The sequence below is a fragment of the Carassius auratus genome, chromosome 40, assembly GCF_003368295.1.
Source record: "Carassius auratus strain Wakin chromosome 40, ASM336829v1, whole genome shotgun sequence".
In the NCBI taxonomy this organism is placed as follows: Eukaryota; Metazoa; Chordata; class Actinopteri; order Cypriniformes; family Cyprinidae; genus Carassius; species Carassius auratus.
Window position 1 is genome coordinate 19,475,287 of NC_039282.1, and position 72,089 is coordinate 19,547,375.

The window sequence follows — 72,089 nt, forward strand, 5'->3', positions numbered from 1 at the left end:
CAGCTGAATACCAAAATAATCCAGCGCAGTTTTATATATGAATGTGAGTTTGAGTGGGCCATGCCAGGTTATTTTTGTTTCCTGCTGTCTCAGCACCTGTGTGTAGCACCTGCGACTTACACACCGCTGTGTATGTGTGTGTGTGTGTATGAGAGAGAGAGGATTTCAGTTTTGTTGACACAAAGACTTTTAACATAAGAGAAGTGTGGTCATTTGTAACTTCAATGTGCCATTGCAACCATATATATATATATATATATATATATATATATATATATATAGTATTTTCAAATATATTTTAATTTTTTTTAAAAAGCATTTAAAATTAATGTTGTCCTCCTTATATTTTCAATCCAAGATAATACAGTCGCATTTTTTTTTTAATTGTCTATAACATATAATACTTTTTAAAAATGTTATTAAAATCAAACATTATTAAATCATTATGACTTTAGTTTTATCTATATAGGCCATTTCATCCATATTTGCATTTATCCAAAATAGGCTACTGATTGGAAATTAATTTTCTTAATTTCAAAACTTACAACCATTAATGCCAATAGTTTATATTTTTGTTATCAGACTAAAACCAATTTACCATAATGTTACTCTCATTTCACTGTAAAATAAAAGGTAAAATCGTAATAAATAAAATAACATAATAAAAAAAATAAATTAAAAAATAAATAAATCCCATTATATTTTGGATCACGATAACATGGAAATACCATGCTATTTTGAACCTTATTATAAGTAAATATTTATTAGGATATTTTATAATATCCCTACATTTTTTATATAACAAACATGAACGTAAAAGTAAATAAGCTATATGCATACTTTTGCAGTATATAATAATGATAATAATTATTTATTTGATACTACATGAAGTTATATTATTATTATTATTATTTACATTTTAATCTTTAATATACATTCTCTGGAAAATAAAAACATAACTACAGCCATAATAAAACCACTCATGTCAAAAGTGGGGAATATAATCTCTCTCTCTCTTTTTATTGCTCTATATTAATTAATATCAACATAAGGAGTAGCCTATACCGTGAGAATACAATTTTATATGGTTTGTATCATTTGGTGAAGTTGATGCGTCACATGACACCTGCGCCGACGTCACGCCCGTGTGAGCTGCGGCAGCTCCCGTTAACGGCGCGCGGAACGAGCCCCGGTCAGACACACACTCGCGCGCTGCAGCATCAACAACACACGCCACGCCCGTGATTCCGCTGTCTCCTCAGCACCGGACGGCGCGTGAAGTGATCGAAAGCTGCTCTCACGTGAGAGTCGCGCCCCGCGCGAGTCAGGAACCGACGCGAAGCGGACGCACGCACGCACGCAGCGAACAACGTGTCTTCATCATCGGCATCTTCACCCTTTGTGACCGACAGCAGCACGACGGGAGATGGAGAGCAAAGACAAGAGCGCCGGTGAGCGACTGACGGCATTTCACGGACAGGGCTCGGTGTGCGCGTGTGTACATGAGTGTAAAGTGTGTGTGTGTGTGTGTGTGTGTGTGTGTGTGTGTGTGTGTGTAGACTGCGGTACTCAGGTCTGCTGTCCTGACGGAGTCTTGGGTGGTGTGTGTGTGTGTGTCTATATGTGATGCTCATCATATGTCTGGGGTGTGTGTGTGTGTGTGTTATTCATCATCAGATGTTGTGTTAAAACATCCTGATGCAGCAGAAATGCCTCTCCAATGGGGTTCGGCCAGAGAAGGGTGGACTTCCTTCACACATCACATCCATCACAGTCCTGGGCGTGTGTGTTTATGTGTGTGTGTGTGTGTGTGCGGGGCAGTGGGCTGTCGATACATGCAGTTCCTTCACATGTCGAGACACTTGTCTGCATCATACAACATGATTTCCTGATCGTTCTGGTTGTAGCTGTGATTGTTTTCGTCTGTTAACATCAGTCTCTTGATTTCAGCAGAAGTACAGATGGCATGAGATGATGTTCTTCCATGCAATTATCAACATTCAGGACGGGTCGTGTTTTCACTACTGCATTTGAACGTTCAAAAGGAAATGTATGGAGTGTGTAGGAAAATTTCAGATGCGGCCTATGGCTTCACATTACTCTCAGTCTAGTTCCTGCACCTGAGTGTGTGTTGCTGTGTTTTATGGCCCTGTTTCCAGCACTAATACATGTATTTGGGTCAGTCTGAATCTGATGTATGTAGCTTTCCGTATGTGCGGTCAATACGGCGGCCCAAAACTCAGGTGCATCTCAATAAATTAGAATGTCTTGGAAAAGTTCATTTATTTCAGTAATTCAACAAAATTGTGTATTAGATAAATTCAATGCACACAGATTGAAGTAGTTTAAGTCGTTGGTTCTTTTAACTGTGATGATTTTGGCTCACATTTAACAAAATCCCACCAACAAATCAGATTATTGTGACATGGCAATCAGCTAATCCACTCAAAACACATGCAAAGGTTTCCTGAGCCTTCAAAATGATCTCTCAGTTTGGTTCACTAGGCTACACAATCATGAGGAAGACTGCTGATCTGACAGTTGTCCAGAAGACAATCATTTACACCCTTCACAAGGACGGTAAGCCACAAACATTCATTGGCAATGAAGCTGTCTGTTCACAGAGTGCTGTATCTAAGCATGTTAACAGAAAGTTGAGTGGAAGGGAAAAGATGCACAACCAACCGAGAGAACCGCAGCCTTATGAGGATTGTCAAGCAAACTGGATTCAAGAATTCGAGTGAACTTCACAAGGAATGGACTGAGGCTGGGGTCAAGGCATCAAGAGCCACCACACGAAGACGTGTCAAGGAATTAGCTGAACCACAGACAACATCAGAGGTGTCTTACCTGAGAGAAGGAGAAGAAGAACTGGACTGTTGCCCAGTGATCCAAAGTCCTTTGCAGTTTTGGGTTTCATTTGGAAACCAAGCTCCTAGAGTCTGGAGGAAGGCTGGAGAAGCTCATAGCCCAAGTTGCTTGAAGTCCAGTGTTTAGTTTCCACAGTCTGTGATGATTTGGGGTGCAATGTCTTCTGCTGGTGTTGGTCCATTGTGTTTTTTGGAAGCCAAAGTCACTGCACCCATTTACCAATAAATCTTGGAGCACTTCATGCTTCCGTCTGCTGACCAGCTTTTTGAAGATGCTGATGTCATTTTCCAGCAGGATTTGGCTCCTGTCCACACTGCCAACAGCAGCAAAAGTTGGTTAAATGAGCATGGTGTTGGTGTGCATGACTGGCCAGCGAACTCACCAGACCTGAACCCCAGAGAGAATCTATGAGCTATTGTCAAGAGGAAAGTGAGAAACAAGAGACCAAACAATGCAGATGAGCTGAAGACCACTGTGAAAGAAACCTGGGCTTCAGACCACCTCAGCAGTGCCACAAACTGATCACCTCCATGCAATGCCAAATTGAGGCATTAATTAAAGCAAAAGACGCCCCTACCAAGTATTGAGTACATGTACAGTCAATGAACATACTTTCCAGAAGGTCAGCATTTCACTAAAATGTTTTTCTTACGAAGTATTCTAATTTGTTGAGATAATGAATTGGTGGGTTTTTGTTAAATGTGAGCCAAAATCATCACAATTAATAGACCAAAGACTTAAACTACTTCAGTCTGTGTGCATTGAATTTATTTAATACACAAGTTTCCCAATTTGAGTTGAATTACTGAAATAAATAAACTTTTCCACGATATTCTAATTTATTGAGATGCACCTGTAAAGTCTCAAAAAAGGTTCTTCATTGGCGTCTGTGGTTCTGTGAGGAACCTCTGGAAGTTTGGATTGTACAAAAGTCTCTTTATAATTGAAAAGAATCCTTCAATTATAATAACTGTTCTTTGAAAGGTTCTTTGGAGATCAAAAAATGGTTGTTGCATTCTTAAGAATATTTGTTCATCATGCATGCTAAATATTGCGCAACCAAATGCTGCAGGATTTTCTCTTAACGTTTTGCATTGCCTTATCAAATCACTTAATTTCTGTGGCATTCATTTTTAGTGAATGTATAAAGCAGTTTATGACCAAACCATGCAAGTATGTGAACACTATTTTGTTTTCAAAAGTTGCTGTGTTCTATCCACTTTTTAACTTGAAGCAAGCTAACAAGGCTGTTTATAGGCATTGATGGTTCCATGAAGAACCTTTAACATCCGTGGAAGCTTACCATTTGCATGAAAAAGGCCCTTTATATTGGAAAAAATGTTCTTCACCAAGGAAGCAATGGTTCTCCTACAAACTGATTAATTAAAGCTTCTTTGTGGAGCCCAAAATGGTTCTTACTCTTAAAATTGCAAGTCATTCTCAAAAATGCTTGAATGTCTAGGGCAGGCTATAATTAGATGCAAAATATCAAATGTGCAACCAGATGCTGCAGGATCTTTTCTCAGAGCTAAATGTTTGCATTGACTTTTCAGAATAATTAATTGGTGTGGCAGTGATTTTAAGATGCATGAAACATAAGTGAATGAGCATAAGTTTGTTTTCATGAGTCGCTGTGCTCTCCACCTTAGTTTATTTAATGCTGAGGCAAGCTTCACTCTTAAAAACAGGTGCTTTATTTGCACTGATGGTGCCATGGAGAAACGCTTACATCTAGAAGCTTTCCATTGCACAAAAGTTTCTTTATCATGGAAAAATGTTCTTCAAATATACTGAACAAAATTATAAACGCAACACTTTTTTTTTCCATTTTTCCATGTATACAAAAGACCTGTTTGTCTCAAATATTGTTCACAAATCTGTCTAAATCAGTGTTAGTGAGCACTTCTCTTTTGCCGAGACAATTCATCCACCTCACAGGTGTGTGGCATATCAAGATGCTGATTAGACACCATGATTATTGATCAAAAACAAGTGTTGCGTTTATGATTCTGTTCAGTTGCACTAATCCACTCAAGAAAAAAAATGGCTCTTGTAAGAACTGATCACTGCAAGGTTTCGTGGTGGAGCCCAAAATGGTTTTTACTCTCCTGAAATTGCGAGTCATGCTCAAAAATGCTTGAATGTCTATTATTAGATCCAAAATGAATCACATTTACTATGAAACATTTTTAAAGAAACTTTATCTGTAACAAAAGCATAAATCCTTAACAGTGCACTGAGAGGGAAGGTCCGATGGCGATTGTATACGTTGATCCATGTGTTTGAAAACTGGAATTTAGTCGGGTGATATAGACTCAGCATCATTTAAGATGAAAGGGTGAATGTTATATTTAGACTTGTTAAATAGATAAATGTCTGGTCCACATCGCAGCTTGTTCTAGCCAAAAACGCCCACTTAGACAGACAGGAAGAGTTCCCAGACTGATGCAACCAGCATCACCACATGAAATCTGATGTTTGATGCACTTAGTACTAACTAAACTAGAAATCCACTATGTCAGACAAACACAAATACTCTGGTTGGTCACTTTACATGTGTGTTCTTGATCCAAATAAGCTCAGAAGTGGACCGGATTTTATCTATTGAGGCTAAGCAAGACAATAATGATCGAAACGGAGGCTTTAGATGGGTGTGTACAGGGTAACAAGCGTGCTGCTGTTCATTTGGGTCACTTTTGATAAATTGAATGCGTCCTTTAATGAATAAACGTATGCATTACTGTAAAAAAAAAAAAAAAAAAGGTTCTTGAATGGTAGTGTATGTAAAAAAAATGGCATTTTAGACAGTGTTGGTGCTGTACAGTGGTGATGTGTGTCTGGGTGTTTATGGTGTGTTTGCATGATTCTAGCAGCAGGTGGCGATATACAGTGAGAGAGAGCGAGAGAGAGCGAGAGAGAGCGAGAGAGAGCGAGAGAGAGAGAGAGAGAGAGAGGTGGTGCAGGTGCATCAGAGACACACAAAGTAAAAATTTAATTATTAATTCAAAGAAACACATTCACATGTTTGTGTTTTTGATTTTTCTGTTGTTAATGAAATCATTGATGTGTGTGTGTGTTGCTTCCTGAACTTGGATGGTTGGAAGTGTGTTTAACCTTTCACTCACTCTCTCTCACACACACATCTATCTGTCTGTTCTTCTTGCACTTTTTATCAGTAGATGCCTTGTGCTCCACTCATATCTGATTAATTTGTGCACATGAATGTGTATTGCATATTGCATGTCACATATGCAAGTGATATTCGTGGGAAAATGCTCTTGATTGCAGTAGTCGGATCAGTTTCTGCGGTTCAGTCTGCTGTCAGATGTGTGACTGTCAGTGGGGTTGCCCAAATCTGCTGCTTAAACTGTGTCAGGTTGCTTCATCTGATCTGCTGACGTTCAGACAGCCGATGCATCATTTAAACCCTTCAGCTGATGAAATGGTACTTGTGTGAGAGATAACCTCACGTATCTTATGAGGTGAATTCTTGAGATGTGCAGAAAGATGTTTCATTGGTTGCTTTGTCACAAGTAGCTCCGCCCATAGTGACATTTCATTGGTCAGAAATCCTCAGCATGATAAACATCAGATATGTTCTGATTGGCTGCGACTGACACACTGGAGAGAAAATTACTTTTCACTGTTGTATCATTTCATTTATATATATGTATATAATTTTAAAGTGATTTATTTTCAGTGTACATATGTGTAATTGGCTACAGAAAGGATGGATCAATGATTTATTGTATTACTAATGGAAAATTAGCTGTAAAAGAAATCTGTACACTGAAAAAAAAAATGGTGGAGAAACTTTTTTCTTACTTTTTATTTATTTGTGAGATTTACTAGAACTTTGTGAGAGAAGATTTTCAAAGTAGATCTTACACTGAAAATCACAGAAACAATTTCCACTTGGTATATGTCACAAAACCGCTATAATATTTGTTTTATTTACAACTTAGAAAAAATCCCATAAATATTTCATACATACAATGACTTTGTCCATTTAAAATTATCATCATGACTCATGTCAGAATATTTTTTTTTGTTTGTTTGTTTTTGCATTTTGAATCAAATTTTGTGTAGAATTATCTACATTTTCTAGCACTTTCTGGGAGAATCTTTCAAAACAATAAATGTCATATTTTATAAGAAATCTCTGCTTACTTTTGGAGACATTTTATTTTTGTTTTTCATTTTAAAGTTTATTTTTAAATAGTAACACAAAATATTAACACAATTTGTATTTATTAGCCCCATAAAGCCTATTACGTCCTACTTGATACACAAAATTAGGCTTCTGTCCTCTGATTGAAAGCCTAGAGTTGTTTTCTTCAGTGCAAAAATGTTGAGCCCCCTGCTGGTCAACAACAGCATGATTCTGCACACAGACACAATTACAAAACAACAAACACACACGCTTACAGCTGCGTTTAACCCTGCTCTTCTTGTGCATTTGAGCTTGCTTTCTGTGTGTGTGTGTGTGTGTGTGTGTGTTATGAAGAAGAATCTTCATGCTCAGCACTTTGAGTCTGCAAACAGCATTATAAATAGCTTTAACTCTCAGTAACACCCATTTACGCTCTCAGATATAGATGCTCTATCTAGTGGCTCTATTACTCATCCGGGACGCACAGATCTCGTTTCTCACGCCGGCGTTTCTTGATCTGATGGATCGTAGTTTGAGACAAGTGTCCGTGTGTGTCAAAAGTAGTTACAGAGACACTGCAGATGCACATGACATTTATAAATGTGCATCAGCTTTAATAATAGAAACACACACACTACTAATAATGCACAAAGACATCGGCTGTGTTCACAATAGCATACTACTCATACTACAGTATGCATGCACAGTATGCATAGAAAATGTCTAGAAGGCAACTTGCTGGATTTGACTTTTCACTTCCAGTGTGATGCATTTATGCAAGAGAAAACCGGACAAGATATTATCACATAACTGATGAAAAGTTCTACACAAATTTTCAATTTTAATCGTTAATCCTTCATATAAAATGTGAAACAAATAATCATATATTATTTTACTTGCAAAGTATTTATATGGCATCATCAAAGAAAGATAAATTGCATGGCAAATAAATCAGTATGCTGGATATTTATTAATTTAGGTTGATTTTAGTGAAGAGAAAATTTTATTAAATATAGTGTTACTGTTTCAAAATAACTATTAAAATGAACTGAATTTTTATTAATGCTGCTAATAATACTTTTCTTGAAATTTGACATTCAATGTTTTGTATTTTAAATGATTTTCAATCACATTTCCCCAACACATTTTTTATAACAAATATATTATTTTAATTTCTAATTATTTATACACCAGTCATATTTTGTTCTGCTTTTTTATAATTTATAATTATTTCTAATAAAATAAAAAAACAAGAAAACAAGAAAAGACTATTTCAGTTTTTGTAGCCTGCTTTAAAATGTTATTTTAATTTAATGTAACTTGCAGTTTCTTTGTAATTGTTTGTGAAATTTACTAGCAACTTCAGAGTGATTTTTTTTCAGTTTCACAATATTTTTTTATTTAGTGCAATATATTTATATTTTATATTTAGTGCAAGTGTGCATTAAGCAGCATTCAGTAAGCAGTGCATTAGTATTGCATTCTGAACCACAGACAGACACACCCCGATAAAACACACACACACACACACACACGTTTGTTTCTGTGAAAAGTGTGTTCATCCCATAGGTGTAATGGTGTTTATTCTGTAGAAACTGTATATTCTATGTCCCTTCACCAACCCTACACCTAACCCTAACCCTCACAGGAAACTTTGTGCATTTTTACTTTCTCAAAAAAACTCATTCTGTATGATTTATAAGTGTTTTGAAAAATGGGGACATGGGTTATGTCCTCATAAGTCACCCTCTCCTTGTAATACCTGTGTCATACCCATGTCATTATACAGAGTTGTGTCCTGATATGACACAAAAACAAGAGCACACACACACACACACATTAGCACAGGCAAATATCAGAAGCACACAGACAGTCACTTGTTTGATTGCACAGACAGATTTTGATGGATCAGACACACATTTACAGGTCCGGCAGGTTTAAACACACCGTTCACACACACTCTCAGACATCATGATGCATTACTGTCTGCTGTCTCACGACAGAAGAGGAGAGGAGGAGGATGAGGAGGAAGGCCCGCTGAAGCCGGTCAGTCTCTCTGAAGTCATTAGAGCTGCATTAGTGTCAGATCCACTGAGGGTAATGACTTGGTCCTTTTCTGATCCGGTTTGCAATGATTTCAGTGCATGTTCTTCAAAAGAAGTTTGTCTTTTATTATCTTTCCTCCAACTTCTGATTTTGATTTTCTGCTGATGTAATTAAGGCTTGTTAAGGGTGTGTGCGGAGAAATAATATGTATCAATAATTTCACAGCCTTACGATCACATTCTAATCAAATCTTGCTGGATAATGCCCCGCCCACTTTACTTACGGTTTAATATTCTACTTCTCTTAGAAACACACCATTGGTCAAAAGTTGCTGTAATTATATTTTTTTATTCAGGAAGGATGCATTAAATTGATAAAAAGTGGCAGTGTACTGTATATATTACACAAGATTATTATTTTAGATAAATGTAGTTCTTTGAACTTTCTAATCATGAAAGAATCCTTGAAAGCAACTGTTTCAAACATTGATAATAATCAGAAATGTTAAGTATATTTGTGTGGAAGCCACCATTCTTTATCTCTCTCTCTCTCTCTCTCTCTCTCTCTCTCTCTCTCTCTCTCTGTCTCTCTGTCTATCCTTCTCTCTTTCTGTCCTTGCTTTACTTGCATGATCTTTCACAGGTCTGAAATAGATCTCACAAAGACAGTCGAAAATTAGTTTTATAGTCCTCAAGGAAGTCTGATATTGTGGTGAAACCGTGCACATCTTTCATCTCATCACTCAGTAGGTTATTAACTCATATTTTGTGCATGATTATCTGTGTCCAGCTGTTTTCTCATTTCAGCCCAGACACAAATATTTCATCACCTTGTAAATAACAGAGAGAGAGAGAGAAAAAATGCTTTATATAAGACTTTTTATATTGCAGACTTTGTTTTTGTGCCTGCAGACAAGAAAAATAAATGTTTTGTGCTGTATTCAGGATATTTTAACCAAATAACCTCAAAGGTAAAATCTTTTTTTTTTTATGTAAATAAAAAAATATTAAATCGATCAATCCTAAATGAAAATCTGAATTTTTGCATTAGAATTTTTTATTACATTTTCCCTCAGAAAATGTTATTTTACTTGTAAAGTATTTGCACCAATGCCATATTTGTATTTATGCAGATTTTAATAAAGATAAATTATAATTGTTTTTATTTATTTTACAGTCAGAAAATAATCCTTAAACATTCTTCTTCTTAATGGTCCTTAAACAATTACATTTGTTAAACCTTGAACCTTAAATTTAAAGTGTTTAAATGAGATGCATCTTAAAATCTGAAACATTTTCCCTCACGTCTCACATGAAACGGAAAACAAATGATATATTGATTTACTTGTAAAGTATTAACGGTATGCACCATTGTTTGTACAGCATTTATGCTGATTTTAATAAAGAAAGATTAATGTTCTATTGCACTGTAAAAAAAATAAACCTTAAACATAAAAAAATGAATGGTCCTCAAATAGGCTAAAATGAAAAATGTCAAATATATATATATTTTTTTTACAATTTTGTATCATTATTGGTAAGGTGGCAAGGTGCTTTTTTTCTAACTATGGTCTATAGTGATGAAATCGGGGACTATCGCAGGACAGCGAGGTGCTTCTGGTGGGTTCTGCTGCCCCCACGTGTCTCAAAGCATCCCAAACATCTACTGTACAACCAAAACAATACTCAGATTTTTTTAATGGGACAGAGTATCGAACCTTTAAACAGAATGCATGTTTTTTATGTTTTGCATCATATTTGTTATATATGTCATGCTTATAGTGCTAATCGTCTTATGTAGTGAGAATATGTAAAACTATAGAGGCTCAAACTGAGAAAAAAAATATGCAATTTGCTGTAGATGCTGATATTTATGTGGACACAAAGAACTGAAATTCTGATGCTTATAATCAGTGAGATCTTTACAGCAGTAAATATACCAATAAGATGATGCGTAATTTTAAGATTAAAACATATAATGTTGTAATTTATTTAGTTTTAAGTTCTAGATGTTTGAAACCATTATGCAAACCACCGCAAGGGAAAGCAAACATTTGTATAATTTTTTTTTTTTTTTACTTTGTAGATCAATCCCTTGTGATAACTCACGTATATTGCAAAACCTATTTAAACTAATTTTGGAAAACAGGTCCTCAATAGAAAAAAAAACGATTTTAAATGGTCAATGTAGTGTCTTAATTAAAATCGAATAATGTTTCTGTGAGGGTTACGGGTATAAAATATAATTAATTTGATTTAAAAGCGACAGATAACAAGCCCCTGCACGTGACGTCAGCGAGTCCCCCCAGTGACGTCACCGCCCACGACTACGCACCGGTGTGGTGTTCCGCGTCTTCCCTCGCGCCCCACGCGAAACGATGATGAATCTCGGTCATTAGCTCATCACGATGCTCACTGGGAGGATGATCGGTTTCCGTGTGAAGCTCCGTGAGGATGTGCCGCTGTAGCGCGTGGAAGTCTTTTGTCTGCGGCGCGCGGAGACTGAACCGGAGCGCGTGAACCGACAATGATGATGATGATGGAGCTGACGGTGAAGGCGTCTCTGTGAACCGTCGGATAGCGGGACTTTGCGATGAGGATTGTGCGGCTGCTCCGGCAGAAAGGAGCGCACATGCTTCGGTGTCTGTGCGCGCGGAGAACCGAGCCGAGCAGCACCGACACCGGTGAGACACACACACACACACACACACACACACACACTGAATGAGAACACAAACTTCTGAATTGTTTTATATTAAGCTAGTTTATTTATTAACCTTATTTATTTCTGAAGACATGATTTAAAGAAGATTTTGTCAGATTAAACTACTTTTGTAGGTATGAACACACACACACACACTAAATGGGAGCAAAATAAAAAAAAGTTTTTTGTTATTATGAATAATAATATTTTTATTATAATTACTATTTTGCCTTTGTGGACATCTTTAAGGAAGCTTTTGTATAATTGTGAAAAAAATCATGTTTTTCTAAATGTTTTTCTATATAGAGCTAATCAAGAACCAAAATACTGGTATGTATGCATGTATTTAATAAAAAAAAAACAATTATTATTATTATTTTTTTTATCTTTGTCAATATATTTAAGGAAGCTTTTGTATAATTGGGGAAAATCATTTTTTTTCTATATGTTTTTCTATAGGCTATAGAGGTAATCAAGAACAAAATGTATTATTAATAATACTAATAAGGTTCAATTTTAACAAATGGGGATAATAAAAAGTTAGCTATTCGAGAATAAAAAACAATTATTTTGAATTTTTGTTGTTATTATTAACAACAACTAATTCTGTGGATAATTGTGTATGAACACACACTCATACACTAATGTCTAAATGAGAACATTAACTTATTATTCTTTTTTTTTTTAAATTAAGCTAATCAAGAAGAAAAAATATTCACTTAGACATGCCAGTTGATATGATTGTGTTTTGGCCTCCACATAACATTGTTTTAAGAGTCGTCTGGCCCTTCCACGTGATCTCTGGTATGCAGGGGTATAGATCTACCCTGGTGGCATAGGAAGAAAAGAAAGCCTTGCCACCCCTGCTGCCACCCCAGTTGGCAGCAACGAATTAAAGGTTATGGCCAATTTGAAAATTTATGAGCGCGAATCTTTCGTGATTCGTGATCCCGCTCCGAACTCCCGAACTGATTCAAATGATTTGCGATCCCCAAACTGACTCAAATGATTCGTGATCCCGCTCCGAACTCCCGAACTGATTCAAATGATTTGCGATCCCCAAACTGACTCAAATGATTCGTGATCCCGCTCCGAACTCCCGAACTGATTCAAATGATTTGCGATCCCCAAACTGACTCAAATGATTCGTGATCCCGCTCCGAACTCCCGAACTGATTCAAATGATTTGCGATCCCCAAACTGACTCAAATGATTCGTGATCCCGCTCCGAACTCCCGAACTGATTCAAATGATTTGCGATCCCCAAACTGACTCAAATGATTCGTGATCCCGCTCCGAACTCCCGAACTGATTCAAATGATTTGCGATCCCCAAACTGACTCAAATGATTCGTGATCCCGCTCCGAACTCCCGAACTGATTCAAATGATTTGCGATCCCCAAACTGACTCAAATGATTCGTGATCCCGCTCCGAACTCCCGAACTGATTCAAATGATTTGCGATCCCCAAACTGACTCAAATGATTCGTGATCCCGCTCCGAACTCTCGAACTGACTCAAATGATTCGCGATCCCCATAACTGATTCAAATGATTCGCGATCCCCAAACTGACTCAAATGATTCGCGAACCCCAAACTCTAATAATTTACAAAGTATTAGTATACTGTAATATTTTTGTTGTTGTTGTTGCAATAAAAACAGACCTAATCCATCAATAGCCTTTAAAATGGCTTAAAATGCATTATATAAAAAGTAATGAGGCAATAGGCCTAATGATTTGTTAATAATAACACTGTTAAAATACACAATGTAGGCAAATACAAAATAAACAATGTTATGTACATTTTATTACAAATGCCATGTGATTGCTGCTGTTACACTTACAGGACAATCGAAATCATGGTAAAACTGCTTAATTTCCTTTTGCATTATTTCTGAATGCTTGAGACTATAAAATAAATTAGAGTCATAATAAAGTTATAGCCACAGGTAAATGTCGAGAGCTACAATTGTGATTTGTAAATAATACAATTTATTCATTTATTTTTTTTATTTGATTAAAGTTATTTTTTCACCCCTATAGTAGTTTTTTTTTCCATCATCATGTTTGAGGAAGGGGGGCACAACAATAAATCCTGCTTATGGGAATCCTTAAGGTGTTGTTATACACGTCTCTGGGAATGTGTGCTCTACTACACACACACACACACACACACACACACACACACACACACTGAAGCACGCGTGGTGTTTTCAGCTCTTCACTATATTGATGCATGATGTATGCTACACATGTGTACGTCAGCGCGCTATGAGAGGATTTCACCATTTCATTTGATAAAACTATCGTCATTCATTCGTATCGTATTCACAGACTGACAGAAACAGCAATGTCTTTACGACAACCTGTCAGAATAAAATCTCGGTATAACTTGAAGAAACTCAAACAGAAATATAGTACTATTGCACAGTAGAGTATGCTATACTTCAAGTATTACCATACTTGATATGCTATACTTCCTATTAGCTAATAATAATAGTTTATTAATAAAACACATAAACTCTGTCTACAACTCACCAAAATAAAAGTTTGGTCTAACTCAAAGAAATTATGTAAGAAATTGCTTAGTAAAGTATACTTAAAAAAAGATCTACTAAAACATTATTTTAAAGGAATATCACACAAGTTTTCAAATTTTAATTTAAGCTTGCCAAAACAATAACACCATATTTTTCAAAAACAATTTCTAAAAGCACATTTGTATTTGTGCCTATAATGTTTATTTATTTATTATTATTGTCAGCTAATAAAAGCTATGCTTCAGGACCATATTCATATAACATCTAAGGCTAAATGTAGCTCTTGACTGGTTGAGTTAGATGATGATTAACACTAAACTGTAGAAAATCAGTTGAGTCTCCCCAGCTGGAAATGGCTGTTAAAATCTTGTGTTTCTTATAATAAATTGACATATTGATAACACTGAATCTTTTATAATGCTCTTAATGACATGCTCATGAACAGTCAGTGAGAGAGAGGTCTGGAGATCCTCAGATGTTATATGGTTCTTCATGACTTGAATTGAATATTGCACATTGCTTTTGCAGTAATTTGTGTTGAAAAACACTCCTCAATAAAAAATATTTGTGTGGCGTGTATTTGGATTGCATTTGTTCCCAATATCTCAGATTTTATGTAAAAATGCATACAATTCTTAAGGGTTCTTAAACTTTATAATGCTTGATTAGCTAACAAAAATGTCTTCAGCAATAGGCCCTGTCCCATGAGTTGGGATTATTCTGTCTCAACATAAGCAGCTTTGTTACAAATGATGTTAACAAAATGTATTTTACATGTGTTATTTGAGAAAATTAGGACAAATGCAACGAAAAATGTTACTTGTAATGTAAACCTTATTTATTTTCTAAATGCATATCATAGATCTTATTGCAAATGATCCATCCATGTATTTTCATTAGTAGATTGTTTTACATAGTGTGTAATCAAAAGGTCATAATGGTAATGTGTGCAAAAACTGTTGCATAGAACCAAATTCCATGCAGTTTCTCTTTTTTTTGAAAATCTCATAACTTTTTTTTTTGTTTCAGAAATTGCTAGTAATTTCATGAACAATTACAAAGGAACTCCAAGTAACGGATTTAATTACATATGCATTTTTAAAGCAGAACTTTAGAACTCAAATAGTTTTTTCTTGTAAAAAAATACTCTAATAATCTGGTTTATTTAGTGTTACAATTTTTTTTTTTTTTTTACAGCATAATGCATTTGCATGATTTATTATTATCTAGTCCTGAAGGTTTTGTCTGATCCAATTACTGCTGCCTTTACAGACCGAGCCTCTGCTTTACAGATCACTCACGTCATTAAAGATAATACATGCTAGTACTATAGCTAAAAATGACTTTCTTCTGTGTTTAGCAGAATAGATTTGTTTGTGAGGCAAGGTTATTATAGTTAACTAAAACCAAAATAATTCCGCTATTTAAAATAAATGTTAACTAACACAAAATAAAAAGCAAAAAACGTAACTTGCATTATTTGAGCTACAGTTGCCGAGTCACACTCATCTATGCTATGCTCATCGATGCCATCAGAAAGAGTCCTGAGATATTTAACGTGTGTGATTGTGACTGTATTGCATCACTGAGACAGAAATCATGTTGCAATGGAAGTCATGTGACGGTTGTGTCGGGGGTTAATTTTGCAACGGCGTTCCACTTTTCTTTAGTGTACTTGTTTAGGTGTAGACTGGAGAAACATCGTCAGTAATGTTCAGGCAGAAATAATGCATGAATCGGGTTATTAATAGCAACCTGACCTTGTTTTTTCTTGTTCAGCTATTCTCTTCTCAAAGTTGTTGTGTCACTGCAGGGTGAGCGACTGTGACGTCAGCCGTGTTTTGTGATATTTGCACATGCAATTCAGTGCAGCTGTTGTTATATGATTTTTGCATGTTGCGTTTAATCTGCAGGATCCTCAAATGTTCAAAGTGAAGTGTGTTGAGAGCATTAACTACTTAATCTGAGTTTAGGACTGAGGGCATGGCCGGTTTCTGACTGAGCTTGTTATTTTTCTTCAAGGCTATTGGGAAGGTTTATGAAACATTTGCATATTTTCACTGTGCTGTAATGCATGTTTTTTTTAAAAAAAACTGTGCATTTATTTGATAAAAACTGTGAAATATTATCACAATTTAAAAAACTGTTTTCTATGTGAAATCAATGTGCTGCCCAATATTTTTTTGGCAGAAACTATGAAACATTCATATATATTAGGATTCACAGATGAATAAAAAAAGTTCAAAAGAACAGCATTTATTTGAAATAGAAAACTTTTGTAACATTATAAATGTCTCTACTGTTACTTTTAAGTGATTTAATGCATCCTTGATGAATAAAAGTATTAATTTCTTTGGAATAAAATCTTATTGACCCCAAACTGTGAGTGTATTGTACTGCCCCCTAGTGGAGAACATCCAGACTTTTCTTTTTCTTTTTTTAAAATCAAAATAAGAACTTAAATAATAAAGAGAGCATAATGATGCTATAAAAAAAGGACTATATAAATGTTATTCATAATTGTACATGTGTTGTAGAATATCAAGAGTGTTACATTATACATAGAACATAAATAAAGAATTCTGTGGTTGATATGGAGACCAATAGTAACATTTAATTGCCGGTATTTATCAATCTCTATGAATGAATGTTCATGTTTGCTAATATTATTATACAGTTTTTGGATAGTGCTGGTTTTAAAGCTGAATGTGGATGTGAGTGCAGACTGAGAGGTTTGAAGACAGTCGAGCTTTCTCATAAATGATGCAGACGCTCAGAATAAACGATTGCATCACACAAATACACACATGAAACATTCATCAGGCTCTCTGTAGTGCTGCTACTGTTGTGTTCGTGGATTTTAATGAGGCTGTGCTTCATTCTGTTAACCTCTAACTGGCAGCACAGAACCACAGACCTATGAGCTGCCTAGCTAGACTAAAAGCTAGTGTAATTCTGTTTAAAATACTTTATTTTGCCTCGTGTCTAATGCAGCATTAATCTGTATTATTTTCAGATTATGCAATGCCAGAATGCAATGCATTGAGCGATTTTCACTACTGAGTAGTGTGTTACTATGGAATAAAACACATATATTAATTAGGACTGTCAAATGTTTTCAAATGTTGGACTGTAAAATTTTTATTCAAATTAATCAGAATTTTCAGTGGATTACACCTGAATCCTAACCATTTTATTTTTTCCTGAAATGCATACCAAAAGATAAATAACAGGACACAGATACATAATTTTCATGTATTGATTCATCAATATGTGGTTCTTGTTTTTCTGAATTTCAAAAGTTTAACATTTACTTGAGCACTATATCAAACCATGCCATTTAACTACAGATAGTGTAAGAGTTTTAGGTGAACCAGTGGTTAAATATAGCCACATATCTATGAAATTATTCATAGAGAAACTCAAAAGAATGAACTCAGAAACACAAACATGCTCCACCATCACATAAGCAGCACTCTGGGCACTCTTGTTTTTGGGAGGTGTTCATTTGCTCTGCCACAATACTTTAGGATCGATATTTTCACGTTCTGAAGGCTTCAAGTGCCAGTAAAACCAAGTAAAATGCATATGCTTTCCCAAACGGCTGTAATTTTTGCTGCATTGCATGTAGGCGTTCTGCGCATGCGCAGTGTGAAACACAGGACGCTATAACAGGAAGAAGCTCCAGCGTATCAACTACCAAAGTCGTCTCTGTTTATCGAGCTTGGCATGAATGTATTTGAGAGTAACTGGGGTAAAACCTTAAGCTTCTTCTGTGTTTTCGTCGCAGCGCTCGCCGCTGTTTTTTTACTATCTTGGAAATTCAGAGATGGACGAGACCTTCCTGACCTGAATAATTTGTCACACTGGGCATACGTGAAATGCGCTAAAAAATTTGACGTAATTAACAACAAACAACTAATTAACGTCGTTTACGCGCTATTTTTGACAGCCCTAGTATTCATTAAAGGGACAGTAAGTAGGAATTACTCCCATCTAGTGGTGAAATTGTATTTTGCATTCAAACTAATTTTGCTCTCCAGCGCCTCGCTTTTTCAAATGCGCGTTGCATCTACGGTAGGCGATATGTACCAAAAAGCTTTGACGGGATGTCTTCTAATAGCACTTCGTCCAGTTTTCCTTCAGGTGAACAGGTGTGTTATTTCAAACAAACTGCAACATGACCATAAACAAACGAATGTTACAGTATGAATTACTGACTGTGGAAAACATGAAATATTGTAATTAGTAGTTATGTCTAATTTATTCGTTATATTTTCTGAATTATATGCATTGTTAGATATAAAAAAAATATTATAATATAGACTGTAACACTGACTTACCTGTCGAGAAGAAAACTGGCCACTTCAGCGTCTCTTTTGAAATCTTTATCAAGCATTAGCTCTTTCCACCTAGAAAAAGCTTCCCGGACATTAACTCTTGTTTTCTGTAATCTACGGTCACATTTCCTTTTACGTTCTATTTTTGACTGTTTTGGCGACGATGTTTTCTTCTCCTGTGGCGCGGCATATGTATGGTCCATAATAAGATGCAATCCAGACTTTTAAACTTGCCGGTGCAGTTTCAAGCGCCTCTCACTGCTCTGCACCTGCGTTTCTGGCTCTGACCGAAAACGCGCTGTGGAAACGCGTTGGCTTAGTACTTTTTGTCCCTCTCTGCTATTATAGTTTTGCAAGATGGCGGAACTACATGGAAGCCTCCGTCGACCTACCCGTCCCATGTATATAAAGATAATAAATTCTTCATTTACGAGGATTAGTTTAAACATTGGCATAGGTATTTGTACACCATTGAGGGCATATTTATGAAAAAAAATATTGATTTTAGATAATAAAATACCTAAAAAGTTACTTATTGTCCCTTTAAACATTTATGGATCAAATAAATCATAAATTTTTTTTGTTTTGTTTAAAATCCTTGTTCAGGGCTCCCATTATTGATAGAAATACATTAGCTTAAGAAAAATGTTTTGCATAACATCCAAGTTAATAATTTTTTTTAATTTGCTCTATTTTCTATCTATTCTGAAAAAAAAACCTCTTTCTCTCTCTCTCTCTCTCTCTCTCTCTCTATATATATATATATATATATATATGTCATTAAAATTGTCATTTAAAAAAAAAAAAAAAAAAAAAAAGTATTCTGTATATTTTATTATATGATTATAATTAATACAGTGTTTTAAAAAAATATATGGTTTCATTATAATTATGGTGATTTTATATTATTTTAATAATAATTAATAATTGACATAATTGACCTTTCTCTCAAAATATATTCAGTAATTTTACTGCTTCTCATTTGCTAATTCTATAACATTTATAGAACATTACATATTTGATAAAATTAGTGCAGAATCATTGTGCTTATCAAGGTTGCATTTATATGATCAAGAATAGAGAGTAAAGACAAAAATGTTAAAATATTATTTTAATAAAAAAAAAAAAACAGTTTTCTGTGTGAATCTGTGTTAAAGTGTAATTTATTTCTGTGATGCTCCGCTGTATTTTCAGCATCATTCCTCCAGTCTTCAGTGTCACATGATCTTCAGAAATCAGAATAATATACTGATTTGTATAATTGTGTAGAAATCAGCCAAATTTCCACACGCATAGTGAAATGCCGATGTTTAGGAAAGTGCTTTGGTACATTTTTTTTTTTTTTACAATCTTGTGGATTACAGGGGAATAAAATCAAACACACATTTTAATCAGTATCTGAAAGTATTTATACAGTATTTCGTTAGACGACAGCATGTTAGAAACACTTTATGTGTACAGTATGTGTCCATGTGAAGGGGTCAAGATATTGATTGCAACTTCACAATTGTTGATGAGCTATGTGTGTGTGTTGGTGTTGAGTTTTCTGATCAATTTCCAAACTGCTCCATCAGGGGTCATTATAATGACAGATAGCTCTGACCTCCCATTGGTTCCTGCCTTCGTTGACTGACCAATCAGAGCAAGGCTCCCATCAACCCACAGACACTAAATACAGATTATAGAGTTTCAGTTTCCGTCTCTTTTCTTATTTTTCCAAACCTGATCTCTGTCTTTGAAAAAGACAATCATTTTGGGATTTGTTTGAGGACGGGTGACACTCCTCAGGACACACACACACACACACACTTACTTGTGCAGTGCTGAGACGGGGTCATACTAATCCTGTATCATTAGGGGTCATAAACTCTCACACTCGTCTTTCAGACAGGATCTGATGAAGCCCGGCCTTCCTCTTCCTCCTTTTTCTCATCCTGGTCTTCACAGGTCACTGATTTAGCGCTGACTCAACACAGTGCCACAATTTTATCACAGGTCATTGTACAAAACTAAGACGTTTGATATTTATATTTGACTTTTTTATTTTTATTATTGCCTTTTCCTCTGACAAACATTTTAGTAATCATTCAAAAGCTAAAATTATTTTTAAAAATTCATCCAGTGAAAAAATTGTATTTTAAATCCCTTTAACAAGCTCCTCCCCTTGTGGGCGGTGTCAAACTTCATATTACGAAATTTTTCTTAATGTTTTCTAATCTTGACAAAACATATATTGTTGGAAAGGTCCATGTGGTTCTATTATTTTATGATAGAAGTAATGTATTATACATCATATATATATATATATATATATATTTATATATATATACAACAAAATCACAGGATCCTCAAATTTTTGATATCAACTTCAAATTTGAAACACGACTTAGACATAAGACTTTGATTTTATAGCTAAATTAGATTCCAAAACATTTGTTAACATTTTTTAAAAAACAATAAAAAAAACAATTAGTTTTCTAAACTTTTTTTTACATTTTAAGTTTTTGAAATCTGCTGATTGTTTTCGTTAATGTCTATATCCTACAGCATTCATGAACCACAATCATTTAAAAAAAAGAGACTGTTTTGGCTGTCCTTTAGCACTAAATTAAAGGGAAAGCACTTGATTATGTTTGAGATGTAACTGTTTAAGTGCAATACTTCTTAAACAGCACTTTCCTGTAATGGATGTCTGACCTTATGAATTATTCATCTCAAAAAGAGTAGTTATACATATTTCATATTGTACATTATAATGTTGTGAAATCCAAAAATGCACTTTCGCCCCCCCCCCCCTGCCAAAAAAACATGCATGCGAATATGAAATATAATATGAAAATGTTTAAATAATAATAATCTTGCAATTTTCTAATAAACTATTTATATAGCACCCTTCAGACATAAGATGCAGTTAAAAGTGCTTTACATGATCAAAAATGACATAAATATCAAGTTCAACATTACCTTAAAAAATAATATTATAAATATTATAAATTAATCTTCTGTAACAATGAAAATGCTATCATGAATTTAAATATTATTAAAAAACATTTTGATTAAAATAAATGCAAACAAAATAAATAAAAATACTGACCAAAATTTTTATATAATGTTTTACAGTACATGCATTAAAAAAAAATATATATATATATATATATATATATATATATATATAAAATGGTTCATTGCGGTTTAAATGCATGTAACTTAAAGGAAGTGGAAATTGATTTAATTATTTTAATGAGTTTAATGGAAAAACGTGGTGCTGTGACTTATTGATTCTTTCCATGACTTATATGCAGTGACTTCTATATATACACACACACACACACACACACACTTAAAATGAATCAGTAAGTGGATCTAAGCCTTTACTATGCATTCATGCTTTACTTGTAGTCCTCAAATCTGTGTGTGTGCGTGTGTGTGTGTGTGAGCGAGTGTGAACTAGCGTGCACAAGTACTACTGGCCTACTCAGCGGAGACTATAGATAGACATCCCCTCTTTCTCTATTTCCTCCTGTCTTTCTCTCACTCTCTTTCTCTCAGTGATAATGTTCAGTGTTTTGTGATGAAGGTTGAATGATGTATCTGGGTCACAGTGATTGGCCTCTTTACTGGAGACTTCAGAAAGCATCTCTCAGCTCTTGACAGCTCTGTGTATTCGATACGATATCGGTACCTGAGTCAGCAGCAGTGACAGCTGCTCCATCACCGATCCGTGCTTCAATTCACAAGGTTCATCATAAAAAACAATCACGTGAAGCCAAACCATCCAGAATTATCCGGCTGCCTTTGAAATGCCCTAATTAAACTTTGTCCAAACGATACTGGCTCTCAGATGTTGTTCGTTTAGAATGTTCTCTGTTGAAATCAGTTTTGATCAGTTTTACTCTACATCTTGCAGGTGTTGTGAAATGACCTTTGTGCAGTGATTTTTGTCTTTAATTTGGGCTGGGATGTTTTAATCAAGCCAAGGAAATCTGTCCAGTGAGAAACACAGAGTTGTTTCAGAGATGGTAAATCTACTACAACACACTTTAAGTGAAATCGATGAGGTGTGACATCACTTTAAACAAAAATTGATTTAAAGCAATCAAATAAGCAATTTAATCTTATGTTGCAATGAAGAAATGGCATGTTTGCTATATATTTACCCCCAAGCGAAGAACTAAAAAATAACTTTTCCATGAGTATATCAGGGTGTTGATAAAAAATTGACTTTTTATTTTAGAATTTAGACTTTTTCCCCATGTGATTAAAAAAATAAAGATTGCAAGACACTCAAAATTTGTTTTTGTTTTTTTAATGATTTTTCCTGAGTTCATATCTGGAATAAAAACAGGTAATGGCAACATTGTATCTAAATTCTGACCTTTGAACTTTGAATTTTATATCATGCAGTTCTGACTTAACATCTCGCAGTTGTGAGTTTATTTCATTTTATGTATTTATTCATATGTCACTGTCACAAAATAAAAAGTTCTGGATTTGCAAGAAGCAAACTCAGAATTCAGAGTTGCAAGATATAAAATCAGTCTGAACTGTGAGACAGAAAGTCGGGATTACCTTTTTTAGGCTATTCTTTTCATCCTGTGGCAGACACAAGCTTCCATTTCTCAAGGATACGCAGATGCACCGCTTAAAAACCAGTATTGGTCAGACCAGATTTTGTTTTTGTCAATTTTTTGGGAAAGCTGTTGCTCTGACCTCCCCTCTCTGTTCCCAGTCGAGTCGGTCTCCTTCTCTCTCTCTCACACACACACACACACACTGCTCCCCCTCTCTGCCTCTCGTTCTCTCAGCATCATTCAGAGCTTCACCTCCTCGGCTGGAATCACACAGGATTCATCTGTAGGTTGAAGTCACTCCACTGGATATTCGGAGGCTTTTCCCGCATGCACCGGATCTCGGGATAGATGCTGGACACGCACCGTGGGATGAGACGGGATGAGGAGTCCTCCTCACCGGACCTTCTTGATGAAGAGTCACTGCAGCTGCGCGTTTCCAAGCTCTTGATGTCATGAATAACTGACGCTTCCGTGTCTAGGGCTCGTTTTTGGAGGGTCTCTGTGTTGTTATGTGATCTAATTGCACGGTTATGTAACTCTGAGTGTTTTCCGTGGTAGGAATACCGAGTCTATCGGTATCGCTCTCGCTCCGGTGCATGCCTGCGCTCGCTCCCTCGCGCCGGTGTGCACCGTGAATCTGCACCGAATCTGCACTGAATCTCCCGTGAGATGGCCGCGGCGATCGCCAGCTCGCTCATCCGACAGAAACGGCAGGCGCGCGAGTCAAACAGCGAGCGAGCGGTCACCGGTAAACGTCGCTCAAGCCCCGGTAAAGAGCCCTCGGGACGAGGCTCCCTGTGCGATCGGCACCTGTTCGGACTCTTCGGTAAAGTCCGATTATGCAGCGGGAAGAAACGACCGGTGCGCCGGAAACCAGGTCAGTTCATTCACACCTCGCGCGCGTGTCGCGTGACGCTCACCTGTGCGCGCGCGCGCGCGGAGAGCAGCGGATGAGATTTTATGCTACATTATTACGTTACTGCACGTTTGATTGTTTTATTGATAACTGTGAGGATTGCATTAACATTTATAATGCCATTATAACAGGTAGCTAAGATAGATATTTTATTACACTTTATTGACGTATATAGTAGGGATGGATTGTAGCCTATTAATTTTGGTTATATTAGATATAAAATACTAATATAGAAAAATATATGATCTTTTTATTAATAACTTTGATTGCATTATTATTTAACAGGGAGTTTATGAACGGACAAAGATTACTATAAACATCTTAAAATATTAATAGTGTATACAATGTTAGACAAAATGTAAATAAATATTAAATGCATTTTAATTTATTTATTTGTCTATATGAACATATTTTATTGATAAATAACAAAAAATACTAATATTAATTTAGATTGAAAATATTGATATGGTTATACAATGTTAGATATTATATATAGTTGAATATATGATTGCATTGATATTTATAGGATGTACTTTACATACAGATGACTAGTTTGAATATAATTGTAAGTATGTATTAAGTTTCAACTTTTCATTTCAGTAGTGATCATTAAATAATGCCACGATGATTGATGTTATTAATAAATGTCATTATAAAGTGTAACCCTGGACTGCAGCATGTAACTTTATTCTGAAAGGTTACAGGTGTGTCTTTGTGGAATTCGGTTTGAGTTCATTTTTATAGCACTTTGCACATATCGACACCTTTTTACACAATGTTTCAAAGCAGCTTGATGGAAAATGCTACATTTTCGACCAACACTTCTGTTATTGATTAAACGTGTGTATTAAAGCTGCAAAATCGATTGTGTTTCGGTTTGGTCTGTTTATGATGCATATATCATATTTGACTTCTGTTTTCTCCCCTGTCTGTTCCTTCTGGTCGACTGAGCTCTTCTGAGATGAGGAATATAGTACAAGTGTCTGTAATTCAAATTTCATTGGTCTTTTTATAGCACGTGACCTTTTTTAATACTAAATATTGCGGAGATACTCTTGAAAACATTCTGGGAGTGAGACAGAGCAGAAGGGAGCCGGTTTACTTACGTATTTAGGAAGGTTTTAAAACAATTAACACATTTTAATTGGTCAGCAGCACTTGCTGTTTCGGGAACTTGACAGATTCCTTTTTTATTTAATTTTTTTATTTTTTTGAGCAGTACTGAGCATTGGAGTTCAGCATGCATCATTAATGATGCATCCATCCTATTTAATACTTGTGCTTGTTTGCATGCATATGATTGGTTTAGAGTGGCTTATTTAAGAAGAGTATTACATTATGAGAACATTTTAAGTTTTGTTAAAAACATGTTGTTTTGCATATCTCTTTATAAGCAGATCAGAAGAACTTGTGATGTAACATCAGATAGTTTATAATCTCTGAAGAACCATTTAATTTGGATGGTACGCAGGCTTTGCATTTCTGACATTAGTGTGTGTGTGTGTGTGTGTGTGTGTGTGTGTGTGTGTGTGTGTGTGTGTGTGTGTGTGTGTGTGTGTGTGTGTTCCAGAGCCTCAGTTGAAGGGGATAGTGACCAGGCTCTTCAGTGAGCAGGGCTATTACTTGCAGATGCAGCCGGATGGAACCGTCGGCGGGACCAAAGATGAAAACAGCGACTACAGTGAGTCTCTCTGTTCGCTCTGTCCTGTGTCCGAAACGAATACGCTCTGAAATCCAAATATGTGTTAGATTGCAGCAGATCTTATCTTAATGTTCTCCTTTCATACATACATGACATATATGAACGTTAACCCATGCACAAATATAAAAACATTACCATTCAAAACTTTGGGGTCAGTGCATTTAAAAAAGAATAATGAATACTTTAATTTAGAATCCTGAAAAATAAAATGCATCACGGTTTCCACAAACATTTGAGCTGTGTTCAACATTGATAATAATCAGAAATGTTTCTTGAGCAGTAAATCATCATATTATTCAGATTTCTGAAGATCATGTGACACTGAAGACTGGAGGAATGATGCTGAAAATACAGCGGAGCATCACAGAAATACATTACACTTTAATATATATTCACACAGAAAATAATGATTGACTGGAGCATTGATTCCAAACCTTTGATAAATATGTGTGTGTGTGATTTTATTAGCATATTTTTTACATTAAGAAAAATGAGGCCAGATGCATTACAATAATAAGGATTTGAAGGGAAAATGTGTTTTCACCATGCAAAACATCTCACTGTTCCTAGAGTAGACATAATTTGTCATTTTAATTATTTAAATGAATAATTCCTCTTTTTTATATTCTTGGCTGACATTTTCTTTATAGAACAGAGAACCTTCATCACGTGTGTGTGTGTGTGTGTGTGTGTGTGATCTTGCCTGATCTCACAGTTTGAGTGTATTTTTCAGATCTGCATATGCATTATTGAGTGTGGACACGTGCGCACACACACACACACACACACACACACACACACACACACACACACACACCTCCCCGGGGTGCTAGAGAGGGATGTTTTACTTCTAAAGCTCAGTATTTTAGAGCGTTCTCTCTCTCTCTTGCAGCTCCTGTATTATCTCAGTGGTTTGAAGGTGCCCACTCATGTTTTGAATCTCCTCCTGCGAGATGCTTCTGAATCCTTTTTTCCTCCTTATCTGCTAAACTCACATTAGCGAGTCCAACAGGCTTAGACAGCGCGTCTTTGTGTGACACACGTGAGACACACATTACTGTGTCCAGCCCTCGAGGCTTATGACAGATTCAGTGTTAAAGTCAACATAAAACGCCCATTTCACTACGATAACGTGAGTGAAGCCGGCGATGTCCACTTAAAAGGAAAGATTTCGTTTCAGTTTGATGAAAGATTATGAAAACAGACACTTTTTATGCATTTTGACATGCAGTCGTTCACAGCAAGAACAGGAGCGTGCATTAAGAAAATAGCATCAGTTTTGACACATTGATAGAGTTTTGTCTTTTCCTGGTGTTTTTAAGCTGTGGGGGATTCTCATGCAACATGATCGCATTTATCCGACAGCTGTGGGCAAACATGTTTTCATCTAAAGCGAGAATATTGATCAGCTGGAGAAGTGAAACACAATACAGTCAGAATCTGGTCGGCTTCCAGCAAAATGAAGAACAGCTGATGAACAAGCTGAAGCACAGAGAAACAGATCTGCATGAATTCTTGTTCGGCGTGTTTTCCTCTTCATGTTTGCAGTAACAAACTTCAGAACTCAAGAGGGGGGAAATGTATCATTCAAATATCTGTTGACCAACACTGACACTACTGGACAAAGGTTTGAAATCATTAAGATTTCTCTTCTGCTCAACAAGGCTGGATTTTTTTTTATCAAAACTGCAGTAAAATAAATCCTAAAATATTTTTAGAATTTAAACCAGCTGTTTTCTAAGTGAATATCTATTAACCTGTAATTTATTCCTGTGCTCAAATCTGTATTTTCAGCATCATTCCTCCAGTCTTCAGTGTCACATGATCTTCAGAAATCAGAATAAGTTGATGAAATATTTCTGATTATTATAAATGTTGGAAACAGTTGTGCTGCTCAATATTTTTGTGGAAACTGTGATGTATTTTATTTTTCAGGATTCACAGATGAACAGAAAGTTGAAAAGAACAGCATTTATTTGAAATAGAAATCTAATATTAACATTCTTCATGTTTTTACTGTCACTTTTGATCAATTTAATGCATCCTTGATGAATATAAGTTTTCATTTCTGTTCATTCAAATTCAGTGGTAGTGTATCACAATGTATTTTCACAGATATTCAGCAGCACAGCTGTTTTCAGCATTGATAATAAAAAACTTTGGACTGATAATGTGCTTGTGATTGAGTTTGTGAGGAGTTTGTTCCTCATCTCATGAATTCTCTCTCATATTCTGCTCTCGATCCCACACAAACACTCATCCCTTGTTCTGGTTCTCTGATCTCTCCTCCCCCTCCATCCCTCCGTTATCCTGCTGCACTCCTCCGCTGCTCCTGTTTTCTCTCTCCTCTGGGTTTTTTCCCTCCTGTCGATTTATAAAGACTGGAACTGAATCAGCAGCAGCATTACGAGTGTCTATCTATCTATCTATCTATCTATCTATCTATCTATCTATCTATCTATCTATCGTTCTATCGATCTATCTATCTATCCTTCTATCCTTCTATCCTTCTATCCTTCTATCTATCTATCGTTCTATCTATTGTTCTATCGTTCTATCTATCGTTCTATCTATCTATCTATCCATCCATCGTTCTATCGATCATTTTATCTATCTATCTATCTATCTATCTATCTATCTATCTATCTATCTATCTATCTATCTATCTATCTATCTATCTATCTATCTATCTATCTATCTATCTATCTATCTATCCTTTTATCTATCTATCGTTCTATCTATCGTTCTATCTATCTATCTATCTATCTATCGTTCTATCTATCGTTCTATCTATCGTTCTATCTATCGTTCTATCTATCTATCTATCGTTCTATCTATCTATCTATCTATCTATCTATCTATCTATCTATCGTTGTATCGTTCTATCTATCGTTCTATCTATCTATCTATCTATCTATCTATCTATCTATCTATCTATCTATCTATCTATCTATCTATCTATCGTTGTATCGTTCTATCTATCGTTCTATCTATCTATCTATCTATCTATCTATCTATCTATCTATCTATCTATCGTTGTATCGTTCTACCTATCGTTCTATCTATCTATCTATCTATCTATCTATCTATCTATCTATCTATCTATCTATCTATCTATCTATCTATCTATCTATCTATCTATCGTTCTATCTATCTATCTATCTATCTATCTATCTATCTATCTATCTATCTATCTATCTATCGTTCTATCTATCGTTCTATCTATCTATCGTTCTATCTATCCATCTATCTATCGTTCTATCGTTCTATCTATCGTTCTATCTATCTATCGTTCTATCGTTCTATCCTTCTATCTTTCTATCCATCTATCTATCGTTCTATCGTTCTATCTATCGTTCTATCCTTCTATCTATCGTTCTATCTATCGTTCTATTGTTCTATCTATCGTTCTATCGTTCTATCTATCTATCTATCGTTCTATCTATCGTTCTATTGTTCTATCTATCTATCTATCGTTCTATCGATCGTTCTATTGTAATCCTCTCTGCTTCCTCAGTCAAACTCATTGATCTAAAGGTTTTCTCAGTGTAGCAGTGAGTGTGGCTCAGAGGAGATGACTGTGATCATAAGCAGGATCTCCAGTGAGATGTTGCTGTGCTGTGTTTCAGCTCTGTTTAACCTGATCCCCGTGGGTTTGCGGGTCGTGGCCATACAAGGCGTGAAGGCCGGACTCTACGTGGCCATGAACGGAGAGGGTTTCCTCTACTCCACGGTAAGAACACACTCCTCACATCTGTGTGTGTGTGTGTGTGTGTGTCACGTCTGTTCTATCTAAAATCCACAGCTTTTCATGTGATCATACAATCTGTTTTGTTTCTTTTCTCTGTAGCATTTGTCAGGGTATGTACTATTATATGCAATTTTGATGTAGTGCGTGAATATTTCTGTGTGTGTGTGTGTTTTGGAAATCAGGACACACTGTCATGGTGTTACGGTTGTGATGTTGTGTGTTTTGATGTGTTTTTACAGGTTGAAGTGTGTAATATTACATGTGTTAATAATATATTGTGTGTGAGGAGGTGCTGGTTGTGTTTTACCGGATTTATTGCAGGACATAGCTTCAATATTGTGATGGATGTGAAGTCAAAAGAAGGATTGCATCGCCAGTCTCCTCTCATGTAGTCTAAAACTCAACCGAGAGAAGGTTCTGGAAGCAGCAGTCATGTGATGGAGAGAGCGACTCTCTGCTCCCGTCTACATTCATAATTCACAGACTTGTTATTAAAATTTCAAGTATAGCTCCTGAACTACATTGATCCACAAAGAAAGCAAGCAATGTTACTGTTTTTAGACACGCATGCACACACACATGCGCACACACAGCTTTCAGTTTGCTGTGAAGAGTGTGAAAGGACTTTAAATCTCATGACACAACTGTAAGTAAAAATGACATTTATAATCTCCATTGCAAAACAGTTTGAGCACCAGCCAGGTCTATATGAAGGAAAGGATGTCTGAATTCAAATAGCTGTCTTTTTACAAATTTACAGCTCCATATAATCTTTTTCAACCATGTTTAAAGTTGTTCCACAGAAATTCATGTCAACATCAACACAAAATATATGGATAAATAAAGTGAAGTTTGTTCATTAATGAATTGTGCTTAATGCAAACTGCTTTTTTTAAAAGAAATTAGTCTTGTACTCTCAGCTCCATTTAAAGTCATTGTACAGAGTTTAAATATGCAGAACTTATAGAAATGCATATTAATTTTTGTTTGGTGTTATGTAACATTACACATGTCGGTGTGAGTGTCAAGATCAGCTGTTCTGGATGTTGTTCTATCTTTGGGGTGACAAAGTGTTAATTAACTTTAGTTTAAGTGTGATAATGAACTTCTGCCAAAGTCTGATGGGTGTGTGTGTTTGTGAGTGTTGCAATGCAGTGTGTATGTGTGTGTGTGCAAGAAGTCATTGATTGAATTTTGGCATGTAAATCACAAATGAATGCAAGTTTCGCAAACTGAAATCATTCATTGGTCATTAAATATTTTTTGTTTTATATTTGTGGATTGCCTTCCATTGATTTGGTGTCGTTGTAATGAGTGTTTTACTGAGTGTGTTATTGTGTGGATGTTGTAGCTCAGGGTTGTGTGTGTGTGAGGTTTTCTACTGGTTATTTATGTTTAATCTGCTAAAGTGCTTTGAGATGCTGAGATGGCAAAGAGCGCAAACCTCCCTTACTGCTGTGTGTGTGTGTGTGTGTGTGTGTGTGTAATATACATTAGGGTTCAAAAGTCTGAGACTGCATTGAAAATGTGGAAAATGAACAAAAACCTTGAAATAAACAAAGTTTTAGCATACAGATTAAACCATAAAGTGCTGCAGCCACGACATCAAAACCCAGAAGACCCTTTTCAGTTTATAGATCATCTGAAAGCTGAATAAATCGTATTTCTATTAATGTATGGTTTGTTAAGAGGACTATATTTGTCTGAGATACAATTATTAGAAAATCTGGAATCTGAGGGAGCAAAAAAAATCTAAATATTGAGAGAAAATCATCTTTAAAGTTGTTCAGATGAAGTTCTTAGCAATGCATATTACTAATCAAAAATGAAGTTTTGATATATTTAGAGTAGGAAATTTATAAAATATCTTCATGGAACATTATCTTTAATTAATATCCTAATGCTTTTTGGCATAAAAGAAAAATCGATAATTTTGACCCATACAATATATATTTGGCTATTGCTCCAGAGTCACATATATGACATATTTTGACCAATATTTGGAATGATATTGCAATATATTTTAAACGTGCATTCTCTGGCTAGATATAAGTTTATAACATAAATAAAATGCCCCTGTAGTAAAATGTACATAATAATATATACACTTGATTTATATATGGTATTATATGCAGCAACCATATATTTCAACGATATACAGTGCCGGCTCTAGACAAATTTTACTAGGGGGGCCAGGGAGGGGCCAGTGTTTAACCAGACATATTTTATTTAAATGTAATGCAAATAAATACAAAAAGTAATTCTTGAAAAAATCTACACAATCAATTTTACACAATCCAAACATGTTAATAAAAACAAATTACTATTAGTTCTCTTATAAAATTCAATCAGGCAATCATACATTTCACAATTTAATATTTATATATGAATGTCAAGAATTCAGAAGTGTATATATTTATAATGCTTACACTACACTACACAGAAATAATATACAATTAAATTGCTTATTTTAAATGTTTTGTGCAGGCTAAAAATATAATAAGCTTTTAATAATCTTTCAGTGCGCAAAACCATGAAATCCATGTTGTGTTCAATGGATTTTTGTCGCAGTGTGTCTTTCCAGTAAAACAAAAAAAGAGGCAAAAACAAAGTCCTCGACACGTTGAACCAGATGAGTTGGGCTTTTTGCTCCACGACAGCAGACAAATGTGAACCAAACATGGTACTGTAAATACATGGCCATGTACTTACACGCTGAATTTAACTGACACAATGATCGGAAATGTTTGCTTTTCTGCAGATCAAGAAAAAAATAACTATAGAATTAGAGCTCTCTTTCAGAGAGAGATAATACCAATTCCTTACATAATACCTAATTGGAATAGCATTGTGGAGAATATACCTTGGGAGAAATTATGGACCTTGCCTCATAGATATCTGCTGACCAACAAAATAAAATAAATAACATTTAAGTTAATTCACAAATGTTACCCAACTAAAGTTAGACATTGACGTGAGTTGCTGTTTTTGTCATTCTTCTGAAGAAGTCTTCATTCATTTATTTTGGCAATGCTCCTACACTGAAAAATTTTGGTCAGACCTTTTGGCATTTATTCAGTGTTATTTTGTAAGTGACTTCTCTTTTTGTTTTCATTTGGATTGTTTGACCATTCAAAATTGACCATTAGGGAAGTCGTGGCCTAATGGTTAGAGGGTTGGACTCCCAATCGAAGGGTTGTGGGTTCTAGTCTCGGGCCGGACGGAATTGTGGGTGGGGGGGAGTGCATGAATAGCTCTTTCTCCACCTTCAATACCACGACTTAGGTGCCCTTGAGCAAGGCATCGAACCCCCAACTGCTCCCCGGGCGCCGCAGCATAAATGGCTGCCCACTGCTCCGGGTGTGTGCTCACAGTGTGTGTGTGTGTGTGTTCACTGCTCTGTGTGTGTGCATTTCGGATGGGTTAAATGCAGAGCACAAATTCTGAGTATGGGTCACCATACTTGGCTGAATGTCACTTCACTTTATTTTTATTTATTAAAAAAGAGAATACTGGAAAATATTACATAATTAATTTATATTTCCTGTTAGCTAAATTTCACATTTATAAACAAAAGTTTACTGGCTATAAACCTCTTTTTTCTTTATTCAAATTGGACTTAGACAAGTATGTGGAAACTATACCACATCCCGACTTAAGAACGGGTTCGCGAATCATTTGAGTCATTTGAGTCAGATCGCGACTTCAGAGCGGGTTCACGAATCATTTGAGTCAGATCGCGACTTCAGATCGGGTTCACGAATCATTTGAGTCAGATCGCGACTTCAGAGCGGGTTCACGAATCATTTGAGTCAGATCTTGACTTCAGATCGTGTTCACGAATCATTTGAGTCAGATCGCGACTTCAGAGCGGGTTCGCGAATCATTTGCGTCATTTGAGTCAGATCCCGACTTCAGAGCGGGTTCACGAATCATTTGCGTCAGATCGCGACTTCAGAGTGGGTTCGCGAATCATTTGAGTCGGATCGCGATTTAAGAGCGGGTTCGCGAATCATTTGATTCATTTGAGTCAGATCCCGACTTCAGAGCGGGTTCGCGAATCATTTGCGTCAGATCGCGACTTCAGAGTGGGTTCGCGAATCATTTGCGTCATTTGAGTCAGATCGCGACTTCAGAGCGGGTTCACGAATCATTTGAGTCAGATCTTGACTTCAGATCGTGTTCACGAATCATTTGAGTCGGATCGCGATTTAAGAGCGGGTTCGCGAATCATTTGATTCATTTGAGTCAGATCGCGACTTCAGAGCGGGTTCGCGAATCGTTTGAGTCGGATCGCGATTTAAGAGCGGGTTCATGAATCATTTGAGTCGTCGATATATATGTTATATATATGCAGCTTTAACAACAACACACAGTATATACAAAAATCTAAATTTTTTAATGCATGTCTATCTTTTTTATTTACTTATATATTATTAACAAGACAAATATACATGTAAATGACATGTAAGTCTAAAAATGAATTGCACTTAAATAAATATAAATATTTGTATGGGTTAGATATGTCAATATATGAAATTTTTTATACAATTTTTTATAGGTTTAATACGTTTTCACTTCATATGACAATATATTTCATATATGGAAGTGTAATAATGCTTGTATGTACATGCATTTTTAAAAATAAACATAATTGCTTCATAATTCAAATTTTCAGGATGGATGTGTCATTTACACTGAATAGTAAAATGCCTTAGTATATTGAATTTTATATTTAGCACAAGCCTTGTTTAACACATTCCCAAATTATATGCATTTCTCGGTTTCATTTTTCACTCACATTGTTTTTCTGCCAATATAATTTGTAATTAAAGGGTCACAATAGTGCATGTAAAGAAAGTTTTCATTTATAAAGCTCTGAAATGTTACTGACCGGTGCATTTCCTGCAAATATGGAAAAAATAAAGGATCTCAATTAAATATGTGCAGTGTCCCATGGTTAGGCGAGGCAATAATAAATAAGTTACTATATAAATGTTTTACTGTAATACTAGTAGCACTAATTTATTATGATATATGTTTGAATAAAGTAGCAATTTTAAAATACGTTGATGCTTGTATTTTTTGTCTTTTATCTCAGTATTTCTATCAGTGTTGTATAAGGGTTTTTATGCGTAATAGTAAGTTTTTTTCAAAGGGTTACTAATGACACATCATTGAGATATTTTCATGTCTGGGAAAAATTTGGGATTGAACCGGTTAAATTCCCAATGCACAGTTTAAACATTTGCACTGGTGGTCTCAGGTTTTTGTATTTCACTGTATGAAATATATACAAAACATTAATTGTGTCAATTGTTTGTGTGTGTGTGTGTGTGTTCACCCGAGGTGGTTTCTGCTCTGGTTGACGGCCGTCTCCACCCTCTCCACCTGTGCATGCAAAAGACTTTATAAAGAAACTGGGACAAATACTCTATAAATGCAGACACACACACACACACACACACCTGAGAGCTGTAACTGTGTTTTAACATCTCTCTCTGTTTCTGTCCGTCTGTCTGTAGGATACGTTCACAGCGGAGTGTAAGTTTAAGGAGAGTGTGTTTGAGAATTATTACGTGATCTACTCGTCCACGATGTACCGCCAGCACGAGAGCGGACGCGCCTGGTTCCTCGGACTCAATAAAGAAGGACTCATCATGAAGGGAAACCGGGTCAAGAAAACTAAACCGTGCTCACACTTCGTGCCCAGACCTATTGAAGGTGAGAACACACACACACACCCACACACATTAACACATACACACTCACACACACACACACTCACACTCTCTCTCTCACACACACACACACACACACACACACAAACCTACACATGTACACACACAGACACACTCTCACACTCAAACCTTCACACACACACACACACACACACACTCACACGCACACCTACACACTCACAGTCTCTCTCTCTCTCTCTCTCACACACACACACACACACACAAACCTACACATGTACACATACAGACACACTCTCACACTCAAACCTTCATACACACACACACACACACACACAGACACACTCTCACACAAACCTACACACGTACACACACAGACACACTCAAACCTTCACACACACATTCACACTCTCACACACTCACACACACAGAGACACACACTCTCTCTCTCTCACACACACACACACACAAACCTACACATGTAAACATACAGACACACTCTCACACTCAAACCTTCATACACACACACACAAACACACACACACACACACTCTCACACACACATACACACGCAAACCTACACGCGTGCACACACACACACAGAGACACTCTCTCAATCACACACACACACACACACACACACACAGAGACTCACTCTCTCACACACACACACACACACACACACACAGAGACTCACTCTCTCTCTCACACACACACACACACACACACACAGAGACACACACACGCACACACACAGACACACACACACACACACATACACACACAGACACACTCTCACACTCAAACCTTCACACACACACACACACACACAGAGACACACTTTCACACACACCCACACACACACACACATACATAGGGCAGGGTGATGTATGAAATATTTACAGTAAATGCATAATTATTTATGAATTTATATAGATTGATAGAAAGATAGACTGATAAACCTGGAAATTAGACAATTTTGAAAAAGATCATGCAGATTTTTCACTCAAACGTGTAACTTGTAATGAAAAAAAAAACTGAATTAGACAACAATGCAAAATTGAAGCTTTTCTTCTCTGAGATGTTTGACCAACACTGTATTAATGCCTCACTAGCTGCAAAACCCCTGCTGTTTAATAATGACGTGTGTATGTATTTGTGTCTCAGTGTGTATGTATAAGGAGCCGTCGCTGCATGATATTGACGAGAAGCAGCGGTCCAGGAAAAACTCAGGAACTCCCACCATGGGCACCAGGAAAGAGTTAAACCAGGACTCTACCGATCATGAAGGCTCATAGCCACACACACACACACACACCGACCTGTAAATGTACACACAAACACACACACACTCACTCACACACACACACACACACACACACACACGGTGACCCCTGGAGCTGAATGCTTTCTTACACCCGAACAAACAACAGCAACTTCAGCATCGACAAGCATCAAACGAAACTAAAATTAATGAAGTAACATAAAAATAAAAATAAAACATTCTTGCCTGTGAAAATATTTTAGGAGTCTATGAAAATCAGGACATGATTTTACATTTTATGCAAAGTCTGGCAAGAGTCTATATTGGCGTCACGTGCTCGTGGAGGGTGTTTTCTTTCGGGAGTCAGAGCTTTAAAGCCATGTTCGATGATCACATGTTGATTTATGAATGCTAAAAGCACTTTCACTCACCGCTATACATCGCTCACCTCATTAATATCGAATGTTCTCATCGATTGTGTCCCCCAATCATTGCAGTTTTTTTATTCTGGGAGGGGGAGGGGCTTATGCATTCTGCTCTCTGATTGGCTGGAGGGTTCAGGAATTACTAGAACTGGAATCTCATTCACTGTATGTGTCATATTCTACACTTCAGTAGCATTTTCCTTTAAATCCCCTCGGCGTCGTTCAACAGTGTCTCTGAAACATGCTTGCTGCTGTACCTTTAAGACTTGGATATGTTAATGCACTGTTATGATTGGTGGACATCAGCATACTGGTGTCATCTGTTGGGGCGGGTCGCTGAACAGGCGTTTATGTAAATGTGGGCGGGAATATGTTAATGAGCTTTTTTTGGAATGTTTTGAATGCAGTGAGAATCGTCACAGTCTGAGATTCTGCATTCAGTAAATGGAAACACTTGTTTTAATTTCACCTCACGCCCGATTTGATCCTCAGAGATTGGGGTTTTTTATCCTGCCAAAAGCACATACTGCCCTCCGAGTGACTAAACTGGACTAAACCACTTTAAACCAGAGAATAGACTGCCCCGGTTTTCCTTCTCACACAGTTTTTATTTTTTAATCGCTCCTCATTAACATGCAGGCTGTGTTCAGAATGGAGTCTTAGTGCACTGCTTAGTGTGCAGTATATACTTCATACAAAACAGTATGTGAAATGGTGCACTTGCAATGCTACAGTAGAGTACTAGATGTTTTCACTATGTTGCATGTCTAACTCAGTAAATGTCTGAAATGAATGCTATTGTTTTGCATGTTTAATCATCCATTAAAAAAAACGAGGAAAAAGTGTAGTTCTGTAAATACAAGGTCGAATGCATAGTGCTCTACTTGAACTTTGCAAGATTGACACTTAAACTGAATTAGAGTTTCTAAATAATGACACTATTGTCTACTGAGATCAAATTGGTTACATAATTGATTAACTTTGCAACATTGACACCATTCCACTGCAGTTATTACTGCTTTGAAACGATCCGTACTGTATAAAGAAGCCGCTCAGCTTTAGCTAAATAAAGCTCTTAGCCATGCATAAGATTATTTGCATACTGTGCAGGGTATGCACACTGTATACTGAAGAAGTGGTGAGATTAGTATGCTGGGATGACATTTTGAACAACGCTCAGCTCAGCACGTTTCTGATTGGTTACTTGAGTCCAGGCTCCTTCCCCTTTAAATGTGATCGACCTGTTCATTGGTCAGATCTGTTGATGGAAAGGCCAATCAGCTGTTAGCTGGGTTTATAAGAAGTCTTCCATGACTGGCGCTCCACCAGCATCTGAGAGTGGGGTCAAAGGTCAGGGCTAGTGATACAAGAGGGAGAGAAAAACTAAGGGTCACGAACCTTGTGTCTAAAGATGCCTGCCTGTTTTTTTGTTTTGTTTTTTTTTCACAGAAGATGTTCTGATTATTGCCATGCTGAAATGATCTTCTGCTGACCTGGGAAGTTCTTTTGTGTTTGCACCTGAATTCTGAACACGTTCATGTTCATTATGTAAAAGAGTTCTGAATAAAACATTAAACCTGCCACAGGAGGAAAATGTAATAAAAATAAATAAATAAATAAATGAAAAACAGGATTAAACTCTGGTCTGGTTTCAGCTTTTCTTCTGCCATCAGCATCTGCTCCCAAACCTCATCATCTGCATCGCTGTCGGCTAAGTGTTTTCGAAGGCAAATAATGTTCAGTATTTGAACAGTTAAACACTTTTTGTTGAGTTCACACCAAGAGGTGGATTCTGAAAGCTTTTTCATTAATCTTTTTTTTTTTTTTTTTTTGCGAATAAATAAAGCAGCAGGGTGACTCACTGATGTTTGTGTCTGAAATTTGTTAAATCTTAATCCTTTTTTTTTAAAGGCAGCACTACGTAACTTTTTTGTGTTCAAAATGTAAAAAAAAATTATATAATAAGCGACTACACCATGAATCAATTTCCCAGCTTGTCATGAATCACTAAGGTACACCTATCATAAGTGTTTATATATGGACTATATCGACTGCGGAGTAGCACAGTACCTGCGTGATTCGCCATAGACATAAACAGAGAAGTAGTTCCGGCTACAATGTTCTTCCGCAAGACGCACGCAGTTCTGCGTATTAACCGCTAGAGGGCAAAAATTCACGGACTGCAGCAGTTATTAGACAAAATAGGGAGAAATGTTTGTTAGAAAAAGATTTTGAATGAAGTCGTCAAGGCTGCATTTATTTGATCAAAAACACAGAACAATAACAAAACATATTTAAAAACGTATAATGCAAAGCTGTGTTTTAAGCATCATTACTCCATTATTCAGGATTCCTTGATGAATAGAAAGTAAAAAAAAAAAAAAACAGCATTTATTTGAAATATAAATATTTGTTAACATTATAAATATCTTTAGTGACACTTTTGATCAAATTAATGCATCCTTGATAAATAAAATAATAAAAAAAATCTAACTGACCCCAAACCTTTTGAACTACATATATATATATATATATATATATATATATATATATATATATATATATATATATATATATATATATATATATATATATATATATATAAAATAAATATACATACTTATTATAAAGTATATGTAAACGTATCTATTTTATATTTTAAATATTGTCCTTTTTTAATTATATATTTAAAGTATTTGAACTTAAGTAATTCTTAATATTTACTTATAATAATTCTGATCTCCTATTTCTGTGTAATTGCATTTTAATAGTTCGATTTTTCTGTTTTTAAAATATACAACTTTTTATAGCATAAAAATAGAATGTGTAAATATATCTAGTTTTATGCTTTTTTAGCGGAATTAAAAAAAATGTATTACATATATTTAATTCTAAATTTAATTTTTTCTTGCAGTTCTATGTATACTGCATTTTAATAATATTCTATTATTCTTTTTTTCCTATTTTTAAGATATAGATAGATTAATCAAAGCATATTATTATGACCATATCTACAAATTCTTTAAAATTCTCCTTTTGCAATTATGTTTTCTGAGCTGACATAATTTCTAATTAAATAAACATTCAATTATTATTCATGATTTAACGTAATATATTTGTTGTCATTAAAAATACTTTTTATCTTATAGATTAAAAATATTATAAAATATAAATCTAAAATATTGTAAAATACTATAAAATGTTTATTAAAATCAAATAAAACAGAAATATTACAGAACAGCAATAATATATTTAACATAATATTTTAATAATTATAACACAATTTAACAAAATAATCAAAATAATTATTTAATAATAATATATAAATTATCTATTTATTCTCCTGTTATGATTACGGTTTTTAAATACTGTGTTGAAATGATTATTAATCATCTATTAATTAATATGTTACACTACTAAAAGGCGACACCTGCTGCTGAAAAGCTGTCAGTGCAGTGATGCCGCAGTGAACGATGTGAACGTGCGCGTTCACATGGTTGTTATTTTTCTAAACAAAACTCACGTCGCATTAATCTGGAGATGAAGAGCAAGGTCACCTTCTCGCTTCTGGTTCATAACTCGCAAGGTTTTTACTCGTTAAAAGGATTAACAGTGAGGTAAAGTGCCTGTAAAGGTGCCAGCGCAGCAGATATATTGCTGACGCAGCGCACATGTACCACGACGACCAGCAGGGGGCGCCGCATATAAGAGTCAAGAGGAGTACTGACATCAGCCGCTAGATGGCAGCATTAAACCACAAAAACAACGCAGCAGAAGGAAACTGAACCAGGAAGCATGCAAAACACGGAAAAGTAATAAATAAATATGGAAATAAATACAGAAATTAATCAAAATTAAAAAGTATATATATATATATATATATATATATATATATATATATATATATATATATATATATATATATATATAAGTTAAAATTAATAAACAGAATATAACTTAGGAAATACTTTCAATTGCATCGCATGCATTTTTTAAAATTCATTAAACTAAACCAAGATCAATGGAGGACCAAACCTTCAAAAATTACAAACAAACAAACACATGTGTGGAAAAAATAATATAACAATAAATAAAAAAATAATTAATAATTTAATCAAAATTAAAATGTATTGCATTTATTTTAAAGTCATTTATTTCTTTATTAATTGTCCTATTGTTACAGTTATTTATTTATTTCAAAATTTTGCATATTTATTCATCCACAGCAACAGACTGAAAAATATAAAATAGAATAGAATGCATACTTTGAATATAATATGTGCAAATAAAATATTAATGCAATACATAAATATATCCACAAAGAACTGCAAACAGCAGAAAAACACAAATGAGTATCATACAAAAGTTTTGGTTTAATGTGTGTGATCTGCTGCGGCCTTCATTTAGGATTAAACCTCAGGAAAGAAAGCAATGGTCTGATTATTCTATAGCACAGAAACACACATAAATTCTATTAATCAAAGCTCACAGGAAAATGCATGAGTCAGGGAGGCACTGGATGTAAATATCGATAAAATAAACAGTACTGGCTTTGATTTACAAATGTGATGCAGATCCATAACTGTAAATCACACACAAACATTTGAAGCAGTGTATCACAAGACTCTCATTCACAAACACACATCTGACCACATGACACATACATCTAACTAACCTACTAACTAACTAACTAACTAACTAACTAACTAACTAACTAACCAACCTTCTGTCTCTCTAACTCAAATACTTCACTCTTACGTCACAATTACACAATTATAGTCACACAGGAAAACCCTTTCAAAACACACAATGAGGATGTGTAATTAACTGCATTTTTACATATGGAACACTGGTGAGTAGATTAGAATAGAATACAATAATAAATATACAAACAAAAATATATTTCTATAATATTTTTTATAATTTTTATTTTAAATATGTGAAATAATATAACAATAATATATAATAATGCAAATATATAATATAAATAATAATTAAGATTATATAAAAATAAAAAAAACATTTTTATTATACATTATTTTATTGTTTTTAAATATTAATTAAAATATTTAACTGCAACATTATACATATAAAATAATAAAAAAATATATTTAAGTTCAAAATATATTATTATTTTTATATAAATATTATTTTATTATTTGTTATCATTATTTTAATGTTGTAATTGTATAATAATAATAATAAATATTATTAAAAATAATAAAAATACAATAAAACATTTACATGTATACATTATACATTTATTATTATTATTATTACACATTATTTTATTGTTTTTAAATAATAATTCAAATATTTAACTGCAACATTTTATATATATATATATATCTTCCGTGGGTGGGAGGAGCCTGAACGGATACGATCTGTTGTGAACGAAAAATCTGCGTGTTTGGTTCCGTTCGCATGGAGAAACACGGAAACGTCGGTCTCGCGCCGAACCGTCACAAATCCCGCGATTGATACGGACCCAGACAGAACCGGTTGGTGTGTTTCTTCTTTGATTCGTGCTGTTCGTGAGTGTTTCTGACCTGTGTAAGCGCGTGTTTACCTGCGGTCAGCGACCACTTCCTCACTTCCGCCTCACTCATCTTCTCGTTAATTACCTTTGAAAATCATACTCCGTTGTTTTTGACATTTAAGTCTAAGCTCATATGCAGGGCTCAACAGGAAGAATGTTTTCTGCTTGCTAAGATTTAGCAACTTCGCTCGTACTGTACGTTCCCACGGTAAACACGACCAATTCGGAGGTATTTTCTTTACATTCTTTAGAATTTTTGAAAAGTTCGAATGTTTAATTGTATCGTTTTTGTATCATTACATGAAAGCTGTTTAACACTATATATATATATACATGTGTGTGTGTGTGTGTGTGTGTGTGTATATATGTGTCAAATAAAATAATTTTAACATACTTAAAATTATAAAAATGTATAGATTTTTTTAAAGATTATATATATCTTTATATAAATTTATATATATATATATATATATATATATATATATATATATAATCTTTATTATACATTTTTATTTTTAGAACATTTCAATAGATACTCAAAACAAGCACTTATATAATCTATAGTAAATACAAATTATATTTGTGTTAAAAATAAATTAAATTCGAGCATGCTAAAATATTTATTTATTTTTTATGAGTGATCCATTTCAATAAAAAGTTACTCAAAATAAGCACTTTAAAAATGAAACTTTTGACATTTCATAACATCAAAGCATACGGTTCTTTTGTTTGGTAGCTGTTGTTTATGCTTAGGAATGTTAAGGTTATTAAATTAAGTCAATAATTTGCCACGTCAGATCAGATCACCTTTAAAATGAGCTCCTACTTTTGCATTCGATCGCATCACGGAGCAGGAGAATATCACATGCGGGAAACTGAGCTTGAAAGAGTTAAATGCAGGAAATGTGATGTGCATGATGATAAACTGGTGAAAGTGCTGCGGTGGTGTGATTTTTGGGAGAAAATAACAGCATCCTTGTACCATAAAAAATCATGTTATTATAACCATCTGAAACCAGTACAAGTTTCCACATATGTTGCTTCATCCACATATAATGTTTAACTTCCTCTTGTGCATACATCGAGCGTTCATCACATCTGAACACATGCTCATAATTCCAGCAACACACTCAGGTGAGATGGATGTGAAATATGCGCTCGAGCGCATCGCTTTGATTGGATGAGAGTCCCAGCGGTTTGCCTTAACGAGTTACAGTGAAGCGCAGAGGGGCCCGTTAAATCATCCCCCGTCCCGAGAGAGAGAGAGAGAGAGAGAGAGAGAGAGAGAGAGAGCGCAGGATGAGTGGAGACGGATGGTTTGTGTCTGTTCTGCTCTAAGTTTGTGGTTCTGTTGCAGAAGGAAGCAGACTGAAGAGAAGATCCAGAGCTGCGGTGGCAGCATGTGAGTACAGGCGTCTAACATCTTAAAAATCTTATTTTGAATGCACTGAAATGCACTGTTTGCATGTTATCTTATTATACTAAAGCCTTTATTATCCATTTAAATATGTGACTACTGGTAAAATGATTTATGCATGCATTGTTTTGTGTGTTTGAGATGTTTTGGGTGTGTATTTTACGTCACTAATAGGTAATTTACTGCGTGTTTCTACATTTCTTTGATAGCTCATCTAATCTCTGATCCAGTGCTGTGTATTTCTCCGGACTATTCTTAAGTTTCCACATAAAAGTGTGCCAGAATCATGTAAGCAGAACATTTGTGACTCGTTTAATGAATGCATGTAAATTGATCTTCAGTTGCACAAAGATTCTGAATATGGATTTTATTTTCATCATACTAGACTTTCCAAGCCCTAAATTCAAGATTACATATGTTAAAAACACACATTTGCACATAAAAAAAGAAAAAAAAAGAAATATATATATATATATATATATATATATATATATATATATATATATATATATATATATATATATATAGGATTGGAAAGTGTAATATTATGATACTGAAATCTTGTTGATGCTGTAATCAATTCATGTTTATTTATCAGTGTTGTTTAGTTTTATTTATAAACCGTTATATTTTTGTAACAATATTTAGATTTTTTTTTTTTTAATGTTCAGTCAGTAATTTTGTTGCGAGTTTGTCATTTTGTGATTGTTGTTGTTTTTATTTGTTTTATACATTTTTACGTTATTTTAGAACATCAAATTAAAGTAAAATGAGAAAATGAAAATTAGCAGGTCGAAAAAAAAAAAATTTTTTTTATTTCCATTGACATTTATTTTATTTGAACCATTAGTAATGGTTTTAGTTTTAATTATAACTGTAATCACCCTGTTATGCAAGTATTTATTATAGTTAAGCTATTATGTTGCAATTAGAGTAAAATTTACATTGTGGAGATCTACCTTGAGGAAAAATAATATCTAAAATTCCCAAAATGATTGTTTGATCAGTAGATGGGGTTCAGATATAATGAGTTTACTATAAAAGCAAAAGAAAATAATGATAAATTCCCACCATGATATAAAACCAGGTGTATGTGTGTGTGTGTGTGTGTGTTTGTGTGTGTGTGTGTGTGTGTGTGTGTGTGTTCTCAGTACAGTTACGTGACTAATTGGCCACTTACTCTCCTCCGATAGATTATCTGACCGGGTCTCGTCCGCTATCCTTGCGTCTGTCTCTGGACGAGCACGGCATCGATCACACATAATCCGATTTCCCCCCAAAAACAAATAATGAAGCGTTTCTGGAGCTTTCCCTTTCAAGCAATTTAGCGATTCGTTCAAACCTGTGCGAATCGATGCAGTGGGTTTTGAAAGATGACGCTCTAATTTCGCCCTAATGCATCTCAGCGAAATGAAAACGCTCATCTGTGACGCTCAGAGAAGCAGGATGGAGATTTTATCTGAATTGCAGCGTTTGGAGATGATTTCGTTATTTTGGACTCATCACACTAACTGCTCTAATTAGGTTTCTGATCATTTTATTTAGTCTCAGCTGAGACTCCCTGACTCTGACGAGATTTGGGTCCGTCTGTCGCTGTGTTGTTTCGTTTATACATCGTAATTCTCTTTTTTACCCAATTAAAACCGCTCAAAGAGCTTCCTGAAACATGTCGAGTTCATATACTTTTGTATCTTACAGGTAACATTTGCATTTATATACAACTCTTAAAGTCACTGTCGAAAAATCAGCTCATTTACTCATTGCATGACTTTATTTTCAACACGAAAGAAAGATATTTTGAAGAACATTGGATCTCGTTGTCTTTTATCGGATGAACGATAAATAAGCAGAGATTTATAATATTTTAGGTGAGCTGTCCCTTTAGTTCTAAGTGAGAGGAAAATAGTCATGGAAGATTTAATTGCTAAACTGAGTTACTGCATTTGGGGCAAAAAAAGCTTGACGTTTTTAATTGATTTATGCAATTAAATGCTGCATAAATAAGGGCTATAACAAAGTAAATAATAAAATAAAAATAATTATGTTATTAAATGCAAATATTAAATGTCAAATAAAATGATTTATTAGTTAATAATTTATTTACTGATGCATTGCATCAGTGTCTCATCAATGGATGCTCTGCAGTGAATGGGTGCCGTCAGAATGAGAGCTGATAAAAACATCACAATAATCCACAGCACTCCAGTCCATCAGTGAACATCTGGAGAAGACAAAACCTGAAACACATCCAGCATTAAGATGATTTTAACTCAAATAATCCATAATAACACTTCCTCCAGTGAAAAAGTGTTCTGGTCTGAATCAGGAGAGAAATCTGCACAGATCAAGCACTGTTTAAACAGCTCTAAACAAATCTGTGGCTGGATTTGGATGTGAGAGACCACCGGAGAGTTTGAAGTTAAAATCTCTTAACAATGTCTTTGTTTCTTTATTGCCTTAAATCCTGTTAAAGTGTGATATTATATTATATAAGAGCGGCCACTAATCAGATGGTCATGAAACTGCTCCAGTTTGCTCCCCCACAATGTTCAAGACGTGGTGAATATAGGATATGAGGCCATAAATATATCATGAAGTTAAAGGCACATTGATTTCTTATTATGAATCACTGTGTGTGAAACCATTATAATTTTAAATCATTGGGTGTGTGAATGATTACAGAGAGAGAGAGAGAGAGAGAGTGTGTGTGTTGTGTGTGTGTCTGTGTGTATGTGTGTGTCTCTGTCTGTCTGTCTGTGTGTGTGTGTGTCTGTTTTTGTGTGTGTGTGAGAAAGAGAGTGCGTGTGTGTGTGTTGTGTGTGTGTGTCTGTTTCTTTGTGTGTGTTGTGTCATTAGAGGCCAGTGATGTATGTTGGTGGGGTGACAGTGAAGAGATGGTTGCTGTCCAACATCATCCATCTCTCTCTCTCTCTCTCTCTCTCTCTCCCTCTCTCTCTCTCTCCCTCTCTCTCTCTCTCTCTCTCTCTCTCTTTATCAGTCTGTCTCTCTTGGCACAGGATGGTTCATTCATTCAAGGGCGCAGGGTTTGGTTTTAACATTTGAAATTCAATTCAGCTGCTCCATGTCTTCACATACAGTGCATACAGTTTTTGATATGCATTTTAATATATTTGAAGAAATTGACTAATTCATTAATTTAACATTTAGTTAAACTTTTAGTAATTTTACTGATTTTGTATATGCTTTTATTTTTTTAATCTATATATCCTTATTTTTTTATTTTTAGTGTTTTTTTCAGGTTTGTATATAAACTTTATTGCACTTACTGAATATGGTTTTAATTTGTTTTAGTGTTAGTAAGCAATGACAACACAGTGCATTTTTCGAAAGCATGCATTTAAATGTTTGAAGAAAGTGTTTTTTTTTTGTCTTTTTTTCCATTTCACATAATTACCAATGGAAAATATCTGAATCTGCACTCGTGCTTCTTGCTTTTCTTTCTTATTCCATTAATTCTGCTCCTCCTCTTAGCGCTCTTAAAGCTGTCGTGTGGTTAAAACACCTTCAGCAGTGTTTTATGGTGTCTGATAATAAACTGAGTGAATGTCTGATGAAATGTAGGCAGCTGATTGAACACAGACTCATTTTCTCTCTCTCTCTCTCTCTCTCTCTCTCTCTCTCTCTCTGTCCAGGATGCTGTTAGTCTTCACACTCAGCCTGTGCGTTTTAAAGATGGGCGGTGTCTCTGCATCTGTCACTCAAGCCACCGTCCAATCAGGTGAGAGTCGAGTCTGATTGAGTGTCTGTGATTGGTCAGTCTGTGGCTGGTGAAGGATGAATCCTCTCTTGCTCTCCTGCCCCATACTATATCCTTCCTCTAATCTATCAGCAACCAATCAGTTCGCACATTTGAATAATTGATCCAATGAGCACATTAGATCTTCCCACCAATCAGGAGGAGCGTCTCCAGAGGTCTGTGTGGACGAGCTTAAATCTCAGAAACTACATCTTCAGAAATAGTGCTGAATGATGCACACTAAATAAATAAATAAGAATGAGTGAATGAAGGATGCAGTACAAGAATGTGGACATATGCTTTATTTTCAGTACTTTATAAAAAAAAGATAAAAACATGCAACATAAATATTAAAATAAAAAAATTTAAGTTATGTAAAAATATAGACCTAAAAATAAATGCAAAATATTAATAAAACTTATAATATTATGTCACTGATACCAAAATAATGCTTGAAATTAACAGGTTAATATAGATAAAACATGATGCATGTAATATTATTTTAGTATTATTAATATACTAAAGTATTAATAATATTTACATTTTTATTTAATTAGCTTTCATTTTTATGCTTTTAATTTTCATTTAAATTTTTAAGGTTTAGTAACTTATTTTTGTGATTTTTGGCTTTTTTTTTTTTTATATATATATATAGCTCCAATTTATTTTATTTATTTCAGTTTTAATACTTTAAATTTCAGTTCTAAATTTAGTTTCAAGTTTTTAATCTATTTATATTGTACTTTATTTTAGCTTTATTTCAATTACTGAAACTATGTTTAATAGTATTAGTTAACAATAACAACACTAGATGAATGTTACACCAGATATCAAAAATTAAAGGAAATGACAATTCTTGCATGATTTCCTCATTAAAAATAAAACCAACTCAAAAAAATCAGTTGAAAAGTGACTGGATTTCATGACTTTTTATGGAATCCCTTTAAACAACATTAACAACATATCTTTTTGTCCAATCTTCCAAAATTAGGTCAAAAATCCAAATACAAGATTTTTCTAAATCCGATAGCAAACTCTGCCGAGGAGCGTTATAATGAAGACGCACTGAGCCGCTGAGTCGATGGCTCGACAGATGACGTGATGTATGAAAGCTCCTCTTAAAGACACGGGCTTTCAGAGCCCCTTAACATCACGTCTAATGATCTAGAACACATTCGAGGGAGTTGCAGCGGGAACCAAATAAAGCAGAGACCTTATACTGATATATGAATAATGCATCCAGCTGCTTTCAGGTTTTATCCTGCATCTGTATCACCACTGCTGTTATATGTCATAATATTAGTGCGGTCATGGGATTACGGGCCGGGTGCACCTCTGGAAGCAGGGGTTAATTAAAAACGCTTCCCGCTGTGGGACAGGAAATTGATTGTTCCAGGAGGGGGTCATTTGTAATGACGTGCGGTGTGTGTGAGCGCTTGTACTAAGACACTCTTAATAGGAAGACTAATCCCCTTCCAGTCACAAAGTGACAGACCAATTACACACACACACACACACCGCTGGTCCTCCCCCTCCATCAGTCCAACGTCTTTCTGTCCATCCCACAGAAAGATCCTGGCATCACCTGCCCTGTGTGTGTGTGTGTGTGTGTGTGAGTGAGAGTGTGTGAGTGTGTGTGTGTGTGTGTGTGTGTGTGTGTGTCTGTCTGTCTGTCTGTCTGTCTGTCTGTGTGTGTGTGTGTGTTTATGAATATATACAGTATATATATATTGAAAAAATATATAAATAAATAAATTATTTAAAATAAAAACACTTTCTTGTCTAATTTTCATTTAGTTTAATTTGATATACTAAAATAACTAAAACTGATGAAAACACATGACAAAATTACTAAAGCTTAAAATTACTAAAATGAAAACAGAAAATATAAAAATAAAAACTATATCAACTCTGATTGGCCAGGTAACATTTATAAGTTTTGTTCACATTGACTCGGGATGGAAATTCCTTTAAATAGAATTTTTGACATTTAGTAGGTTCAGCATTTTAACAAATGACCTTATCTTTCATTAATATACTGAATAGCGTTTGCATACTGTAAGTGTATGTTTGCATGGTGAACGTGTTTGAGAGAGGGAGAGAAAAGCGTGACTTGGTATTAATTTCACATTGATGCATTAGTTGCTGATGTGTGAGTTTTAAGCTGTAATTGATTCGGCCTTTTTAATGTTTTAACTTTTACACCATGTTCATGTCATAAATTTGATAGCTCTATTACCTAACATTGATTTGCAAGCAATAATGTGAGTGTGTGTGTGTGTGTGTGTGTGTGTAAGGGCTTGAGTGTATAAGTGCGTTTTGAGCCCAGGCAGAGCAAATTTTATCATTTATTGTTTATCATGTTGCTTTCATTGCTCAGGTGATGTAATGGAGTTATTAGTTATATTCCGTTGAAGTACATTACAGGTCATGTTTGCAATAGTTATGATTAAATAAAAAAAGTCACCAAGGCTGCTAATATGATCAAAAAATACAGTTTAAGCTATTCCAAAATATTATTACAATTTGAATGTGAATGTGAATATGTTAAACTGTAATTGATTTCATTGTACTTTTCATTGCATACTGTATGAGACATGGTTGAGATCTTGCGAGGTGTGTTTCTGAGGATGTTTGTGTGTTTCAGAGCTTCAGTGTCATGACTGGGGCGTGCGGAGCGAGGGTTCGGTGCGGGTGTATGACGGGGAGGTGACGTATATCTACTGTCCGCTCTTCTCTCCTCCCACGCTCTACAACTACAGTCAGATTCAGAACAGCAGTCAGTCTCTGCTGTGGTACCGACACACACTAACAGACGAGCAGGAGCAGCCCATCAACCTCAAACTACACACCATGCATAAAGACGGCGAGTACCTGTGGATTCAGCCGGCCTCGGCACAGGACGCCGGACTCTACATCTGCATGATCCGGTAAACACTCACACACAGATGTGCACAGCCATGACTAGTTGGTTGGTTGTCTGAATGGTTAAACAACTAGCCGAATTAATCTGACACAAATAAATCACGTTATAGAAGTAGAGTGGGTTAGTGAATGCTGTTTCATGCTGGCAGAACATCATGATTACCGTATTCTCCGGTCTATAAGTCGCACTTTTTTTCATAGTTTGGCTGGTCCTGCGACTTATAGTCAGGTGCGACTTATTTATCAAAATTAATTTGACATGAACCAAGAGTTTGCACTACCGTCTCCAGCCGCAAGAGGGCGCTGCTATGCTATGCTGCTATATCTACCACTGAAAACATAGAGCGCCCTCTCGTGGCTGGAGACGGTAATGCGAACTCTTGGTTCTTGGGTCTAAATAAATGCGATTTATAGTCCAGTGCGACTTATAGTCCGAAAAATACGGTACTAAATTTATGCATTTATCTGACGCTTTTTTCCAAAGCGACTTACAGTGCATTCAGGCTATCAATTTCAATATCGTGTTCCCGGGGAATCGAACCCCCAACATTGCGCTTGATGGCGCAATGCACTACCAATTTAGCTACTATACCCTGCAACCCATAATATAACTATGAATTAATTTTTTTAATGCAATTTTATATTTGTAATATATGTTTAATGATAAATGTTACAAAAATGTAATTGTTACATGTACGTATATGTAATATACAATAATATAATAGAAATATAATAGAAAATTATATAAATATAAATGTGTAACCAAATCATGCAGGTTATTTCATCATGTTTGTTTTATATTTTAAAGTGTTTTATTTGGGTGTACTTATATTATTTTTACCTGTGTGTAAATGTAAACATGTAATCAAATAATGCGTGTAATTTCATGATATTAGTAATATTAATTTAATTTAATTTACCAAATCATACAGGTTATGTCATCATGTTAGTGTTATAACCTAATCTAATTTAAATGTAATGTCATGTAATGTTTTAATTTAATATAATTTCATTTAATTTAATTAAAAATTTTACCAAATCATGCAAGAAATGCCATCATGTTAGGAATAGTTTATGATATAAATAAAATTTTTTAATTAAATTAAATATTATTTAGATGATAATATGAAATAAAATCAACGAAGTAATTCCATCATGTTAGGTTTAAGTTGAGATATAAATGTATCAAATCTAATATAATAATAATAATAATAATAAAATATATATATATATATATATATATATAAATAAATATTATTTGATCTAAATATAAACATGTAAAAAAATTTATCATCATTATAATATAATATAACAATTATTTACATCTAAATATAAATATTGAATGAAGTCATCATGTTAGGGTTAGGTTAGGATATAAATGCATATTATTTAGATCTAAATATAAACGTAACCAGTCATGCAGATTATTTCATAATGTTGTGTGTGTGTGTGTGTGTGTGTATGGCAGCAACATTTCCTCGTGTGTGAAGATGGGCGTGAAGCTGGAGGTGGTTCAGAAGGATGGAGAGTGTAACCTGACAGCTCAACCTCACCTGAACGTGACCATCCCGTTCCAGAGCGAGCGAACCCTCACCTGTCCAGACCTGAACACACTCACACTGCCCAACAGCACACACTCCGTCAGCTGGTCCCACGTGAGTCTCTGTGTGTGTGTGTGTGTGTGTGGGTGTGGATAAACATCTGAGACTATCATTATTAAATATGATGCTGGAAACTCATCCCACTGTTACGAAGCAAATTCATTTCCTAATCTCCAGAGTAACACGGTTAATGAACTGAGAAGATGTGAACTCAAACAATCAGCATCATTCAGTTTAAAGGTTGTATGTGAGCAAAGCTATCAAAATGCAAATCAGTACGGCAATTTGTCTGTTTGAAGAGTCGTAACAATGCAAGAAATGACCTGAAGCGATAGTGTGTATGAAGGAAGATGTATTATCTGTATGCTAGTGCACTACTATATTAATAACCTAAACACGTCTAAAATGCATGACTGAATATAGTTAAGATAGAACGCTGCTATAGGAATGAATGGGAGAAAGTGGATGCCCATATATGGCGACTCAAGTGAAATATGTCCCGCCTTTCAAATATAAGAGCCAATCAGCAGTCGGCAAAGTCACTGTATGGTGTTTACATGAAAAAATGTGCTTAGATTATGCATTTCTTGTCCTACTAGTTAACCAGTAGTTAAAGTTCAGGAATAAATCACCGTGTGTGCATTCAGCTTCAAATACACTGTGTCCTGATCAGACTAAAAATCTATATTTCCTGCACAGCTTGTAAAAGGTCATTTGTCAGTCATTTTGACAGTGTTTTAACTGCATTTTCATGGTGCAATACATAAACAATTTATTGCATATTTACTTACAATTTTTAAGCTTGTGGGAGAAACAGTTGCATGACATTTAGAGTAGTTAATCCAGCATTTTAATAGCAATTTATGACGAGTATTGTGAGTAAAAGTAGATGAGGCATAGTGAGTTGTTATTATTCTTATATAAAGGCCTATAAACATTATTACTGTATAAACATCTTTATTAGGGATTCCCAAACTATATATATTTGTATTTTTATATTTTCCTTTTTTATTTTAAATTGTTTGCTTTAATAGATTGTTATTTCTCTTTTAGTCATTTTTGGTAATCTAAATAAACCAGTTGAAATGTTGCCTTTACAGCCAAAAAAAAAAAAAAATATTTTTATATATTTTATTTCAGTTAATATGTATTTTCAGTTAAATTAAATGCTTTTAATTTTATTGTTATAGTTAACGATAATAACCCTGTCAGCCGAACCTCCCGAAATCCCCCTAATATTTAAAGTCAATATTTCGATAATTTAACATTGTATTTGAATGTTTTATGATTTTCCTGATGTCTGTTAATCCTCGCAAAACATGCTGTTAAACAAATAACATTTTCATTTCATAATTATATATGGTATTTTTCTCATTAATTAAGTGTATTATTTGGAGTATTATTTAAATATTAATTCACCATTTTTATGATTTAATGATTTATTATTTTATTAGCAGTTTGAGAAACCCTGATCTAATGGAATTATACATCTTCCAGGGTTTATAGTTAATTAAAAAACTAAAAGATAAGAACATTAAAAAAATTAAAAAGATGTTTTTACTTGAAAAAAAAAAAAAAAACTAAAATAACTACAAATTAATAAAAAAAAAAATATATATAAAAATGAATAAAGGGCCAAAAAAATGACATAATCTCCCTTCTAGAGAGTGAAGGGGTTTAAGTAACATGAAACTAGATGAGTGTAAGTCCAACATGTCTGTTTCTCTGTAGTTATGCAGGACTAGAGAGTTTCGATATGACCGGGAGCTGAAAGGAGACGATCTGGTGATCTACAGGATGTTCGAGCCGTTCGCCAGCCTCTACATGTGTGTGGTTTCTTATCAGATCAACGGACGCAAGCTCCAGTTCACACGCTACATTAACGTCATTCCTGTTGGTACGATTTTATCTCATTTCTGTGGTGGCCTGTGTTTCATATTTCTGACTTTTCTCAGCTTTTGGTGTTTCCTCTCATCTCAATTCTGTGAAAGCTCATTTCCATTGGTATAGAAATATAAAAAAGCCAATTGCAACATTTCATCTTCAAAATTCTGACTTTTTTTCTCTTGGAATTGCAAATTATAAACTCATAATTCTCTTTTTACATCTAGCATTTCTGACTTTTTTCCTCTGAATTCTGATCTTACAATTCAGTTTTTTTTGTTTTTGACACTAAATAAAAAATAAAGAAGTAAAAATATCATTATATAAAAAACATATATAATTTATAAAAAAAAATGCTTAATTGCGAAAAACTAAAAATGTAAATGAAAATATATACATGTTAAATATTAATTAAAATTATCATAGTTAATAATTATAATTACACTGCAATTCCGAGTTTATATCTAGCAATTTACTGTTTTCCCCTTACAATTCTGAATTTGTTTTGCAACTGTTTTGCAATTTATAACATACTTTTCTTTTTTTTATATATCACAATTCGGTTTATATCTCATATTTGTGAATCTACTAATTCAGTTTTTTTTTCATGCAATTCTGAGTTTATTTCTCCCACCTCAGGAGAATGGTTTTCAGAATTGTTACCCGTTTTAACCTGTTTCAGAGAAAGCTTCCATTATATTTCGTCTCGTCTCAACACTCCCGTCTCTCTCTACTCTAGTTCCTGATATTGGCAGTAAAGTTCCCGTCATCCTGAATCCGGCGAGCGATCAGATCTTCACCGTGACTCTGGGTGAGCCTCGTCATCTTCTTTCTCCGTTTCTGCCGTGTTTTCTGCAGTATGCATCACTGAACGTCTCTGCATTGCAGGAGATACAGTGACGCTGTCCTGTCGTGTGCATCTGCCTCACCTGTACGGAGAAAAGCAGTACATCTGGTGGACCGTCGATAACACAACTGTGGAGCAGCTCGCCGACCCACGATTCAGCTCGCCTGAGGACACGTACGGATGTGTTTGTGTGTGTCTCGCTTCTTCAGTCTGTCTCCATCTCTGTTTTATTGACTCGTGTGTGTATGTGTGTGTAGGCTTGTGTCAGAAGACTACGGTGACGAGGTGAAAGACAGATTCCTGTATGTGAGGGATTTTTCATCTGACGACCTGCAGAGGGAGTTTAACTGCTCCGCCAGGAACAGCCGTGGGTTTATATCCAGCAGAGCCGTGCTCAAAACAGAACGTAACTACAACTAACACACACATGCATATCTGTTCACATGACATTTATTCCTGTGCACAAAGCTGTATTTTCAACATCATACCTGCAGTCTTCAGAAATCATTCTAATACCGTATTTTCCGGACTATAAAAAAACATATGTAAGTCGCATTTATTTAGAAGCAAGATAAAACATTACCGTCTCCAGCCACCAGAGGGCGCTGTATGCTGCTCAGTTCTCCTGTAGTCTACACTGAAGACATACAGCGCCCTCTCGTGGCTGGAGACGGTAATGTTTTCTCTTGCTTTTAAATTAATGCGACTTACATATGTTTTTTTCCTCATCATGACGTATTTTTAGAGTGATGCGACTTATACTCAGGTGCGACTTATAGTCCGAAAAATACGGTATGCTGATTTGCTGCTAAGGAAACATTTCTAATAGTTCGTGCATCTGTGTGTGTGTGTGTGTGTGTGTGTAGCGTACGTCCCGACTCTAGAGCTGGGCTGTGGTTTAGGTGTGACGCTGGCGCTCATGTTGATGATGTTCGTCATCTATCACGTGTTCTGGCTCGAGCTGCTGCTGCTCTATCGCTCGTGGTTCGGCTCCGATGAGAGATACACAGGTGAGAAAACACACAAACACACAAACACACATTCACAGACACGATGCTGTGTAATCAAGAGTAGGTGAGAACTGCTCGGTGTTATCAGGTTTCTGAACCAGCTCTAAAATAAACGTTTAAGGTCGAGGTTAACCACCACGAGGACGAATCAACAAAACTGACTGGCTTTAAATATTTATGTGTGACCCTGGAGCACAAAAGCAGTCTTAAGTCTGTGGGGTGTATTTGTAGCAATACTCAAAAATACATTGTATGGGTCAAAAAAATTATACATAAATAGTTTTATCTCATCCAAATATTGTCCGATAACAGATCAATAGAAAGATGATTTATTCAGCTTACAGTTTTTGTATAAATATCAATTTCGAACCAGGGTCACATACTGTATACTTTATATATCGCAATGCTGCTTGTGTGTATATGAGGAATATTACATCATAAAACATTTGTGTATAAGCACCTTTTCCATCCAACGAGTCAAAGAGCACAAAGTCATCACTTCCTGATAAACTGGCAAGCCTCTGAATTATATAATCATTATTGTTATATAATGTCCATACGTAATAATTGATGTGCTCATTGCTTTCAGAGCTGGCAATTCTACAGTAATTAAAAAAGTTATGACTTTTATGATGCACATGAAGGAATTTATTCGCCATTTCTGTTACCAATTATGTGCATTAAGCCACTAAATCAAAAACCCCCCAAAAATTGTATTTATTGATTTGTCTTTCCTATCACTCGTTTCTGATGCAATATTTCAGAATGTGCATAAAAACAGTGCGATGGAAACACTAGTAGTGACTGAACTCTGTCTGTTTCTGCAGATGATAAGCAGTATGACGTGTACATCTCATACGCTCGCAACAGTGAGGAGGAGGAGTTCGTTCTGTCCACGCTGCGTCGAGTCCTGGAGACGGAGTTCGGTTACTCCGTCTGCATCTTCGACCGCGACAGTCTTCCTGGAGGAAGTGAGTATCACGTACAGCATTCATTCACTCTTAATGTGCTTTTAACAATGTGTACGTTTACTTCATTTACATGCACATTACTGGCCACTTTTTGTGGACAGACGTTTATACCATTTCACCATTAAAATAAAAGCGTGAGGATTTGAAATGTTTCAAATTCCAGGGTTTGGCATTTGAAAGTGAACTTGATTTGAACACGGTTTCAGAAATATTAATAAATAAAAGCGATACATATTTAAAAAGTCAAATGCAACAAAACTTTAAATAAAATCATATTTAAAAAAAAAAATTATAATAGTGTATGACACTAAAATAACTAATAGAAAGTACAAATAAAATGTCAAGAAAATGCATTTAAAAATAATTTCAATATTTTATCTATTTATTTGCATGTCATGTGACCATCAGCTGTGAATTTGCATATATATTGTAACATTATTGAAAGAGTGTTAACTATTTTGAAAAAGTGTTAATTTAAATGATGCCGAATTACAATAAGATACAATTATTACATGGAAAAACTCAATGAAACTTAGAAATAAAACCGAAATAGGAGTATTTTGAGCATTCAATCAAAAAACGAATTTAACACTAAATGATAATATAAAAAAATATAAATGACAGAAATAGAAACTAAAACTCAAATAAATGTAAATGCTAAATCACAAGCACATAAAGATTAAGATTAACACCTAAATTTTTTTTTTTAATAAATGATACTGAAATTACACTAGTATGTTTTGGCTGTATGAGTGTGTGTTAGCATGAAATGTTGAGCAAAACGAGTGTACGTGTGTGTGTGTGTATGTGTGTATTAACGCATGTCTGTGTGTAGCTATAACAGATGATACGCTGAGGTTTGTGGGTCAGAGCCGCCGGCTGGTGGTGGTTGTGAGTCCGTGCAGCGCTGTCCGCGGGACACAGGCTCTGCTCGAGCTGCAGGCCGGACTGACCAGCATGCTGCACGGCGGCAGCCTCAAGGTGGTTCTGATCCAGTTCAAACCGGTCAAGAGGAAGAGCTGGGTCAAAGAGCTGCGCCAAGCCCGGCTGGCACTGACGCTCATACGCTGGAAGGGCGAGAAATCCGCCGCTCTGTCCTCACGCTTCTGGAAACAGCTGCAGCTGGAGCTGCCGATGAGGAGGGACACACAACACAAACACACCCAGCTACCGGACATCACACAACACACACCCGACACACACACACAAAACGCACGTCAGGCGGAAGAGAAACTCATCCATTCTTACTCTACCAGTGTTTTATAGACTTTAATCATTTGGATGCTGCTTTTCACAGTATGCATCATTTCAAAGTCATTTCATATGTCATATAGCCATATAAGAAGTCTTTTTAGTATTTTTATAGTATTTTTATACTTTTAGTTTCCGTTTTGGTTGTTGTGTGGTTTTGTCTTTTATACTGTGTGTGTGTGTGTGTGTGTATATATATATATATGGGTCATATACAAACATGGGTTTTCAAGCATCAAAATAAAAGTTTAATACAGCTTTACATTAAAACTTAAAATCTAGTCATGCATATTTAGATCAAGATTCATTAACGACATAAAAAGACTCAGCTCACAAAAACCACTAGGTTTGACTCATTTATCAGCAAGAAGTTTATTATCAATTACAATATAATAAAAAATGTGGACATTTATTTTGATGTGTACACCAAAATGGGATGCCTTGTCTTTGACCCATATATATATATATAATATTAAATAATAATTTTATTTTAATAAGTTTTAATGCTTCAACTTATTGTATTTCCATTAGCTGCCAAGGCAACATACTGTATCTAATTTCCGTTTAAGTTCATTACATCAAGTTTTCTTTAGGGATTTCACAGTGTTTTTATGCTATTATTGTATTATTGATATTTTGAATTGAATAGTTTTTCATCTAATATTTATATTTAATTTCAACTTTATTTCAGTTAACAAAAATGATTTGAACAAAATGATGTGTGTGTGTATATAAGTATGCAGGAATATATAGTTTACAAATATTTAATTGTTTTCCTCACGTGTCAAACCCCTGCAGTTCCCTCGGTTACCGACAGAGGGCGGTAGTGCATTTATCTGCACCACTAAGGTTTCAAACGCCACTTCTGCCAATGTCTGACACATGAAATAGTGTGCTATAAATTAGATTTATTTCCCTCTTTCATGCTCCATAACAAACCTCCAGCTGTTTTCATTCAGTGTCATTTAATTGATTTTATTGTCATGCACCATTGTTCTTCATATATGACCATGCCATGTCCAGTATGTTCTGTGATCACGTTTTTAAACTGTTTTGATAAATAAAATCCTATTGTTGCATTTGCACTTGTTTCATTTATTAATTTCTCACATTTCTCCATGATGATTTCATTCAGAACCCGATCATCCCATGACAGCAGCTGACGTCCATGTTCATTTTTTACACTCATGATCATGGATGATAAAGTGTTTGCGTAAGCATTTCCTCTCAGTCATCGGTGAATAGAGGAAGTGGTAAAACCTTAACCAATCACATGACGTCTTGCCCCTGTGATTCTGGTTTTGTGTTTCTCAGCTCGAGGTCTGGAGAAGACCGATCAGATCATTTCTGATTATCTAAAAAGAAAACCCCACATTTGCTTTTATATAAATCTCAACTGAAATAATAAGAATTCACATTTACAGTGAGATTACGGTATAGTTGTCTACAAAAGAGTAAAAACTTTGTGCTTAATTAACTCATGGATGTAGTGAATAATGTTTTTGATAATCTCTTCTACTTCACCAAGGCTGCATTCATTTGATCAATAATACATTAAAAAAAGTGAAATATTATTACAATTTCAAATAACTGTTTTCTATGAAAATATATATTAAAGTGCAATTTATTTCTGTGATGCGCAGCTGTATTTTCAGCATCATTGCTCCAGTCTTCAGTGTCACATGATCTTCAGAAATCATTTCTATTAATTCTGATTATGATCCATGCTGTGCTGTTTCATATGTCTGAGGAAACCGTGATGCATTTTATTTTTTAGGATTCTTTGAGGAACGGAAAGTTCAAAAGAACCGCATTTATTTGAAATAGAACAACATTCTAAATGTCGTCACTGTCACTTTTGATCAAATGAATGCATCTTTGATGAACAGAAGTGTCTGCTGTGTGTCTCTCTCTCTCAGGTGTGATGGAGTCGGTGCTCAGGTGTATGCAGGTGTGTCGGCGGCTGCTGGTGGTGCTGAGCTCGGACTGCCTGTGCGAGAAGAGCATCAGTCTGCTGGAGTGCCGTCTGTGTTTGTACCTGCATCACACGGCGCGCGCGCCCCTCATCACCGTGAGACGGCGCGCGCTTAGCGTCCCCTGCGGCGAGATCGCGGAGCTGCGCAACAACTCCACCTCCGTGCGCTGGCACGGCGCGCGCTCCGAGCGGACGGACTCGCGCTTCTGGAAGCTGCTGCGGCTCGCGCTGCCTCTGCGACCGCTCGCTCTCGGGAAAAGACTCATCGATAGCACCTCCTCGCACTCGGACCTGGCGTCCGTGGCCACGCGCTACACGCAAGCGCAGACCGTCTCGCTCAGTCGGCGTAGTAAAGGGGGGCGGGGCGGAACGAGGCACCTGGGCGTACGCGACAGAAGTGGGCGGCGCTGTGAGCAAAAGGGGCGGGGCTGTGAAATCTGCGTAAGTTTTCAGGAAAGTCGGCGAATTTGGAGCGGAGTTATCGCTACTCAGTGGAACACACATCTGCATGAGCCTGTAGCCAATGGGACGACTCCTTACAGCATGCATAACTCCAACACCGCACCTGGAAATGACCCCAGTAGTGACCTCTGCCCCTGTGAACCAATCAACAACAACCTGACAAATGAGCTACAAACCACACACTGCTGACTCACACTTCTGGACAGCCAGCCAGCGACTATCATCAATGAAATGTGTAGCCTAAATCACAATAATTATCAGGTAATATGTAAATAACAAACATGAATTCAATAAACTAAGTTAAAACGCCAGGCTGACCTTTGACCTGAGACTAATGAGTTTTATTTTCACTGGCATATTGCATACTGCACAGTAGCCTAAAGCAGTGTTTCCTGCTGTTACCTTTTTTTCTGCAACAGCACAGTTTTGATGAATAAAATATCCCACGGTACACCACTAAGCACTGAAATATAGCAAACGTGTATTTGTATTTTTCTTTTATTAAAGACGCCGTCGTCAGAGTTGGTAGAGTTGGCTTTATCAGACACTTGCACTTAACATTTTGCACAAATCTAGCTCAAATGTAGTCAAACAAGGCTTCTGTCCAGCGAATGACTGCAATATAAGTTCTGTCTGTCATTAGAACGCTGCATCTGAGGCAGTGAGTGCAGATATTCTTGTTGTTTATTACACTTGGCCAAAATCTCATGATATATAAGATGAAGTGCAATGCACGGGATATTTAAAATGTCCAAGAGTACAGTATATTCGTTACAAGCAGACATCAAAATGCTGTATACTCTATACTATTAAAAAAAAGTATGCAATGCAGTATGTAACTAATGTTTAAACAGTAGTATGCTGCATTGCTTTGTAATATTTCCCACACTGAGCTCTGGTTTCTTGTATTGCGCTTATTATATTTAGCATATTTCATACATACTGTATACTATATGTATACTATTAAAAGGGAATGGTTTTGAACATAAAAGTGGCAAATGCTTCAGTTTATTTATATCTAGTGAATTGCAATAATTATCTAGGCTTAGAATAACATTTTATGACATGACAAATAATTTTTCTTTTTAAAGTCCCCACTATTTAAAAAAAAGTGCTTGTTAACTACTTACTATGTTAACATATAAACATATTACATAAATGCATTTGCATGTTAAATTTTTAAGTACATTTAAATATTTTTACCTCCATCAAAAAGAACAAATAATATGTCATTAATTCAATATAATCAAATATATTAAATGTTTAAAAAAACTTTCCAGTAGTTAGTAGCTTCATATTGAATTAGAACAATCATCCAAGTCTAAAATAGTATTTTAGGAAATACTTTGTACTTTAAAAGAATAAAGATTCAGATGTACAAGTAAAAAAAACAAAATAATAAAAAAAAAAAAAAAACAAATATATATATATATATATATATATATATATATATATATATATATATATATATAATATAAAATATGTTAAAATATTTTGACAGTCTAAAACGCAGTTCTAGAAATGTGAGATACAGTGCATATTGTATATTTTTAAATGTAGTAAAAATGTGTTTGCTGTGCACAGTATGCATGATATATATGACAAATATTGATATCATTTCAATCAAAGCCAGTGCTCTATCTGGCCAATAGAGGGCAAATTTCCTGGCTTGTGCATGTTGTGCCTCGGTTTCTTGGGCTTTCAGTGGCAGCAGGCCACACAGGACAGTACTACATTTACTAACCCTCATCCGCAGACATGGGTGTGTGTGTGTAGTGGTGTGTTATTCAGTGCTTCTCAGGAAAGCTGTCCTGCCTAACATCATGTTTATTGAGTATCAGGAAGTAAAATTCATTAAAAACAACAACAACAACAAACAGGCAGATGTAGAGCAGGTTTTCATCTTTACTTTTGTTGAGCTATCAGTGTGTGCCATCTGTCAGTAACTCTTAAAAATCCCTCTTTTAAATAGTTTTTCTTCCTTTTTCTATATGAAGGCTTATCACTGAGAGATATAAAGGAGCTCAAGGAAGAATTTCCCTAAAATATTCATGAGATGAGAAATGGTGACCACACACGCATCAGCTACATCTGAGGTCATTCCATGTGTGTGTGTGTGTGTGTGTGTGGTAGTGAGTACAAACACTCGGTCACAGCTCAAACAGCAAATAAACCTGAAAACATAAATGACAGATAACAAGAACCACGCTGTAGGATTGAGGGAAGCAGGAAAGGATGGTTATGGAATCAGGAGTGAGAATAGAAAGTAAGCGCCTAAGAAAAGGAAAAGAAGAGCTGAGAAGAAATGAGTTGGAAATGCCCTAAAACTCCTGTGTATTCCAGTAAAGCGTGTCGTCCTGCTGCTGGTGACTAATCATGTGACCAGGTGTGAAGCCTCGGCCTTCTGTCATGTTTTTGGAAACATGACTTCCTGATCAACCTGAAAACATTAGTGATGTTAAAGGTAAGTGTCATTCATTATTATAGATACATTAACTATAGTTATAATTAGCATTTGTGATCTATAAAGTGAAATATTGACTTGACTTGATGTTGGCCCACAACAGAATTACTCAGCAGGTTCATAGTAATGCTGAAAACCATTCAGAATATATATATATATAGTAAATAAATCCTTCAGATAATATAACTGAACATGTAGTATACACACTGAACATTGTGTTATAAATAGAAGCAAATCAGGTGGGAAATAAACAAACGTCACTAACACAAGCAGCGGCTTCACACAGAGCTCACGTCCCACAATGCCTTTGTCTAGACCTAACAAACCAGGTTTTCAGATCACATTGATGAACCCACGTCCTAACCACAATGGCTTTCTCCATTCTCGTACAGTAGGAAGTAAAATCACACAACAACACATCCCGTACGAGAAGGACAGGGTGGAAAGTCTGCGGCTGTCTGAAATCTAAGATTTTGACTGAAGTCCACTGCTTTTCAGATAATTTTACTGACATGAAGATCCCTGGGGTCTCACATGTGTCTCCTCTGGAGTCTGAAAAGAGGAACAATGTCTCAAGCTGAGCTCAAATGTCAGTACTGCAAAAATTATTTTCCAGTAAAAATATCCAAACAGTCTTAAATACAAGAATAATTTACCTAAGAAGAAGAAGAAGAAATAGTTTGCTTAATGTCATGTAATGCTTAATTTTTTAAATATATATATCTTGCCCATGGTAGACATTTAAACAAATACTCACTTGATACATTTTTCAGAAAGTAGACTTAATATCTAGTGTCATTTTGCTTCTCAAGTAAATGCATCTTGATTTAAGAATGTTTAGATATTTGTAACAAAATCATTATTAGCTCAGAAATACAAAGTTCTCAAACATTCTCCTCAGAAAATCTAGTGATCTGAGCTGCTCCGTGTTTTTGGGACTTTCTCCTTGTAGCTCAAACTGTAGAGCATGAGACTCGCGACACTAAGGTTAGGGTTCGATTCTGAGGGAATGCAGTGTAGTAATAAAGATTCTGATGAATGCATGAATATACTCATATATTTAAACTTGCATCAGAGTCACATTGTGCTAGTTTTTACTAGTTTTTCTTTTACCAGTGAGTTTTGTGTGGGTTAATCCAGGCTGAATTCATGCAGTTCTTGTGAAGTCAGGAGATAATCAAGAATCGTGTGTGTGTGTGTGTGTGTGTGCAATCACTGAGCTGTTAGCATATGAATGTTTTCAGAATTATCATTTGATCAGGTGTAAAAAAAAAAGACATAAAAACTGAATTATAATGTAAAACAACATGCAAATGTTTTTCTCTTACGGAGACCTTAAATGTCCCCACACTGTCGAAATCAAACCTCTCTCATAAAAAGCCTGCAGGGATTTATTATGACGTTGTTTTACCAAACCTCTTCACAACTACATCCCATAACAGCTTAAATCTGCTATATTCCCTCTTTTCTCTTATTCATCAAACCCCACACACATACGATTAAACAATTATAGAAAAGCACTAGAAGCAAAGAAATAAATGATAAAAAAAGACTAAATGAGAAATTACATTGATGCCCATGAATTAAAACCTTGCTTTATATTTATATATTTTAAGTTGAAATGACTTGTACAGTCAATTTGATTATATTTAATTATAAAATTATAATTTAATGATAAAATAATGCATTTGGCAATTGAACTTAAGTATTTACTGTATGTTGAAGTAGGTGGAGACTTTTTTAAAGTGAGTTTTATTTCATTTAGTTATTCATTGTTTAACCCAGTTTAGTGCAGTATGTAGTTGAGTTAAAAAATGACCGTTCTGACATCATTTTTAACCAAACCATTTTGGGTCCCATTGACTTCCATTGTTTTTGGTTTTATGGAAGTCAGCGGGGCCCAAAAACATTTGTTTACCAACATTCTTTAAAATATCTTCTTTTGCATGTTTAGTTTACTTTAGTCAAGTTCATTATATATAGAAACCTTATGTGTGACCCTGCAGCACAAAAGCAGTCTTAAGTCTCTGGGGTGTATTTGTAGCGATAGCCAAAAATACATAGTAAGGGTCCAAATTATCGATTTTTGTTTTATGCCAAAAATCATGCGGATATTAAGTAATGATCATGTTCCATTTAGATATTTAGTAAATTTCCTACTGTAAATAAATCAAAACTTAATTTTTGATTAGTCATATGCATTGCTAAGAATTCATTTGGACAACTTTAAAGATGATTTTCTCAACATTCAGATTTTTTTTTTTCAATAGTTGTATCTCAGCCAAATATTGTCCTCCTAAACACACCATACATTAACGGATACATTAATTTATTCAGTTTTCAGATGACCCTAATGACTGGTTTTGTGCTCCAATGTTATATATATTACAAATTTATTTTCTGCAGTATTCGTGTTTATGCACTGTGTTCAGTTGTGTGAAACTGCTGCTCTGAGGTTAATAAAGAGCACTTCCCCTCTCTCTCTCTCTCTCTCTCTCTCTCTCGCTCGCTCGCTCACTGTCTGTCATCTCAAGGAACTGTTATGTGTGTTTCATTTCATCTCAAGCGCGCTGGAGGAGACACCTGTGAACCCTAGTAAGTGCTTCTCTTATTTTAACCTCTTTACTGACACAGTTCATCATTTCATCACTCGTTCTCCACAAACAGACTCTCACACGCTTTGACTGTCCCTTGTGTGCGGCTGGATCTGATGAAGGTTTTCGTAGATCTGGACACGATCTGATTAGTGTGATAGTGAAACATCTCGGGTTATGCTGGAGTAGTGTAGTTAAGCTGGCGTTTCTCTTTATTTCTCTTCCCTTTTGTTAGAGCTGTGTCTGTGATCAGCCCACAGAAGCTTTTATTTCCTTCGATCAGTTCCAGTTTAGGGTGGATCATTTATAATGAAGCTCTTTGAGTTCACTGTAAATGTGTCACATGTGATCTCTGAGCTATCTGCGGTAGATCAGTGAGATATCACAGGTGCTTTAGCAGCAGTTTAACACATTTAGTTCAGTCTAGTTTGCTTGCCCGTATGCAATCAAAAGTTTGAGTTTAGTTTAATTTAATAGCCTCTGTGGTCAAGAAACACAAATGGTTTGGTTTAGTTTGTAGCGTAATTTAGTTTCGTTGAAATCAGGCCTGAAGCAAGCTATGAGCTCCAGACCTCGTGAATAACATTTGTTTATCTGAATGACTAATTTACTCATATGAATATCTCTGTATGACATGTATAATTCAGTTTAGACAGTTTGAGGGATGAGTGACTGTTGTGTTGCCAGATCCAGCTTTTATAAGCACATTGGGATTTGTGTGTATTGCACTTATATTAAAACACTTTCTAATGGTAATAAAGTAGGAAGATTAAGTATCTTTATCTTATCTTATTTTCATAAGATTTGAAACAATTGCAGTTTATTTTTATTAGTTTCTAACACCAATATCTGGCAACACTGCATCGCTGGCACTTGAACTAACAATAATCAAAACAGGTTTTAGCTAAAAATCATGCTGTAAACATTCACTAGACAAAATTACCAGCTAGCAATGGTTGTTAATAATAATAAAAAAACTAATTTTGGTTTAATTTGCCTTGGTTTTCAGCTTAGTTTATTTTAGTAGTTTATTGTAGACATAGTGTACATCAAGTTTAATTTTAATGAATGTCATCCGGAGTCTAGCAGCATCATCAGTTCATTTTATTAAGTATACTCAAGTGAAGTTTAAGTATATTTTAAGTACACTTATTCTAAGTGTGCTTTTTAATGCTACTTGAGACTAAATTGTCCCACTTTTTAGTTTATAAAAGAAACTAGTCTTCTAAGTAAATAACTCGTTTGAAGTGCATTTCTCAGAAGTACATAAAAAGTAGACTATAAGTATACATTCGTATTTTTAGTTTTGAAAAAAGTACACTTGAATAGTTTGATGTCCTCCGGGGTAAAGCAACATGTTTAGTTTATTTTAGTCTGGTAGTGAATAATGGCAAGTTTAGTGTAGTACATAATAGCACAGCAAGCTTTAGCTTAGTTGAATCCCATCTGCACTAAAGCAACACTCTTTGTTTATAATTTAGTTTAGATTAATGCCATTTGCAGTAAAGCAGATCTATCAGTTTAGTTTAGTTACACTCTCTCTACAAATGAAATGGCACAAGCATCTCGGTTTATTTTGGTTTATTGCATTACAGTGAAACAACACAATGTTTGGTTTTCTCTGTCTACAGCACGACAGGACAATGGGTTTCCTTTCACTCTGTTCAGTGTGTCTCACTCTTTCTTTATTTGTAGTCCGATGGAGGGTGTGTGTTGTGGGAATTCCCTTTGACAGTATCGATATGAAGTCAGTGACATCACCGCTCTCCCTTTCTCTCTGCGTAGGTGTGAAGTTCCTGTTTTAAGTGTGTATGCTTTGCTGCTGACAGATGAGGAAGACATGAAGAAGCCAGTCTGCTCTCTGTAAGTGCCTAAGCTGTTCACTCACATCCATCAGCATGAGTTTACAACTGCGCTGCTTATACACTCACAGATACAGGTACAGCGCTCTCTCTCTCTGTGTGTGTGTGTGTGTGTGTGTGTGTGTGTGTGAGTGTGAGGATAACTAGTGTTGTCATGAGTTATCATGTGAATGTTTGTTCTTAAATCTGATGATGATGTCTTTAGAGGATTAATCTAATTAATCGAATAAAAAAACAATGTACGGTGTCTTCACTAATACGGCTTGTGAGATCTCTCTTGTGTATAAAAGAGAAAGTGTGTGGTAGTTGTTCATGGATCACTTATTTCTTAAACTAAGAGGGAAGTGGACATCGAAGCGTGGGTGCTAGTATCTGATGTGTATGTATTTGCATTTACATACCAGTACAGGAATGTTTTTCCTGCTTGCATTGCATTGTGCTGAAGTTTTACAAGGATTTTGTTCCTGGTTGTTGTTGCATGTTGTTAAAAATGCGGTAAGGAGCTGGTAAGGTGCTTTCAGGGCCTTTAACACATGAGTCTAAATGTCTAATATATTTCCGCCAAGCTAAAGTCAGACATTCAGATCTCCTGTTTCAGCCATATTGACCGTTTTACACATCATTTAATAATGTTGCATCCACAAAGATCAGAAACACCCATTTAATCATGTCTGCAGCACATGATATGATATCCTCTTTCAAATACTCACAGGATTAGTTTATACTATAAAACAGGCTTGTTATAAGGAAGTGAGATGTTGTACAAGTTGCTTACTTATAATAAACCTGACCACATGCTGCAAGAGTAGCACACATGCACTCTTAAATATAAAGCTTCCAAAATATAATAAAAAACACGTAGTGTTCCAAAAAGCACTTTTCAAGTGAACCGTGTTTTTTTATAGTGTGAAGAACATTCCAAAGAGCCTTTTTTGTAACCATAGAAAGATTCCATGGATGTTAATGGAAGCATTTATGCAAATAAATGTTATTTTAAGAGTTTAGACAAAAAAGTCTGTTTTTTTGTGAGTAAGATGTGATCCTGCAGTTATTTTGGTAAAAGAATTTTGAATTGAGTCATGGGAATTTTTTGAGGAATATGCAAATTCACATGATTTTGAGTGTTCATGCTTGTGTGTCTTTAATCATTCGTTGTGGTGGTTTTTTTTTTATAGCTTGGCTTTGGTCATGACCATGCTGCTGCTCGCGGCTGCATCTGGTAAGAATCTCATTTTTGCAGAATGTTTAATAGTAATTTGGCTAAAACGCCAAAACAACCAGCCACCTTTCATTATGAACAGCTACTAGTGATTTGAAGAGGACTAGTGATGAAAATAATGCGCTAGAGACTCAAAAAGAAATGTTACGGGAGGATGGATAAGTTTGGTTGTAGGGATGAATTACCAGAAGCCGTAGGAGTTGGGGAATGCACCTCTACACCAAAAAGTTAAAAGAACGAGGAAGCAAAACTCGGACAGTAAGAAAAGGACTTGTGAACCACTGAAATAAGTCATAGAGAATCACCCTGATTGAAACAAACATGCCTTTACACCCACACAAACAGAAGTTCAGCTGCATTTGAACATAACAGAGACTTCTATCATATTTCAATGACCTGAGACAAACAGAATATATCGCTAATTTGTTTTTGTAGTTCCACAGTTCATGTTACTATATATTCCTGCCTTATTATAACCAGCTGTAATAATAATCCGTGTGGACTGAAATGCATCTGAATGTGAGTTGTTTCTGTCGTGTTGTTGTGTGTAGGTGACAGTGATACAGCGATGAACATCAAGGCTGTTTTGGGTCACAGCGTTACTTTCAGATGTCCTTCGAACCACAGCGAAGCTGTTGAACGCTTGTACATACAGAAAATTATTAACGATAAAGAGAAGTTCATTAACGGGTTTTATAAAGACCGTGACATGCCATGGAACGAATACCAGATCAGAACCAAAGTGAACAAGATGGACCTCAGCATGGAGATGAGAAACGTCTCAGTTTCTGACGAAGGACTGTATAAATGTTACATTTTCGACATCGGAGTAACAAATCCTAAAGTCTCAGACATTATCCTCGAAGTCACAGGTATGACACAAGATACAGACGGTGAAGAATGAATCAAATTGACCGCAACAGACAGGAAGTTGAATTAGGGTTTGAATCTGAATGACAGAAACAGGAATTCACTAAAGCGCAGAAAATTGAAATTTTAAAAAGATGATACACAAATATATTATTAATTTTTACTAATTATGTCTATTTATTACCTGATATAATCAGATATTCCTCTAAACTAAGTTTAACACTGTCAAAACAATTATCTCTGCCACACAATATCTACAACACTGTTTCCAGAAAACCAATAAAAAATAAAAATAATACTAATATCAACATAGGTCTAAAAATGTTAGGAAATTAGAGCATTCTGGCAAATTAGTAAATACTTTTTCTATGTTATGCATGAGAATATATGTTTATACGTCATTTATACTAAATTATTAAATGCATTGTTAAAAATTACACTTTCTGAATTTTAATGCACCCCACTTGGTGCTTAAATTCAAATGCAATTCAGATTTTGAGCCTTCCTCATCTCAGCTCTGAATGATGCATAGCCCTGATAAACTCCTACATGTGTGATTAATGAAGCCATTCTGTGAGATATCATTTGAATATGAGTAAACAGCCTATTTATGGTTGCGTTTATACGTCTGTTGGTTTATTTGCGTATGTAAGTCTTGTCTGCTTGGTCGCACTGGAAATTCACAGCTTACTAAGGATTCTGGGATGATTGTATTGACGTGGGTTTTGGGGAAGTGAAATGTTGTTGTGGGGGAACCTCTCCGGATATCTCAAATGTCACTCATTCCACTGTTCTCTTCTTTTTACAGCTGAGTACAGCGCCCCTACAATCACACCTGACTGTACTGAACATAGACGTGGGGTCAGCGGCACGGGGATGAGCTGTGACTTAAGCTGCTCGGCGGTGGGCGGATACCCACAGAGCACCATCAGATGGACGGGGCTTAATCCAAGTCTGACGAACGTAATTTATAACTGGAGTTCAGCTCATAACGACTCCAAAACATGGACAATCAACCAAACCATCACGTACAACTGTGACCAGCAAACCAATGTCAGCTGTGCCATAGGGGGCGCTGTTTCACACACCATCACCATATGTAAGTGTGTCAGATGTTAAGAATAACTCGCCTAAAAGTTGTGTGAAGGATCGAATGATCCTTAAGAGCAGCCTGTGTGTGTTGCGTTCATTTATTCCATTTATTCATATAATCATTTATAATAACAAAAAGTGCGGTAAATCGACATAATATATGTACATATATATATAAGCATAATATATTTTTCTTAAATATATACATGCATGTGTTTGTATTTATATATACATAATAAATATACACATTATATGCACAAAAATTTATTTAGGATGCGATTAATCGTGATTAATCGCGATTATTTGCAATTAATCGCATCCTAAATACATTTTTGTGCATATAATGTGTATATTTATTATGTATATATAAATACAAACACATGCATGTATATATTTAAGAAAAATATATTATGCTTATATATATATGTACATATATTATGTATAGGACAACTTTTATTTTGGATGCGATTAATCGCGATTAATCATTTGACAGCAGTGATAACGATCATTTAAACACTCATTTCATTGATTAGTCATCTAAATTATTGTTTATTTTCCGTTGTTGTATAGTCTTATGATGTGTGGTTTCAAGGGCAATTTCTCTTCATGAATAAGAGATAAGAGGGAATGTTTATGGAAATTCAAGGTTTATGGGATGTTGTTGTGAAGCAGTGATTTTCCACTGCTATTGATTGTGGTTTAATAACACTTGATGGATTTGTGTTCCTCAGACGAAGTCTGGGCTTTGAAACATACGCAATTAAGACTTTTCAATAAACTAAGACTGTCAATGTAGTTTTAAGCACCAGACAACTTTGGTGACTAGTTGTTCTGTTACAACACAAAACGGATATTATCTGACAGGATCTGATGTTCATTTTTGGGTGAACTGTTCCAGGTGACATCCTCATCCTAACATTAAAAAGGCATCTCTACATTTTCAAGCTTAAAAGACAAAGTTTATACTAATTTTATTATTAGAATTGAATAAGTACAATATACTATACCAATTTAAAATATTATTTGGGGAATAAATATATATATATATATATATTTCCCTACTCCCCTTAGATTTTTTATTATTATTATTATTTATTTATTAGCATTTTTTAGTTTATGTTTATATATTTTCATCTAAATTTGTACTATTTATCTTAATCTATTTATATATTAACTTGAAAATTGTTGCACTGGTTTATTTTATTTTTTATCTTTTGACTTTTTTGTTGTCTTCTTGCAGGTAAAACACAATCTTTCCCACTTAAGGTGATCGCAGCCATTGCTTTTGTGCTTGTGTTTGCCCTGTTGCTTATTTTTGTTGTGGTGATGAAGTGCTTCTGTGGAAGACAACATACCCCAGGTACAC

At 35.3% G+C, this 72,089-nt stretch overlaps 4 protein-coding genes across 11 annotated transcripts in view; all 4 read left to right on the forward strand.

Moving 5' to 3' along the window:
- The first annotated feature begins 1,132 nt into the window (after positions 1-1,132).
- Positions 1,133-38,632, forward strand: LOC113058802 (fibroblast growth factor 12-like). Of its 3 annotated transcripts, none has more exons than XM_026227027.1 (5): positions 1,133-1,451; positions 25,713-25,823; positions 29,474-29,577; positions 35,121-35,319; positions 36,462-38,632. In XM_026227027.1, the coding sequence occupies exons 1-5, from the start codon at positions 1,427-1,429 to the stop codon at positions 36,590-36,592; spliced, it is 570 nt and encodes a 189-aa protein (XP_026082812.1). In that variant the 5' UTR covers positions 1,133-1,426; the 3' UTR covers positions 36,593-38,632. The 3 variants fall into 3 exon arrangements, with proteins under 3 accessions (XP_026082812.1, XP_026082811.1, XP_026082810.1); XM_026227026.1 differs by lacking the exon at positions 1,133-1,451 and adding an exon at positions 11,401-11,753; XM_026227025.1 differs by lacking the exon at positions 1,133-1,451 and adding an exon at positions 23,201-24,103.
- A 3,717-nt stretch (positions 38,633-42,349) lies between these two features.
- On the forward strand, positions 42,350-59,264 carry LOC113058803 (interleukin-1 receptor accessory protein-like). Of its 4 annotated transcripts, none has more exons than XM_026227029.1 (13): positions 42,350-42,488; positions 43,880-43,924; positions 44,149-44,227; positions 47,593-47,678; positions 50,344-50,626; positions 52,090-52,276; positions 53,954-54,119; positions 54,846-54,917; positions 54,995-55,127; positions 55,211-55,359; positions 55,820-55,963; positions 56,791-56,934; positions 57,770-59,264. In XM_026227029.1, coding segments are annotated over exons 3-13 (1,797 nt in total). In that variant the 5' UTR covers positions 42,350-42,488; positions 43,880-43,924; positions 44,149-44,225; the 3' UTR covers positions 58,201-59,264. The 4 variants fall into 4 exon arrangements, with proteins under 4 accessions (XP_026082814.1, XP_026082813.1, XP_026082816.1 ...); XM_026227028.1 differs by having other exon boundaries at positions 42,350-42,484; XM_026227031.1 differs by having other exon boundaries at positions 42,350-42,484; positions 43,883-43,924.
- Positions 59,265-59,841: 577 nt separating this feature from the next.
- LOC113058805 (interleukin-1 receptor accessory protein-like 1) lies at positions 59,842-60,867 on the forward strand. The gene has a single exon (XM_026227032.1). It carries the CDS (start codon positions 60,110-60,112, stop codon positions 60,809-60,811), a length of 702 nt encoding a protein of 233 aa, XP_026082817.1. The 5' UTR covers positions 59,842-60,109; the 3' UTR covers positions 60,812-60,867.
- Positions 60,868-65,616: 4,749 nt separating this feature from the next.
- Positions 65,617-72,089, forward strand: part of LOC113058807 (cell adhesion molecule 2-like) — a 7,831-nt gene continuing 1,358 nt past the window's right edge. For 2 of the 3 annotated variants that reach the window (XM_026227035.1, XM_026227036.1), the window contains exons 1-6: positions 65,652-65,681; positions 67,466-67,619; positions 68,718-68,761; positions 69,313-69,633; positions 70,440-70,730; positions 71,964-72,083. In XM_026227035.1, coding sequence (XP_026082820.1) covers positions 67,579-67,619; positions 68,718-68,761; positions 69,313-69,633; positions 70,440-70,730; positions 71,964-72,083 — 817 coding nt within the window. In that variant the 5' untranslated portion in view covers positions 65,652-65,681; positions 67,466-67,578. Of the gene's footprint in view, positions 65,682-67,465; positions 67,620-68,717; positions 68,762-69,312; positions 69,634-70,439; positions 70,731-71,963; positions 72,084-72,089 lie in introns of all 3 variants that reach the window. The other variant, XM_026227037.1, reaches the window with a different exon arrangement.

What these genes read in the sequence shown, in the direction of transcription:
- LOC113058802 (XM_026227025.1), top strand. Translation starts at nt 23,896, where the DNA reads ATGGCCGCGGCGATCGCCAGCTCGCTCATCCGACAGAAACGGCAGGCG. An exon ending in ACCGGTGCGCCGGAAACCAG is followed by an intron (nt 24,104 to 25,712) that starts GTCAGTTCATTC and finishes TGTGTGTTCCAG; the next exon opens with AGCCTCAGTTGAAGGGGATA. An exon ending in AGATGAAAACAGCGACTACA is followed by an intron (nt 25,824 to 29,473) that starts GTGAGTCTCTCT and finishes GCTGTGTTTCAG; the next exon opens with CTCTGTTTAACCTGATCCCC.
- LOC113058803 (XM_026227029.1), top strand. An exon ending in CATTAACGTCATTCCTGTTG is followed by an intron (nt 54,120 to 54,845) that starts GTACGATTTTAT and finishes TCTCTACTCTAG; the next exon opens with TTCCTGATATTGGCAGTAAA. An exon ending in TTCAGCTCGCCTGAGGACAC is followed by an intron (nt 55,128 to 55,210) that starts GTACGGATGTGT and finishes ATGTGTGTGTAG; the next exon opens with GCTTGTGTCAGAAGACTACG.
- LOC113058805 (XM_026227032.1), top strand. Translation starts at nt 60,110, where the DNA reads ATGGAGTCGGTGCTCAGGTGTATGCAGGTGTGTCGGCGGCTGCTGGTG.